The following is a 61,021-nucleotide window of genomic DNA, read 5'->3' as shown; positions in this document are numbered from 1 at the left end:
TTTTTTACCTAATGATAGTCTAATTAAAAAAAATTAACACACTCACAAATTAAATATGTAAGGACACGATTAGTAACGACCCAACACGAGACTGGGTTCGCACGTAAATAGGCCCAAACAATATGATTTGTAGAGCGTGGGTGTAAAGAATTAGGTTAACTTTTGTACAATAAAAAGATTCACCCTCACGTATATTGAAAGTCTAGAGTTGGCACAACGATCGTTTTCTTTGGTAATCAATACAGTTCTTTTTTTCTCTTTTTTCTCTTCTTCTTTTGTCTGTGTTTTTCTTTCTTTTTCTTTTCTATTCCGATCTCCCCTTCTGCATGTTCTTCTTTCAGTTTATATACCACTCTTTGTGTTCCATCCTCACCGCACACGTGTAGGTTGGGTTTGAAGGATTTCTTTCTGTCCCATCTAGCACCTCCTGGAACTTCCTATGAGCAGCTGTAAGGCTGCTTCCTTACTGTTTAGGTATTACCTCCACATTAATGCGGCCAAAGAGTTGGTTGAAAGGTCATTAATGCGGAGGCAACTGTAGCTATAGATATTTGTTTGCCTTATCTCTTTCACCCTTGGTCGGTTATTCTATCTTTAGTGGTGACCTAGTTCTGAGGTCTGGTTGCAGCAAGATCGCGTCCTGATCGTCCTCGGACGCGTACTGCCGAGGAGTATGGCGTTCTTGGACGGATACAGAACTCTACCCTCGTGATATTGATTACCACCCCCCTTCGGCAATTGTCTTGTGACCTGATAGAGCCTCTTCGGACGGATATGCATCCTCGGATAGGCCACAGGCCCAACGATCCTGACCTTAATGGGTCTGTTGATTGACAGGCCCCCACAAAATATAATAACCAAAACCCAAAATCAAAACATAAAAATTGAGAATTTAAAAAAAAAAATTAAAAACTTACATAAGAGAATCAAGAACTTAAATGGGTGTCCATTGTTTTGCTTTTTTTTTTTTTTTTTTTCTTTTTTTCTTTAATTTATTTATAGTAAACTTCCTTTGGCATAATATCCTACATGCAAATTTGGAAGTGAAGAAGAATAAATAAGATGAATTTATTAGATTAGAACATAAGCATAAGTTGCACCTTGGGGGAAAAAAGAGTAAAAAATATATATAACAATGTGGAGTGTTTTAATTTGCGTGAGATTTAATTATAGAGGTGACTTTATTGGTTAAGAGAGATTATATCGAAAATACATGGCTTAATATATATTTATATATGGTAAAATTTAAATTTCCAAAACTTAGATGATAAAATTTTATCTAAATTAAATCATTGTTAATTCTTATCCCTTAGTCAAGAGTCCTGTAGCTTAATATCCTAATAAAATATTAATTTAATAAGATGCAACTTGAGGTAAAAAAAAAAAAAAAACAAACAAACAAAAACAAAAACATGAGTTGTGTGGGATTTAAGCTTAGAAAATTTTGATGATAGACTTTTAATTTTATTTAAATTAAACAGTTGTTAAATGTTATCCCTTAATTTGAGAAAATACATCATAACAAATAATATATAATTAATTTGATAATTATTTTTCTTAAAATGTTTTTTTTTGAGAAAGATTTTTCTTAAAATGTTGATAATAGACTTTTAGTTAGAGTAGAAGTCAAAAGGTTTTTTTATTTTTGAGAAAACATATGTGGGTTGTTGTTTGGGATTTAAATTTAGAATTTTTTATAATAGACTTTTTGTTTGAATTAATTCAAATTTGTTGAAATATTTAAGTTTAGGAAATTTTTTATGATAGAATTTTACTTTGAATAGAATTTAAATTTGTTGAAGTTTAAATGTATAAAATTAATTTACTAATTAGTTGTTCTTAAAATATTGATAACAAACTTTTAGTTGGAGTAGAAATCAAAACTTGAGTGTATTTTTTTTTTTTTTTTTTTTTTTTGAGAAATAAAATGTGGGGTTTTGTTTGGGATTTAAGTTTAGAATGTTTATAATAACTTTTATTTTGAATAAATTTAAATTTGTTGAAATTTAAATGGTAAAGTTTTACCTAAATTAGACAGTTGTTAAATATTATACCTTAATTTGAGGAAATATATCCTAACGAATAATATAAAATTAATTTACTAATTAGTAGGAGTAAAAAAAATTAAAAACTTACATGAGAGAACCAAGATAACAACTTTGGGTGTATTGTGTGAGATTTAATTATAGGGATTACTTTATCAATTAATAAAGATTATGTCGAAAAGTCAGAACTTAATATATATATATATATATATATATAGGGTTGGGTTCAAGTTACGCTTAATGTAACTCTAAGCAATGTTACACCTTCTAATCCAAAAAAAAAAAAAAACGTTTAAATTAAGTTTATCCCAAAAAAAAAACCATTACCGTTTAAATTAGGCTAAAAGTAAAATTATTACTATATAATAAAAAATTGATGCAATAATTATTGTTACTTTATCCAAATAAGTCATAAGAAAAAACAATTATTGTTTTTATTCCTATAAAAAAATTTATTGTTTTTATTTAAACAATAGAATTAGAGTCTCACTTAAACTTGTTTGTTAATAAGTACAAATAAATTATTGTTTTTACTTAAAAATTATTGCAATTTTGTGAAGTAACTTAGCACAACCGCGACTTCTACACTTAACTTTACGCTTATTGTTTTTATCTAAACAATAGAATTAGAGTCCCACTAAAACTTAAACTTGTTTGTTGACAAGAACAAATAAACTATTGTTTTTATCTACAAATTACCACAATTTAGTGAATAAATAAACTTACGAATAAACTTATATATATATATATATATTCGTGGGTGTCCAGTACTTTTAAAGAACTTGACTAATAATGTTGAATAGATCAAGTACTTTTTTTTTTTCTTTTTTTTGAGAAGGGACAAGAGTACTTGATATGTTGTCTGGCTAATAATTCTCAAAATATAATACAATGTACGTTTGAGATATTAAGGGGTGCACGAGTTTCATTGACGACCGTAAGGATGGATGAGAAAATAATTCAGTTTATAGTCAAACTTTGTAATTGTGAGGGGTAGTAAAACGATTATAAAAAGTAAAAACTATAATGTTATTTATTTATTTTTTAAATTTTAAATAAAAGATTTTGGACCTAAAAATGAAGATGAACTTCTTTTGTGGTCACTGCAAGAATAATGAACTGAGTGCCAAATTTATGGGCCCAATTAAGCCCATTATTAGTTGACCCAAACTTTGAACTAAACAGCCAAGATTGGGCTTTTCTAGCCCGTTTCAACAATGAAAGGGACACATTCAAATCCTCCACAAAGAGTTGGGATAAATGTTTGAAGGGATCTAAAAACAAACATACATTAATCCTCAACTAATGTTTTTACATATACTATTAACAAGAGGATTCTTCTGTTTTGTTTTCAATTTTTAGCGTACCAAAATATTTTTATACAATATTGTTCTATGTTACCTTACATTCTTCTTAAAATATATATATATATATATATATATAAATACACACGGTTATTTATATATCATTTTTAAGCATTATAATACTAAACAAAAATAAATAAATAAATAAATAAGAGCATTATTGCACGCGCATATCGTGTGTGATGAGCCTAGTACTTAACTATAATGAGCTTCAAGCTTTTATAATTTATCACCAGAAAGAGGATTAGAACTATAGTAACTTGGAAAAAAAATAAATAAATAAGAAGAAGAAGAAGAAGAAAAGAAGGAGGAGGGATGCCCGATATGTTGAGGTAATTGGATTTGGACCAACAATGCCCTGCCTAATTTCTGCCATTGCTTGTATTGGGTCCATTCCAAAACTAATAAGCTATGCTGCTAGCCTGCCAGCCAAAACTCAGCCCAGCCCAGCCCAGCCGAGCCGAAGCCCATAGACACACATATCTCTAGTTGAAACCATTACTTCACTTGCAAACTTAAAAACTTAAATGAGACAAAAAAACGTTTTTAATCTCTGAATTATGTATCAATTTTCAATTTGGTTAATAAAAAAAAAAAAAAAAAAATCCTTGCCTTGCTTGCTGTTTGGTAGCAATGTTTAAAAAAGGTATTCTACAAAATATTGAAAATTATTCTCTAGTATTTTCCCCTCTAAAAACTTGTTTGGTAATGTTATTTTATAATTTTTTATTCTTGAGTTTATTTATTTATTACAAGTTCGCCACTATTTCAACAAACTCAGCCAAATAAGTTTTTTTCAATGGGTGATAATTTAATAATTACGAGAATAGGAGATAGATGATTTGAACCATAGTCATCTCATTTAAAAATACCAAAATTTTAGCGAATAAATTGACATATTAGATATATTAGTGAAAGTTTTAACACAAAAGAGAAACGATAAGGACCAAAATAGTAATTAAACTTAAAAACAACTACTAGGTGCCAAGTTGAGATTCCAGATAGGCTCACTAGACATTAAGAATAACTTGTAGAAGAAATTAAACCTACGCCCAAGCCCAAGTACAACAAAATTTATCTCATATGACTCTTAGTTTTTCTAGGTCTCGAAGAGATGGTATTACATGTTTCGGTTACATGTATTCACTCCCTCACGATCTATCCCAATATGAGAGAATGAATACATATAACGAAAACATGATATGTTTTTCCATGCCCTACCCAACCTAGCTAGGTTAGTCAAAAATGGTATAATTGCAATCAAAATATGAAACCAAAATAATAAACAAATTTAGTCCAAGTATAATACAACTCATGCAATGAAACCAAAATACTAATATACAGTTTATCATATATATATATATATATATATATATATATATATCAAAACAAGTATATCAAAAAAAAAAAAAAAAACTAATAAACAACCCTAGACCAAGCATATATAAATGATAAATCCGTCTTCTCCGTTTTGTTTTCTGTTTGTCTGGTGCCGCGATTCTCACAAGCATAAACACATTAGCACTGCCATCTCTCTCACACTCAGCTCTCTCTCTCTCTCTCTCTCTTCAATTCTTTACACAGTCGCCGTCGCTCCGATTCTCTCTCTTCTCGTTGCCTCGCAAGTAATCTCTCTCTCTCTCTCTCTCTCTCTCTCTCTCTCGCTCTGTGTTGCGATTTTCTTTAATTAACGTAATTTTTGATATTGATTAGATTGAATTTTTCTTTATCAGAGTGATGAATTTCGCAGCTTACGATAACGAATTCTGAAATTTTGGGCGATTCTTGAAGCTTCTGATCTCTGATTGTTGATTTTTTTTTTTTTTCGCGGTTGTTAGGTTTAGGGTTTTGAGAGATAATAGTTTGTTTGATTTTATTTTTTTCAACAAATTCGTTGAAAAAAGTGAATAAAATAGTGCTGAATCTGAATCTGAGATGGGGAGAAAGAAGCCTACAGCGCGCGGGGACGACGATAGCGTCCCTGCCGTTACGGCTGCCGCCACGGTGTCGAAATCGAGGAAGAAGGCGGTTATGATTGACGATGATGAGTATTCTATAGGGACCGAGCTCTCCGAGGAGCCTCAGGTTGTGGAGGAGAAGGTTGTGATTACTGGGAAGAAGAAGGGTAAGAAGGGAAGCGCAAAAGCGCGGAAACATGATGATGATGAGGATGAGGAGGATAGTAAGATTGATAAGGAGGAGGATGAATTAGTGAAGTCGAAAAAGGGCGGGTTTGGAATGTCCAGTTTTGGGTTGTTGGGAGATGAGGATGATGATAATGACGAGGATGAGGAAGAGGATTTAGGGAAGAATAAGAATAAGAAGGGTTCGAAGAAGAGTGGTGGTAGTTTGTTTAGTGCGTCGGCGTTTGATGCTATTGATGACGATAATGAAAGTGAGGTGGTTGATGGTTCTATTGAGGATGATGAGGAGGAGGAGCAGGTAATTGCGTTTACGGGGAAGAAGAAGAAGAAGCCAAAGTCATCATCGAAAAGTGGCGGTGGGAGTGTGTTTGCGGCAGTGTCTAGTTTTGATGGGCTTGATGATGAGGATGGGGATGAGAAGAAAGACGAGGATGAAGATGTTAGTGCAATTACTTTTTCGGGTAAGAAAAAGAAGTCGAAGAAGACTAGTGGTAATTCGTTTAGTGCTGTGTTGGCTAATGATGAGGAGAATGATGAGGATGCTTCTGTGTCTGAACCTCCTGAAATTGCATTTTCTGGTAAAAAGAAGTCTTCTAAGAAAAAGGGTAATAGTGTTTTTACAGCTGCACCTGTACTAGAAGATGAAGATGAACCTGAACAACCGAGTGTGGCAGGAACTAGTAGTAATGTTGAAGCTGATAATTCTAAAGTTAATAAGAGTGAAGAGGTGAAGGAAACTTCGAAAAATAAGAAGAAGAAAAAGAAGAGTGGAAGGACAGCTGAAGAGGAGGATGATTTGGATAAGATTCTTGCAGAGCTAGGTGGGGGGACTTCTACATCAAAAACAGCTGCTCCTCCTCCTTTAGAGGACAAACCTGAGGTTCAGCCTGAATCAGTTGCTATTGCTGATGAGAAGGAAGGGGAAGAAGAGAATGTGGAGTCTGCTGCGGCGAAGAAGAAGAAGAAAAAGAAGGAGAAGGAAAAGGAGAAGAAGGCAGCTGCAGCAGCTGCTGCAGGGGCAAAGGATGAAAAACAGGAGGAAATAAAAGTTGAAACGATAGAGCCAAAAAAGAATGATGCAAAGAGTAAAGCAGCAGACAAGAAGGTGCCAAAACATGTTAGGGAGATGCAAGAAGCAATTGCTAGGCGAAAAGAAGCTGAGGAGAGGAAGAAAAAGGAAGAAGAGGAGAAGTTGAGGAAGGAAGAAGAGGAGCGGCGTAGGCTGGAAGAACTTGAGAGGCAAGCAGAAGAAGCTAAGCGTAGAAAGAAGGAAAAGGAAAAAGAGAAAATTCAAAGGAAGAAAGCAGAAGGAAAGTTTTTGACTACAAAGCAGAAGGAAGAGGCCCGTCGGTTGGAAGCAATTAGGAACCAGATACTTGCTGGTGCAGGGATGCCTGTCCCTTCTGCAGACACTGGTGCACAAACTAAACGACCAAAGTATCAGAATAAGAAGCAAAAACCAACTCACCATCAAGCAAATGGTACTGCCCCTGATAAGGTGGTGGAAAACTTAGAAGCCAAGGAAGAACCTCAAGATGTTCTGGCCAAGATGGACACTGTAGATTCAGAGAGAGTTGATGAGGAGTCAATTGATGTGGAGGAGAAATCTGAAATTTCTGAGGCTGTTGAAGAGAATGGAATGGAAGACGATGAGGATGAGGATGAGTGGGATGCAAAGAGCTGGGATGATGTTGCTGTTAATCTTTCTGTTAAAAGTGCATTTGCTGAAGAAGAGGCTGAGGCTGAACCTGTAAAGAAAAAAGATACAAAGGGTGCAGCACCAACTTCTCGCGATGGGGGTAAGTTATATATATTTTAACACAGCCTTTCTTAGGCCTTTTATTTTATTATTTTTTTTTTCCTAATGTTCATATTGTGAACTTCTCTATTTGGTTGGAATCCTCTATCATTTCCTGCAAGGGTATGTCTACAGAGTCTTTCTTTCTAATATCTTGATTCATGCAATATGGTCATTAATGTTTCTCTTTTTCAAGCCTTGCTGAACTTTTTAGTTATAATGGTTGTGAGCACACACATCAAAATATGTTCTGCACGGAATAATGGCTGTATATATAAGTAAAATGACATCTTGAAAAAATGGAATCAAGAAATAAACATAGAAATGAGTCAAGCAGCAATATATGTTTTAAACACTTAAGGATCCTATTAAAGTTTTCAATTCAAAAGCACCAATTGGTACTTCCTCCTCCCATAATAAGGATGGAGGGTGAGGTCCTTTGTAACTTACCAACAAAAAAATAGTTTTCAACTCAAAATCCTAGAAGTTATCGTTATGCAATGCGAATGAGTTGTGGGTTATTAAATTTTTTGTCTTTGAATAAGAGTTATCTTACTCCAAAAACCAAGTAGTGCCTTGGTTAGATGATAAAGAGAAATCATCATGGAGGCTGGAGCATAGATTGAAATTCTTTTGTATTTATAAAAAAAAGAAAAAGAAATGCAATGAGGTGCATGTCACTAGTTTGAATCTCTCTAATGTAGGATCTTTAGGAGTTCGCTACTAAATTAGATTTCTTGATGAGATCTTGAAGGGTTCTTGAATAGGTTTTGAATGTTTTAGGAAATTAACATTAAATCCTTTCCTAGAAGGACTAGGACTGCTAAATAACCTATTCCTTATAAAGACCAGTACCACTAATAACAAAAAAAGTACTTAGAATTTCTAAACCAAATTGGAAAAGGACTCAACACAAAATCAGACTTATGAGACTTTGGTATAGCCAAGGAAAGCCCATTCCACAAAATCTAGAATTTACCAAATCACCCCTATTTTAGCAAATCTTTATTAAAACTGAACCAGCAACTTTCTAACCTAAATAAACTTAATACTAAGACTCAATAATAATTAAAATAGACTCATTAATACTAAACTTAATAATCACTCCTCCCATTGTAACTATTGAATTATTTAAATAAAAAATAAAAAACTTGTGTGCCAAGAAGCTTTAGCTTAAAGAGCATGCCCTTCCCTTCTAAGAGCAGGATGGAGAAAGGGATTCTCTCCATTTGCTATGAAATGGAGATGATCCATTTTATGGTAAAGATTTAGTAGTTCAATCTAAAAATGAATATAAAGACACGTCAAATATTATCATTTCTTGTTTGGATTTATCAACCAAAAAAAAAAAAAAAATCAATTATTGTTTCTTGTTTGGTGGAATCAGATTTTGATGACGTGGTAATGTGCACAACTTTAGATGTATGGGAATTAGATCTCGACCATAAGCTGTTTGTTTTCTAATCAAGTGGGAGATTTATTTTTAAGGAGTATAAAGGAGTTGAATTGCCTTGCATATCTGGACTGAGCAAATGTCTGTGTAGAATTATTTCGTGGGATAACTATTGTGAGCTAGGAATTTTCTTGCTAAAGTCTGTTGTCTTTGGGATAACTATATTGTCGTTTTCTTTGGTTTTTCCAATATACAGCATCTTCTGGAACTGGCAAGCCAGCTGTTGATGCTAAGAAAACCATTCCTTCCCAGGCAGTCACGTCTCAGATTCAAAAGAGTAAACCAGAGGTTGAAGTTGCAGAAAAAAATAAGAGAAAAGATGCTGCCATGAAAAAAGAACCATCAAGTTCAGATGCTACCTCCAAAGAGAGTGAAGATAACCTTCGTTCCCCAATTTGCTGCATCATGGGCCATGTTGATACTGGTAAAACCAAGCTGCTGGATTGTATCAGAGGTACTAATGTTCAGGAGGGTGAAGCTGGAGGTATCACTCAACAGATTGGTGCAACATATTTTCCTGCTGAGAACATACGTGACAGAACCAAGGAACTGAAAGCTGATGCTAAATTGAAGGTCCCAGGTTTATTGGTTATTGATACCCCTGGACACGAATCATTTACTAATTTAAGGACTCGGGGTTCGGGTTTATGTGATATTGCAATTTTGGTTGTGGACATTATGCATGGCTTGGAGCCACAAACAATAGAATCACTTAATCTCTTAAAAATGAGGAACACAGAATTCATTGTGGCATTGAATAAGGTGAGGTTCATTATCTAATTTGTCTTTGGTGAAGCCCCCCCCCCCCCCCTCCCACCTCCTCTTTCCCCTTATTATTTGTTTTCTTGTTTTGAAATTCTGCAGGTGGACAGACTCTATGGGTGGAAAACATGTCGCAATGCACCAATTGTGAAGGCCATGAAGGAACAATCTAAGGATGTACAAAATGAATTCAATATGAGGCTCACTCAGGTTTTATAAACCCCTCCTTTTCTTCATTCTTGTCTATTTCACTCCTAGTTATTTCTCATTCATTTTTTTTTTTTGTTGGTTGTCAGATTGTCACTCAGTTCAAGGAGCAGGGGTTAAATACTGAATTGTACTATAAAAATAAGGAAATGGGTGAAACTTTTAGCATTGTACCTACAAGTGCTATCAGGTACAACTTTTGGACTTTAATATTTTATTTATAGAACTTGATTAGGCTCTTCAGCTGCAAACATGTAATGCTACAATTTTGATATTTCTTGGTTTGTGGATAATACAGTGGTGAAGGCATTCCGGATTTGTTGTTATTATTGGTTCAATGGACTCAAAAAACTATGGTTGAGAAACTTACTTACAGCAATGACATACAGGTGTGCAATCTTTCACATTATTTTCATTTGGTTGAGTGCTTCAGGATAGTAGAATGGAAACCTAATTGTGGGTAAATTGTGCTCCAGTGTACTGTGTTGGAGGTCAAGGTTATTGAAGGCCATGGGACAACAATTGACGTTGTACTAGTCAATGGTGTTCTTCATGAAGGAGATCAAATAGTTGTTTGTGGCATGCAGGTCAGCATCTAAAACATGTTTTCACTTGATGTCATGCTTGCATTAAAATTCTGACAAATGATTTTCACATTGTAGGGACCTATTGTTACTTCAATTCGAGCATTATTGACACCCCATCCAATGAAGGAACTCCGAGTTAAGGTATGGTTTTCTCTTTTAATAATTTCCTTTATTTGGTTGTTCTTGGGTAGGAAAACTAGAACTTGGTATACTGCTGGTGAAATAATTGGTGAAGAAGTGGTAGTTGAGCTCTACATACAGAAGAGGCATTATATTGTATCTTTCTTTAATTAAAGCTTCATATTGTGTAAGGAGATTTGTTGATCTCTCTTAAATTAAACAACTTGAAGTTAAGAAATAGCAACTGGAGTTCACACTAATATCATTGAAGGCCGAGGTCTTGAAGGTAGTGGGCAATAGTAGTGCATCAAATAGTTGGAATCTCGAAAGGAGTTGCTACTTACCTCCTATTGATGAATGTGGGAATTATTTGGTACTTGTAAACTTCTGAGGTACATTGGAGGACATTAGTTCATAGCAAAGAAGGGGTTAAAGAAAACGTGGACATAAGTTAATTTGCAAAGTTCTGGTTTGTCCTGCATCAAGGAGAGTTTGGGGAGGCAATGGTGTTAGGTAGTCAGTCTCTGGCCACGTCTACTAGTGGCTTGGATGATCATAGTGTCTTGGAGAATTATTGGTCATAGTGAGAGGCTTGCTGAGTATCAGTTAAGTGGTGGTCTAAGGCAGCATGGGAGGTTTTCAAGTTAGCTGGGATTTGGTTGTGTTCAGTGGTGCCTGCATTGTTGTGACAGGTGGATCTTCGGTGCCAATGAGGATAGGATTATTTTTTATTTTTTGTTGTGTGTGCGGGTGTCATGGTTTGGGATTGTTGAAGGTGACGGGTTTGTCCAAGGCATTTTTGGCTCTGTCATTGACTGTGGACAACATATATTTTGGTTGTTATTGATGATGATGTTCACAATTCTTGCTTGAGACTGTCAATTTGGGCTAGTTGTGATCTGGATGATGGTGACATGGTGTTCTTGATATAGTTTAAGCGGTGGTGAGGGGCTGGTGCTGGCTGACTGCTATCAGTTTTGCTGGGAAATTAGGAATAGTAGATGTTTTGAAGATTCTGAGAGATCTATTCCAGACCTCAAGCTTCTCTTTTTTAGAACTTTAAGGGATTGGTTGTTTGCTTTGCAAAATAAATCTTTCCCTTTTTTTTTATTGTTTTCCTAGACTCTTGCAATTTTTGTATTTGATTTCCTTTCCCTTGTTCACTTCCGGTGCACTTGGGTGTTCCTTTTTTATCAATATATCTTATTACTTATCAAAAAAGAAAGTTTTGCTGGGAAATTGGATTAAGTCAAATGCTCTGATACCAAGTTGATGCAGGACAAATATTCAATGGAAAAATTGGATAAAACAATTGAACAGTAAAGAAAGAGTAGACCATATGAATCAACACCAAGCAAGAAGATCTAGAAATCATTATTCATTGCCAAACTGTTGGAAAACTTCGATATGAAATTTTATTCATCAAATCATGTCACTTATCAAAAAAGAAAAAAGTTCATTCATCAAATCACGTCCCTTACATTTCAGCAGAGCTGTTTTTAAGTAGGTTTCCACAAAAATTAAATAGGGAAAATAATGCAACCCCTAATCATTATAAAATTACATTATTAGATATTCAAATTCAAATTTGTTCTAAATATGGAAATTGAAATTCCAGTTAGCAGTAATTATGGTATCCACATCAGAATGCATGTACCAGGGATTAAAGTTGATATGCCATGTACATGTCTATTTTTGAAGTTCATATAAAGTTGTAAACAATCTTAGATGGTACACCTAGCAAAATCTGGGGGTTAAGTCACCTCCCTTCTTGCATAAAGTTTATGCTATTGACTGAAATAGGTTCAAAAAGGTTCTTTCTTGTTCAGATAATTTGTATGAATAATTTAAGTTTAAGTTATGACCTATATGTATCAAAAAAAATTGAAGTTATGACCTATGTTTTTTTAGCAAGAGGTCTGTTATGTAATGCTTTAGATGATGATTTGGTGGTGGTCCACTTTCAGGGGACTTACATACACCATAAGGAAATCAAGGCTGCAATGGGTATCAAGATCACAGCACAGGTATTTTTTTGCCCATACTGAAGTCACGATTAATTCATTCTAATTTTTAACTTTATCTACAGTTTAAATAATGCACTTACACAGTTAAAGTGAGATTTGTTGGTTTTTTTGAAAGAAGTTCCTGAATTCTTGTGTTATTTTTTATTGCAGGGCCTTGAGCATGCTATTGCTGGAACTGGTCTTTATGTTGTTGGGCCTGACGATGATTTAGATGATGTTAAGGAAGAAGCTATGGAAGATATGAATTCAGTCATGAACAGGATTGATAAGAGTGGCGAGGGAGTTTATGTACAGGCATCTACCTTAGGCTCTTTGGAAGCATTGCTGGAGTTTTTGAAGTCCCCAGCAGTAAAAATACCTGTTAGTGGTATAGGCATAGGCCCTGTACATAAAAAGGATGTCATGAAGGCCAGTGTAATGCTTGAAAAGAGAAAGGAATATGCTGTCATCTTGGCATTTGATGTCAAAGTTACACCAGAGGCTCGGGAACTTTCAAATGAGTTGGGTGTGAAGATTTATGATGCTGATATCATTTATCACTTATTTGATCAATTTACAGCCCATATTAACGCTTTCAAAGAGGAAAAGAAGAAGGAAGCTGCTGATGATGCAGTCTTTCCATGTGTTCTGAAAATTTTACCAAATTGCATTTTCAACAAGAAGGATCCAATAGTATTGGGAGTAGATGTCCTTGAGGGCATTTTGAAGGTAATTATTTTCCAGGTTATTTGGCTTATTTTCTCTTGATTAAGGAACACTAATGTTTGTAGAGTATCATTTTTTGTCGGCACATGATATCTTCATAGGTTCTGGATAAGTCCAACATTTTAGCATAAGACTTGTTCTCAGCCTACGTTGGTGAGAAATAAGTATATTTAATCTGTATGAGCTCCTTTTGAATCTTGTTAAAGCTGAGAAAAAGTGAAGGGAAATTGCAAGTGGATTTTTTTTTTTGAATACATGAAGCTAACATCTTAAGTAATTTAATGATATGCCTTTTATTTAACTCAAGTCTCCTGAGATCAAAACTGATTATAGAGTTTCCTTGGAGTATCCACTCAATTTGTTACTTGATTTGCTCAGGCCTCCCTGGAAATAAATGGAAATATGGACATGTGCATGATTTAGCCCTGTCACTGTTCAATTAACTGTGGGCCATATGGTGACCCCTAGAATGAATTACACCAATAAAGTTTCTAAGCTGATTGCTATGTCTCTGTTAGTTATGTGCCCCAATTTGGCTGACTTTTGTCCTTTCAAGCGGAATGAGCCAGGAGAGCCATCAACTACTACTGTGAAATTTTTTGTGACTACACTGGCACTGATTTGCATGGTTCCCCTCTGGGGACACTTACAACACCATGCTTGATAGTAGGGAGAGGAGGAGAGGGAAGTGAGGAGTTTATCTCCCCTTATGTTGTTTGGTAGGAAGGAAGGAAAAGGATGGAGATGGTAAAGTTTAAATTTGATAGTTACACCTTATCTAATTTGTTTAGAACTAGGATAAAAATGTAATTTCAAAAAAATTGTTAACAAAACTCTCTCCATCTCCAATTTTGTCCACAATGTTTCTTTGTTTTTTAATTTGCTCAGATAGAAGGGTTGACTTTAGGCCATTACAAATAGATGGCCTTACTATTATAATATGCTTTTGCAAGGCGTAGGTTATAGATTTTGTGGTTCAAGTAGCATAATTTTCAAGAAGTCTTCTACATTTTATGCATTGCCATTTATGTTGATATTGTGGGATAAAGTGTTTGAAACTCATAAGGTTCAAGTTATACGTGGTTTAGCCCACGTAAGTTATACATGAGGTTCAAGTGTTGAGCCCACGCAAGTCTTTAGGCCCATTGTTCTCTCAAAAGCTAAACAGCTTGACCCAACTCTTTTCAATATCTCTAAGCCCAAACCCACTTTGGTCTGGCGGCCCAAAATAAAAGAGCTTAACTCCCTGTTTTCCTCGATTTGTGAGTCCAAACCTCCAGGGAAGTCTTCATCGCTTCCATTGGTCTTAACGTCCCCAAGCAGTTGATGTTCTGAGTTCCGATGGGGTGGGGGATGTGCCGATAATGCTGTTGATGTCGTCGATGGTTGCTGCTGCTCAGTTTCACGACTTCGATAAGGTTGATGACGCTAGGTATGAGTTATCGGCGCTGTATGACTTGAATCATGCCTCCGATGTAGTCGAGGCTAAGCTTCTCGATTCCGATGTGGCCGATGAGGCCAAGAATGAGTTGGCATGCACCACAGACACGGATAGTGAAGAGGGCTTAGAGTGAGACCTCTGACTGATTCTTTAGGAGCATTCTGGCAATATAGTCAAGAAATAGGGGAATTCGGAGCAGTGGGTACTTGAACTACGTGACGGAATGAGGGTTGCGGTTCCGATTTAGATATCTCTACCACGGTGTGAAGCTATCGAGGTATTGGAGGAGCAAAAACAACTGGCCTTAGTTCCATGGGAGTCTACTGAAGCTATCAATGTGTCAACAGCTCTTATCGAAGAGGATGAAGTGCTGGTGGAGGACTGGGTTTCAAATACCTACTCGGAGGATGCTAATCAGCCTCTAACTGTTGAACCACTTGCTTCTTCTCTCCCTTTGGCTATGGCAAAACAGTCTGTTGTGGATGAGGAGAGGTTTGTGGGTGTGGATAATTCAAAGAGGCAAGTACCTTACTTAGAGTGGTTTCAAAGGAGATTCAATAATTTCGATAGTTTCCTTGGCACGTCCCTAGAGGGTTTGGAAGATCAAGCAATAGAATTTTTATTGGCTGTTGAAGTTGAATTAAAGCGGAGGGTTTAGGTGAATAAGATAACACGTGGCTTTAAAAGCTCGTGGGTGAAAGGTTTAAGAAAGCTGAAGGGGTTGTTTAGTTCTATTAATTATGGCTCTACCTCTGCTAGGCGAAGTGGTACGAATAGGGTTCGGGTTCTCTTTGTGGCTCAATGAATTCGAAGTTTCTTTCTTGGAATGTCAAAGGGCTGAATGAAGTAGAAAAGAGGCTTCAGGTTCGTAATTTGTTGTGTTCCTGGAAGGCTGATATTGTGTGTTTGCAGGAGACCAAACTAGAATGGATTACTAGAGGTATTGTCCAAAGTATATGGAGTTGTCCATACGTAGATTGGCTGTACCTGGGTTCTGATGGTGCTTCTAGAGGTATTTTATTGATGTGGGACAGACGGGTTGTGGAAAAGGTGGAGGAAGCGGTGGGGCATTTTTCAGTTTCATGCAAGTTTAAAAATGTTGGTGACCATTTTGAGTGGGCTTTTACTAGTGTACATGGACCAAATTTAAACAAAAGGTGTAGGTTGATGTGGGAGGAACTAATCGGGCTGATTAGTTGGTGGGATTTGCCATGGTGCTTAGGAGGTGACTTTAATATCATCCGTTTCCCTTCTGAGCGACTGGGGGCTGCTTGCTTTTCCCTTGCTTGATGGATATTCCCATGGCAGGGGGCCTTTACACCTAGTCCAATTCTTCATCAGCTTCTCGTCTAGATTAGTTTCTTTTCTCCCCGCTATAGGCAGATCACTTCACTCAGTTTACACAAAAAAGGATGTCTAGAGTACTTTTAGATCATTTTCCTATTTTGTTGGAGGGTGAAAGTCAGCGAAGAGGTAGAATTCCTTTCCGTTTTGAAAATATGTGGTTGAGGTTGGAGAATTTTGTTGATAAAGTGAAGACATGGTGGGCTTCCTATTTGTTCCAAGGAACCCCAAGTTTTATACTAGCTAAGAAGTTGGCTGCCTTGAAGTTGGATTTAAAAAAATGGAACGAGACGGAGTTTGGCAATGTAACGTTTAAGAAGCAGGACCTTTGGAGCAAGTCGAATGTTTTAGATGCTAAAGAGGAGACCCATAGATTAACAGCTGAGGAGAAGTTAGTACAAGTTAATCTTCATACAGATATTGAAAAGTTGACTCTTTCAGAAGAGATTAGTTGGAGACAAAAGTCTAGGGTGTTGCATTTGAAGGAAGGGGACACCAATACCAAATTCTTTCATAGAATGACTAATTCTAATAGAAAAAATAATGGTATTGAAAGCCTAATGGTTAATGGTACCTTGTCTTCTAACCAGGGTATGATTGCAGACTACATTACTCATTTCTTCATGAATTTGTATTTTGAGCACCAAGTTGTTCGGCCTTTTCTAGATGTGTTAGTTTTTCCAATGATATCCGGTGATAATGCAGACTGGTGAGAGAGACCTTTTGAAGATGCAGAAATCTTTGATGTTGTTCAGAGTTTTCATGGTGATAAATCTCCTAGTCCAAATGGCTTCTCTATGGCATTTTTCCAAACTTGCTGGGGGATTGTCAAGCCTAATCTTATGGCTGTATTTCACCACTAGGTCAGTTTGAGAAAAGCTTAAACGCTACTTTTACTACTCTCATCCCTAAAAAACATGCAGCAAGTGAGATTAGGGATTTCCGGCCCATTAGTCTTGGTTTTGGGGGGGTTTATAAAATTATTGCTAAAGTCTTGGCTAACTGACTTCACATGGTTATGGGGGATATAATCCCAGCATCTCAGAATGCTTTTGTGAGGGATAGACAAATCCTTGACTCTGTTCTTATTGCTAATGAATGTCTTGACAGTAGATTGAAGTCTGGGATGTCGGGGCTGATTTGTAAACTGGATGTTGAGAAGGCTTTTGACCATGTAAATTGGAGTTTTCTATTCCAAATGTTAGAAAGAAGTGGGTTCTCAGCCAAGTGGAGACAATGGATTTTCTTTTGCCTATCTATTGTCCGCTTCTCTATCTTGATTAATGGTTCTCCTTGTGGGTTTTTTGGTAGCTCTAGAGGTTTGAGACAAGGTGACCCATTGTGTCCTTTGTTGTTTGTGTTGGTGATGGAAGCTCTGAGAAGAATGTTGTATAAAGCAATTCATAAAGGCTGCTTGTCAGGATTTAGTGTGGGTAACTCGGAGGGAAGATCCTTGGCAGTGTCTCATCTCCTTTTCGCGAATGACACTTATTTTTTGTGATGCTGATCTAGATCAGATTTTGATTCTCCGTATGATTCTTATTTGGTTTGAGGCGGTGTTGGGGCTAAAGATTAATCTGGGCAAGTTTGAATTGGTTCCGGTTGGAGTAGTGTGTAATATTGATTTATTGCTAAATGTCCTTGGCTGCAAGCAGGGCTCTCTGCCAATGAAATATCTGGGTCTTCCTTTGGGTGCTAATTTCAAGGATAAGACTATATGGAATCCGATTCTAGAGAAAATGGAAAGGAAATTGGCATGTTGGAAACGTTTGTATTTATCAAAGGGAGGTAGAGTCACTCTAATCAAAAGCACCCTTTCTAATTTACCCACTTACTTCTATCTCTATTTCCTATACTTGCTAGTGTGGCTAACCGAATTGAGAAGCTTCAGTGGATTTTCTTATGGGGCGGTTTTGGTGATGAACCTAAAATTCATTTGGTTAAATGGGCTACTGTATGCACTCCTATTTCTTTGGGTGGATTAGGGATAAGGAAGATAAGACTTTTCAATATAGCTCTACTTGGGAAGTGGTTATGGAGATTTGGGATTGAGAGGGATGCCCTTTGGAGACAAGTGATAGAGTTGAAATATGGATGTCTGTGGGGGGATGGTGTACCAGATCTGTTAATGGTCCTTACGGTGTTGGTTTATGGAAGAGTATCAGTCAGGGATGGCCTTCTTTCTCACGCCATATTCTGAATGATATTGGTGATGGGTCCAGGGTGAAGTTTTGGCAAGACTATAGGTGTGGAGAGACACCTCTTGTAGTTAGCTACCTTGACCTGTTCAGATTTTGCAGGAATAAGGAGGCTAGTGTGGCTGAGCTTATGAAATCCCCCAATGGAATCCTTTTTTGGGATGTGAGCTTCTTTAGGGGTTTGTATGTTCGGGAATTAGAGGCTTTGTCAAGCTTCATGGAAACCATATACGGTTCTTTAATAAGGGGGTTTGGTGAGGATAAGATGTGTTGGATTCTTAGCAAAGATAAGGGGTTCTTGGTGAAAGATTATTATAGAATTTTAGCTGGCCCTACTATCTTCGGTTTTCCTTGGAGAAGTATTTGGAAGCAGAAGATTCCCTCTAGAGTAGCTTTCTTTGTATGGTCTACGGCCTTAGGGAAATGCTTCACGATTGATAATTTGCAAAAAAGGAAGGTGTGGATTTTGGATTGGTGCTACATGTGCAAGAGTAATGGTGAATCGGTTGACCATCTCTTCCTTCACTGTCCCGTTGCTATGGATCTATGGTCTATGGTTTTGGGTTTATTTAGAGTGTCTTGGGTTATGCCACATACTGTTTTGGGGCTGTTAGGGTGTTGGCAAGGCTGCTTTGGTCGTCAACGAAATGGTTGTATATGGTCCATCGTTCCTTATGGCTTACTATGGTGTCTTTGGAGGGAGAGAAATAGTCGTTGTTTTGAAGATATTGAGAGATCTATTCCGGACCTCAAGCTATTCTTTTTTAGAACTTTGTTGGATTGATTGTTTGCTTTGCAAAACCAATCATTCCCTTCTTTTATTGATTTCCTAGATTCTTGCAATTATTGTTTTTGATTTGTTGTCCCCTTGTTCACTCCCTGTGTACTAGGGTGTTTCCTTTTTGACATCAATATATCTTATTACTTATCAAAAAAAGAAGAAGTTATGCATGGTGTAGTACTTGTCAATGTTGCACCACTTAAATAGCTTTCTATTGGATGTGATGTTTGAAAAAACTACCGTTTGATTACATTATCTCTTCATACCATCATACCTTTCATGAGGTTCAAGTTTTTTGTATTTCAGAATTTTATGCAAAACATGAGTTAATGGATCAAATAGTAAATAACATTTGATTGTTACAATATTTAGCGTGCGTATTATAGAACGAAGAGAACATGTAATTCTATGGTGGAATTTCAAAATATGAATCTAATAAAAAGTTATTAAAGTGATGTAACATTAATAAAGAGTTATACCAGGAGTTTCTTGCTCCTTATATATAGATACAAAATAATACTTCTTTTTGGAGACTGGGCTATTTGGTGGGATTGGATAATGCTTATTTTGAAATGGTACTAGAGAGATTGTATCCTACATAAAGTACTTGTTTATATATTTGTACACATCTAACGCAATCTGCTTTCTCCACAGATTGGGACTCCACTCTGTATTCCTCAGAGGGATTTTATTGATATTGGGCGAGTTGCGTCTATTGAAAATAACCATAAAGCTGTTGATCTTGCAAAGAGAGGGCTGAAAGTTGCAATTAAGGTATGTGTTAGAAACTCTGATGCTGTACTAAAATGGCATTAGTGATAATGTATTATTAGTGTCATTAAAATGATACATGAAAAAAGTGCTGTTTATTAGTATTATTAAACGAAAGCTCATTGGCCAAAATTATCCAAATATAGGCAGACATAAAATGGTATAATTGATAATTTTTGTACTCGATAGTCACTCCTTTGCTTGGTATTTTTGTCATTTTTCCTTACTGAGATTACTCAATATTCATAATCCCTCCCCCCCGCGGGCGGAATACGCCTCCACGTGCTTGATGTAATGATGAGTTTGGAGTTTTTCTTTTTAGATTTTAAAAGGTTTTTGCTGTCAACTCCTTGAGCACCTGTTTAGGTGCTGATATATGGGTGACTCTATTGATTGGTTATGGGTGACATTTAATAAATGGATTAGGAACAATTATACACATTTATGAAGAAATGAATTATTACCAGGAATATGCTATCAATTATCAAAGAATGAAATGGGTAAAATGATTAGCATATCCTTTATGTTGCATTTGGAGTTTGGCTATCTGGATTTAAAATCAAGGGATTTCAATAATAATTATTAGTATAAATTGCTTGATATTAATTTAACACATGATGATGCTTATTTGAATAAAATTTACATTACTACACATGATGAAATGGCTTTGGTGATCTTTCTCAAACAAAATGTTTGTGACATTATGGGATTGAAATGGCATTTTACACCTAGTTACTTCAAATCCACGTATTAATAAAAATAAAATCCATCCATAAATTTCATCCAAAAAAAATTGTCATTTCATACATTTTTATTGGGTAGAATTAAGGCATTTAAACTTAAAAATTAAGATCCATATTGTTGTAAATATGTCTATCCAAATGGACCATTTGGTTATTTTGCATTTAACACTACTGTCTTAAGGTTTGGACAATATATGTTGTCTTTAAAAATTGCTTGAGTCATGACTTATGTAGATAATCCTCTACAGATTACTTGAATGGTACAATTCATGAATTTTCACTTTCAGTAACGTTATTGCTATATTTTTTCAAAACAACTTTTTGTTTTTCACTCTTCTTAGATCCCCTTCTCTTTTTTCTGCGGGTGCTATTGCGGATTGCAGCCAAATTTAGCTGTCTTTATGTATCTTATGGATAATATTATATATTTGTAAATCCCTGTGATTCTGCCTGTTGTAATATGTCAAATAACAACTTTGTTTTTGACAAATTTCCAAGACATTTCCTTTATCTCAATATAATGAAAATATTAAGGTTGGACCTAGTTGGTACTACAATGTATAGGTTAATTTTTGGAGATAGATGATAAGATTTTGAAGGAAATGGCATTGGCAATGATCCTTCTCAACTGAAAAATTGAATTTAACTTTGTTCTGGTTTTCTAATCATTGCTTCCAATCTAATTTGATGCTTATTGTTTTGGCTGTGCATTTTCCTTAACACATTTAAGTGTTGCAATTTTTTTGTTATTGTTTATATTCTCACCAAGCACATGCTGTTTGTCATGCCATTTAACACATTAACTAGCATGTAACATGAGCAATGCTTGGATTCTATTTTGTTAGACATATATAAATTTTGAAAGTTTTATTTATTTATTTTTTATTTTATTTTATTTTTTTTATGCCAATAGCTAAGAAAAATTTATTTTCCATTGCTTTCATCAAAATAAGATAATGTGAAGTATTTAAACAATTCTTGAGCGATATTACTATATATTATCAGATAATTCTCATGTCTGTGTATCTTTAACATCTTTCATATATAATATTACCACTCTTAACCTAACCAACTGAAATTAACAACAGTAACCATAGTAGTTCGTTTCAAATGTCAACTAACCCCATCATTACAGGCTCAGTACCACTAAGCATGGTCATCTCTCATGTTTTTACAGCAACATGGCAATACCACCAATATTAAAAACAACCTATCACCAAATAACACCTATCAATTTTGAGCTATAATAAGCTTGACCTTTTACTTCAATACTTCACTGTACTCAATATTATCAAATGGTTCTGTGTTTGGCTGCTATGAGAGTTTGAATCCTAATTACAGCTAACTTGAACACCAAATTTAGAAAGATAACAGATTGATTATTTGGTAAAAGAAACGTATCCGACATGTGGCGGAACCTCGTACCTTTCTAGCCTAAGGTTTCCATTTTTATTATTTATAATAATAATAATGATGAAAATAATATAGTTTAGATACCATGGTATCTTCCATCTTTAGGACTCGAAGAACATCCTGCCTGACCCCTATTCAACATATTTGTCTGTGCTGCTGTTTCTCCCTATAGGGGAGGGATATTTTCAGTCTTCAAACTATAGTTGGCAAATTAGCCCTCAAGGAAATTTGTCATTCAATTTTACCTCATTGGATACTGGCTTATTGTTTCCTATTGTTTGTGCTTGTACAGATAGTTGGCACCAATTCTGAGGAGCAGCAAAAAATGTTTGGTAGGCATTTTGAGATTGAAGATGAGCTTGTCAGCCACATCTCTAGGAGGTCAATTGATGTACTTAAAGCTAATTACAGGGTGAGTAATTGAATCCCTCACAATTTCCTGTTCTTAATGGATCACATTGCAATGTGTTCCGTATTGTAACTTTTAATATGCAGGAAGAACTGAACATTGAAGAATGGAAGCTGGTTGTGAAATTGAAGAATCTTTTCAAGATACAATGAGGATGCATCAGTTAGGGCAGAAATGCTAGGTGGAATCTTCGGCAGTTCTTGTATTGGATGAATTCTGAAACGAATGGTCTATGGTCAATGGCCGATACAGGTTGGAACACTCAGGAATTTTAACTGGTATGTTTCAAGGGTTTTATGCATACTGGTTCGGTGACTGGTACAAAATTTTCGACAATACTGGCCAATACAGAACGATTTTGATGACTTCAGAGGAAAGGCCATGGAGAGGGTTGTGCTTCCCGTGGTATGGTTGTAGTTTTTAAGCAAGTGAGATATACTTAAGAGGGATTTTAATGGAAGTTGGGGTATTTTAATAATAAAAATATGATGTTAAATTTTATTCATTAATTGAAAAGTGAAAATTGACACCGATATCTTCTCATCCTCCTACTCAATATAGTCATCACGAAAAGAGGTAATTGAGTTTATAAGCTTGAGTTATAAAGATTGGTGTTTTTTTTTTTTTTTTTTTTTTTTTGGGTATAAGTTGCAAAATAAATTTGAAGTCCAGGACTTTGAGATCACAAAAGAAGTCTTTTAATTGGTTTCAAGTCTTTATATAACTTGGAGTAGAGGTGGTGTTTTCCTCTTTGAGGATGCAGTGACGCAAAATTTTTTATGTAGATTTTTAGGGAACTGGTAATAAGGTATTTATGTAAGATTCTAAATTCTTTTCTAAACAATTCAAGGGTCACGATATGGAAATTCAAAAAATATGGAGATAGAGACATATATATGAAAATAAAAAGTTTCAGGTATTTTGGCTGAAATGAATGTAAACACATTTTGGGAATAGAGATAGATATAGAAATTCAAAAAATAAGGGATAATAAATGATATGATAATTGACATTAATGGGTTCATATTTTTATCGTTAGATCTACTTAAATTGATGTAGAAAGAGTGTAACTTTAAAGAGTTATATCATGTATAACTTGAACATATATATATATATATATATATAATTTATTTACTTTCTTGTATAGTCAAACATCTTAACTCAAGTCACATTTGTATTTTCTTTACTAGTAGAACTAAGATTTGAATATCTCTTCTCCATAATTGTAATTATCAATTCCCCCCACCCCCTCCCCCCAAAAAAAATCAATGAACTTATAATTACTCTTTCTTTCATCTCCAATATATATATATATATATATATATAATGATTTTCCTCTTTCAACTGGACTTTTATGTAGTTCAAAAATACCCTCATTAATTAAGGGTAATTTTATTTAAAAATAAAGTCATAAATATCAAATAACAAATTTCATTTTTAATTCAAAAAGAGAATTCCTAAAATTTAAGACTTTTTCTCTTACCTCACCCACCACCTCTGGTGATCTTTGGCACCTTGCTTCTTGTAGTCGGCCATTCTCACATATCAAATCAATCAAATAGCCATTGGCTACATTTCTTCCATTTTGGTTTTTTCCCGACTTTGTGTTGGATTGTTGAAAGACATTGTTAGTAATGCTTCCAAGCACCTAATATCCTTTATAAATATAAAGAACAAATATGAAAGATAATAGTTTTAAGATGACATAGGGGGGTTATGAATGCTGAAATGCCCTCAGAAGTTGAAAGTACTCTTAGGATGTAGTACATTTATTTTCTTCAATGAAATTTAAAAGATATTCTTAAATAGTAAGGGGACATTTAGAGAAATTTTTTTAACAATATTAGTTTTGGAGAAGGCCCATGAGTCATGAGGAAAAAAAAGAAATTTCTAGATTGATTTGAAGTTAATTAGAAGATACCCAAATTAGAAAATCTAAATATTTGGTAAGAAGTATAACCAAGTTAAACGCAATGGTTAACCATTGATTCATTTTCTGATCCTTGTAATGTTATATGCTTCCCCAACCACCCCCCCTCCCCCTTGTTGCGTAACTTATGTTTATTTCATATTTCCTGATTTCATAAATCTAGATTGGTAAGGCTTTTCATTTTCAAAGGAAAAAATAATAATAATTGTATTTCTTCCATAGTTTTGAGATTAGCTGAATAGGGACTAAGGAAACCGCAATTAAAAAAAGAAAAAAAGAAAAAAAAAAAAAAGAAACGGGAAGCTTTGAAAAGAGGAGAGATAAAAGGCTAAACTTTAGGATTTAAAAAATAAGTAGTTTTATTACTTGATTGTTATCAAGTTTTGTCTTTGATGCTTTTTTGTTGGATATAAATATTTGATGCTTAAATAAGTTTTTTTTTTTTTTTTTTAAAGAGTTTCAACCTATGACGTTTTTTTTCTAATGAAAACTTTTTATCATCAAACTAAGACACCAATCAGTTTTTGGTGTAGGCGGAGATTAAACCCTAAATCTCTTATACAACTATAAAAACTTTATCAGTTGAGTTAACTGAAACCTACAGTTAGCATCAAATAGAGGATGTAGAGGGCGTAGATATATTTTTGAACCACAAAAATGAAGATTCTAAACAGGAGAAACCTCTTAAATAGTAATATAGACACGTAACTTTAAGACTTCAAAACAAATAGATTTAAGACTTCTTTATTGGCCAACAACTTCAACTCTTGAACTAGAAAACAAACAGATCCCCACAATTTTTCAAATTCAGCGAATACGGGTCTGTTTGGATACAACTTATTTTGCTGAAAACTGAAAACACTGTAACAAAATGATTTTTAAATGTGTAAATAGTACCGTGAGATCCATTTTTAATATTTTTTTAATAAAGTGGTTGTAGGTCCCATGAAGAATGCGTAAACCGTATATGAACAGTGATAAATAGTACTATTTGTCTCCAAAAAGTAAAAACGCGTGAAAAAAAAAAAAGAGAGAAAAACGCAAAACACCGGATCCAAACACTCACTACATGTGCTATATTGCCTCAATGCCTCTTCAATCCTTTCCTTCTCCTCTACCTTCGCTGATTCGAAATCTCCATAATTTGCAACACTGTTTGCCTCCTTAGCTCAAAAGCATCGGTCTTGGGTTGATTCAGGTTTGGGTCGTAGAGTGTGGACTCGATTGCGATGTGGGTTAAAGTGACGGAGATTTGGGTTGATAATTCACGGTAGCACAAGCGGTAAGTCACTGGTGTGAGGAAAGCTCGAGGTTTACGATTTAGGCCACTGGTGGTCATAATCTATGCTATCTAGTGGTGGTGACAAGTGGTTTGGGGTTTCAGTTTATGCTGTGAAATATTTCTAGTTTGGTTCAAGAGATGGTGGTGATGTTGCAGAGTGAAAAGAGAGGCAGAGAGATGAGAAAATTAGAAAAAATGTTGGTTTTTTTTATTTTTTATTTAATTTAAATTTTTGTTTTTTCTAACAGTTGGATCATTTTTTTTTTTCCACTTCTCACTCATCAACTTAAAAATGAGAGATAATAGGTAGGGATGGCAATAGGGCAAGGCTGAGGCCGAAGGATGGGGTATTCGTTCCCATCCTACATGGTTTTGCCTTGCCTCATCCCACCCCATTTCGTAAAATTCTACTCCTTTTTTATTTGCCCCACAACTATTACAATTTTTTTAAAATATAAAACATGTTTCATTAATAAAAATATACTTGAAATTAAAACTAAATTTATCCCATAAAATCAAACAAATTTTTAGCAAAAATTGAATAGTATTATCTAATTGTTTAACAAGATAATATCACAATAAAAACAAAAATCTCATAATATAACATAAAACAAATTAAAGACAGAGAGCTATGTTCAGTAGAATAAAATAAGCTAATATTGATATATTTGTTTAAATAGTAGGGCTTTAGGATATGAAAAATTTACAATTATAACCTTTATTAATGCAGGACGAGACAGGGTGGATTTAAAAAGTCTAAATCCATTCTCGTTCCACCTTGTAGTGCGGGGCTAAAATCTTATCCTATTTCCGCCACCCACCACTTTTGCAAGGTTGGAAAAATCCGCATAAAATAAAAAGGTAAAAGAGTGGCCAAGCAAGACAGGATAAAATTGCTGCTAGGGTCGGCGTAGAAACTTTGTATCATGCACAAGTAGAGCCTTATTTTATCCATAAAATTTAGAAAAGATAGAATTATATCACACTATTTCACAGTCACACAACACCCAAGAAGGGTCAGTGATGAAATTGATTGATTAGAAATTTTTCGGATCAAAGGATGAACTCCAAAAAATCTTCATTCTCTACTGCCAACAGGCCCAACACAATTCCGGAATAACAAAAATAGTGGTTTCCACTTTTTTAATATTTTGCCTGTTTCAACAACTGATTGAATTAAAATATATGCCAATCCATCACCAACACTGTTTGGGAATAACAACAATAATGGGTCCCAATTATTTTTATAATTTTTGTTTGTTCGAATAATAGCCAATTAAAAAAAAAATTTAAGGAACCATTTGAGTAGTTTGCAGATATTCTGCCAAAATCTAGGAAAGATTTAAAATATTTCACCCAAAATGCATAAGATCATTCACATCTAGTATGTAAAAAATATCTCATTTTATCATTTTAAAAGTTACTTTATTAATTATACCATATTATTTTACAATACACTCAACATCCCATATTTTATTTTTATATAAAACACATTAAAATAATGTAAATTATACAATAAAAAAATATAAAAAATCTCTCTCTCTTCTCTCTTCATCTTTGTTCTCCATCTCTCCGTTTTTCTCTCTTTCTCATCCACCCACCACCAATCCAAACCCAGAACAACCACCCACCAATATATGCCTTGCTGCAACTTGAAAAAAGCCTTGATTTTTTTTTTTCTCTCCAATGCCAATTCAGCCACCATCCATATCAAACCTGTACCCAATTCAGCCATGCCCACCTCTTCCTTTAGGCACCAGTCACAACAAGAAAAAAAAAAAACCACAGAACCCAGAACTCCAAACCCACCATCAAATAAGCAAGAGAAACCCACCAATCTCCACACTACAACCCACTTGACCCACAACTCCAAACCCACCACCTGACCCATGACCCACACAACTGATCCACTGATCCAAACCCATCACCTGACCCACTAGATTCGACTCACAGCCCAGGCTACAATCGCCACTAGATTCGACTCACGGCCCGAATCGTAACCTACGGCCTCTACTTCTTACCGGCATGGAGGCCCAACCACTAGCACAAAGAGAGAGAGTGAGAGACAAGAGTAAGTCACAAAGAGAGAGGGAATATTGAGATGACGAAAGAGAGAGTTGAGAAAGAAAATGAGTCTGACATAGAGGAGAGAGAAAGAATAAAAGGGATTAAAAAACAAATACAATAGTCTACAGTAACTTCTAAATGTAAGAGAGCATTGTAGCGAACTTGTAAAAAATTTTAGGTTTACAAGTCCGGGTAATGCATCATTTTAATGGTTAGATGCTAAATATTAGCAACATATGCCATTTATAAGACCTAATGTGAATGCTCTAAGCAGCTAGGTTTAATAAGAATTTTTTTCTTAAAAAAAAAAAAAATTTAATTCTTCTACCATTGCTAATCTCTACTCTCCATTACCAAACAACCATGATACTACGATTGTAAGCTCCACCCATTTTAATACAGTTTTAGTACAATTATATAACACAGTAAGAAATAATACACAATCACTCTTTCCCCTAAAAAATCCTAATCTACATACACAAAATTACAGTTTTCTTTACCACTTATTGAAATGGATGTTTATTAACACAATCTTCTTGCCAATAGTATTGTAATTCAACTGGTACCTTTTAGTGTTTCTAGCTGAGAGGTCCAAGGTGTAAAAATATAATATCATCTTCTTATCTCTTGATCACTAAGATTTTTTTTTTTTTTTTTTTAAATAGTCACTGAGAAACTTAAATTATACAAAATCTAATAATGAGATAATTTGAATATATCAATGTTACCAAAAAAAAAAAAAAAACACGCAAATACACAAAGTATTACAATTTTTTTTTTTTTACTAACAAAGAGAAAAGGAAAGGAAAAAAAAAAGACTGACAGGAGATAAAATGATAATTAAAAATGCTAAGATGCGAGTAATAAAATGAGAGAGAGTTGAAATGTTAATAGAGAGAGAGAGAGAGAGTATTGTGATTGCAAAGCCAAAGGGAGCCAATATTTCTCTTAATACATTTTTTAAAGAAAAATGAAATTATAGATTATTTTTATGTAATGGGTTAAACGAGTTACAAATTTGAATTATTAGATATTTTTATTTTTGTTTTTTGTTTTTGAATAGGCTTTTTGTTGAATAACTTGTTCACTTGTTGTTTGGTCTAATCTTGTTTTTGTTTGTGTTATTTTTGTTGTTATTTAGGCTAATTTTTATTATTGTTATTTATGGTCTTCTAAAATTTTATTTATTTATTTATGTTTAGGGAGTTAAGAATTTTTTTTTGACGGTTTTTGGAGTAATACTATGTCTACAATATTTTCACAACAAAATTTATGTGACAATCTATTATTGGTGGGTTAAAAAGTGATGTCAATATTTAGCCCAAATTAAAATTAGTAACAGCTTATCACAAAGTATTTGTTGTGCAATTATTGTGAAAAAGTTATGAATGTAGCATTTCTCTTATTTTTGTTGAACCTAAATTCTTGTGATTCTCAAGTAAAGGTATTTAACATTTTTATTAGGGTAGTCAAAATAGGTATATATACAAAATTTTCATATGAACTTGAGACCTCCCTAAATTGTCAAAAATGTTATGAATTTGTATGTATTTACAAATTTATTGTAAAAATATATTTTATATTAAATGATATTTATTTACCTCTATAATTAATATTTATTAAAAGATTTAATTTTTTTAATAATCTGCAAAAAATAAAAACATTTATTGAGAGTAAACACATGATTACAAAGGAGGGCTCAGGACATGAGCTTTAGTGTGCGTTTGGAAAGTGCGTTTGCGTTTCCCAAATGCATGTTTTGCGTTTTCTATTCTTTTTTTTTTTTTTTTGCATGCGTTTGAGAGACCAACATAGCTACTGTTCATGCATTGTTCATGAACAGTAGCCGCAAAGTTTGACTTTTTTCACTTTTTAGCACAAATTTTACTGTTTATAGACCCACAAATTTCACTTTTCAACAACTTTTTTATTAAAAATAGGCCCCATGGTACTATTCACACATTTAAAAATTATTTTGCTACAATGTTTTTTAGTTTTCAGTTTCAGTTTTCAGCTGTATCCAAACAGACCCTTAATTACATTTGAAACTACTTTTGGGGAAGAGCCCAACACAAAACAATTAACTATAGAGCGACCAAGAGATGCTAAAACATGGCCTGCTCTGTTAGCTTCTCTTGGAACCTATTTTAAATTGGATTGATTGCACTTTAGAAGATTGGAGAGAAGCTTGGCATCGCTTTCAACTATAGCCTAGTGAACAGGGCATAGTCAAAAATTTTTGTTTGGGGGCCAACTTATGATATCAATTTATTAGATTATACAAACTTTCATAAACATGCACAAACATATACATCTATACACATATAACTTAGTATCTTTCATAGTGAATCCTTTAAAGTTTTCATTTTTAATATAAATTACCAAATTGTCTATCAAAGTGAGTAAGAAAATTTCAATTGAATTAATAAAGTATTCAAAGACATGAATAATCCAAAACTTTAACAGACACAAGAACACATTTTACAATAAAAAATGAATGTGAGAAAAAATAAAAAAATAAAAACATTTTCTATAACTACTAGATCAATTGGAAAATTTTTTAAGAGCATCATTGGACTAGCTCAAATATTTAGGGGGGGCGAATCCCATTTTTGTAGGATAATATAAAATGTTAAATATTTATATATTTATACATGCAGCTCCGCCACTGCGAGTGAATGTTGTGACTCATCGCTTGGTGGACAACAGGGACGTAGCTAGCTTTGGACTAGGGGGGGGGGGGGCAATGACCCCCCCCCCCCCTAAATTTGTTTTAAAAAGTATTATTATATATGTGGGGGTTTTTTCCCCGCACACTCGGCTCATTGTCCTCTTTGGGGAGCCAAACCCGCAAGGATTTGTCCTCATTCCCGAGTGTAGGAACCTTGGGTGGACGGATCTTCGGGCCAAGGGCATGCCTTGTAGCCTTTTACACCGCACCCTTGGAGTCCCACATCGGTTAGAGAAGCGCCCCACGCAGATGATGTTATAAGGCATGCGTGGAAAAAACCCCCACATATATAATAATACTTTTAGACTTGACACTTTGTAGGGAAAAAACCCCGTCGATACTTTGTTTGTAGGGTAACAAAGATCCCGTTGGACAAGCGGAAGTGTCGGGATCTTATTAGACTTGACACTTTGCATGCCTACTGCGGGGGACTCGAGCCAACACAAGAAGCCCGTCGACTTAACGCTTACTCTCGTCGACGTAAGTCACCAACTTTAACACTCTCTTTCTTTCCGTCGGCTTGTCTAAGGTTGTCACTTGTCTTAATAATCCTTTTTTTGCCTTTTCATAGAAATGGAGGCAGCTAGACTGAGAGCACAAGTAAGAGCTACTGCTGCGCGCAAGAAAGAAGAGGGGAAAAGCAAGGAAAAGGAGGGGACGTCCTCGTCAGCTCCCAAGGCCGTCACTAAGGGAGCGGCTAAGAGGAAAGGTGTCTGTTGCTCCTGGGGAGAAGCTTCCCACGAAGCCGTCGCCTCCCTAGCCTAAGCACGAGGCAGGCAAAGGGCTAATGACGACGTCAGGCCCCGTCGTTCAGGATCCTAACCGTCGTCTTCTCACTCACAAGGATTATGCCTTGGAGATGGTGGAGTCCATCATCAGGGACAAGGATGTTGACCTTTGTGTTGAGTAAGGGACGGATGAGCTAGGGGCATCAGGTCTTTTTGACCTTGCTTAGGTATGCTTCTTCCTGTGTTTCTTTGTTTATTTCTTTCTTATGCTTAAAAGTTGACAGAAGTCCTGTTTTTTAGGCGCTGGTTCGAATGAAGGCATTGCGAGATAGGGGCGTCGCTAAAGAAAGGGTGATCACCCGTCTGCACAAGCGCATCAAGAATATGACCGACGGGCAAAAACAGTATAAGAAGGCCCTCTGAACCCTTAACTAGGAGGTGAAAGAGTTGAGGGAGAAGCTGGAGGAGAAGGGTCGCCAGAAGAAGAATGAGCAGGAGGCTAAGGAGACGGCAGAGAAAGAGTTGGTGGCCCTTTTAAGCTAGGTGGAGACGGCTAAGGCTGACGCCGTGAAGGAATTAGGGCGTCGCAAACATTCGTTGATTCCTGTGCCGAATACTATGGTGACGGGTTGGAGGATTGCCTTAAACAGGTCAAATCTGTCTACCCTCACTTGGATTTGTCTAAGGTTTCAATAGATGACCCTTTGCCGTCGACACCTATAGGCGACGCTACTCTTGAAGAGAACGACGACTTCACTGAGTCTAAGGCGAATCTAGAGGATGATGGCGTTGTTCTTGCTCAGCCTGCTGTTGTGGATAAACCCGTCGTTCTTCTGACCTCGTCGGCAAATACTCCAACTCAAGAAGCCCAAGACCTTCCTTCCAAGGGCGACGACGTCACAAGACCCCCCGGCCTCTTGAACCTTGTTTTTTGTTTCCTTGTTGTAAATTCAATCTAATTTTCGAACAATGTTTCAATCCCTTTTGTTTTTTGGGCTCTGTTTGTAAAACACTATTTTATTTATGGCATGTTATATTCGTTGCTTTCAATATGTGTGTATGTTCCTCTCTTGCCCTTGTGAATCCATCTGTTTTTTTTTACTTGAGAATTTTGTTTCGTTTGCTCCAAACTCGCCCATTTATGGGCCAATAAATTTCACAATAGACTCGTCTACTTTGTGGGCTAAGAAACTTGTTCCTTTGTGGATTTCAATTTCTTCATGTGATGTATCTTGTCCATTTGTGGACTTTGTAGTATTTAACTTATCCTTAGGAGATGAACCCGTCATCTTTATTGACTAAGTTATGAACCCGTCTACTTGTGGATTCGTCCACCTTAATTATGGGTCATATTAAGTCATGTTAAGTCATTCTTGTAGATATTAAGTAATCCTTGCATAATGAAGCCGTCCACTTTGGCGATGAACTCATCCTCTTTTTGGATTTTATGAACTTGTCTATTTATGGACTTCACAACATTTAACTCATTCCTGCAGGATGAACTCGTTCGTTCTATGGACCTTAATCATAAACCCGTCCACTTGTAAACTCGTCCACTTTTATGGACAATTATTAATTCATCCTTTTGGAATGAACTCGTTTATTTTATGAGCTTACTAATAAACTCATCCACTTTATGGACTAATAAACTCGTCCACTTTATGGACTTAGTAATAAATTCGTCCACTTTATGGACTAATGAACTCGTCCACTTTATGGACAGTAATAAATTTGTCCAATTTATGGACTAATGAACTCGTCCACTTCATGGACTTAGTAATAAATTTGTCCACTTTATGGACTAATGAGCTCGTCCACTCTATGGACTTAGTATAAACTCGTCCACTTTTATGGACTGACGAACTCGTCCACTTTATGGACTTAGTAATAAGTTTGTCCACTTTATGGATCTAGTAATAAACTCATCCACTTTATGGACTAATGAACTCGTCCACTTTATGGACTGATGAACTCGTCCACTTTATGGACTGATGAACTCATCCACTTTATGGACTTAGTAATAAGCTCATCCACTTTATGGATAGTAATAAATTTGTCCAATTTATGGACTGATGAGCTCGTCCACTCTATGGACTTTATAATATTTTGTAGAAAAACACATTAGTCATATCTAAATAAAACTCCTCTTACCATGCATTCGTAGAAAAGTAGTTCTCTAAAAAAAAAAGCCCGCCCTTTGGACTTAAAAAGTATTTGTTGCAAAAATTAATTAAGGTAAACTGGAAAACTGAGGAGTGTAGCTAAAATTAACTAAAGTAAACTAAAAACGAAAGGTGTTGCTTTCCCTACTGTTAACTCTACTGATAGTACTTCCGTAGGTGCTTGGTGTTCCACAGATGGTTCAACTTTCGTTCGTCCAGCGCCACCAGGTGGTAGGTGCCTTTCCTTTACCATGATGTGATTTGGTAGGGTTCTTCCCAATTGGGGCCGATATTCCCATGGGTAGGGCCTCTAGCAACACCCATGACCTTCTTTAGAACAAGATCTCCAACTTGAAAGTCTCTGTGTTGGACCCGGGAATTATTGTGTTTGGCCATGCAGTCCTAGTACTGTGCAAGTCTTTGTTCGGCTGTCGCCCTAACTTTGTCAACTAGATCGAGCTGTAGACGCATAGCCTCATCGTTCTTGCCTTCATCATGATTGTCTACCCTGTAGCTTGCAAGTCCGACCTCGGCTGAAATGACTGCTTCGCTCCTATATGTTAGCCGAAATGGTGTCTCTCCTGTAGGTGTCCTTTTTGTTGTCTTGTATGCCCATATTATGCTTGGCAGCTTTTTGAGCCATATACCCATTGCCCCCTCGAGCCGAGTCTTGATAATTTTAAGTAAGGATCGGTTCGTGACCTCGACTTGTCCGTTAGCTTGAGGGTGGGCGGGGGAGGAGTAGTGATTTTTGATCCCTAATTGCGAGCAAAAATCCCGGAAGGAGTCGTTGTTAAATTGTTTCTCGTTGTCTGAGACTAAGACTTTAGGGATCCCAAATCTGCATACAATGTATCTCCAGACGAAACTTCACACGTTCTTCTCCGTAATGGTGGCCAAGGCTTCAGCTTCCACCCATTTTGTGAAGTAGTCTATGCCCACTATGAGGAACTTCAGCTACCGTACTGTTATTGGGAATGGCCTTATGATGTCTAATCCCCACTAAGCGAACGGCCATGGGGCTGTCATTGGGGTTAACTCTTCGGACGGCTATCTGATGATTTTGCTGAACCTTTGACACTTGTCGCAAGCTTTGACATAAGTTTAAGCATCCTTTTGCATGGTGGGCTAGTAGTACCTCGCTTGAATTAGTTTGTGTACCAACGACCGTGACCCTGAGTGGTTTCCACAAATCCCTTCGTGGACTTTTTTCATAACATAGTTCGCTTCTCTAGAACCCAAACACCTTAGGTATGGGTGGGAGAAACCTCTCTTGTACAAGACGACCTTTATTAAAACGAATCGCGTTGTATGGACCTTCAGCTTTCTTGCAGCTTCCTTCCTGTCTGGTAAAACGCCATTTTTTAAATAGAAGACTAATGGTGTGGTCCAGTCGTTTTCAGAACCTATCTCTTGCACATCGATGGAATTTATTAGTGGAACGAGCTGAACAAAAGAGAGTACATTATTAAGGGTGATCATGTGTTCTGCTGAGGTGGCTTTGGCAAGGCGATCGACTTACTCATTCTCTCCTCTGAGGATTTGGATGATCTTGGCCTGTAGGTCGTCCACCCTTCTCCTTACTTGCTCCAAGTACTTCTTCATCCTTTCACCCTTGTATTTGTAGTCCCCATTCACTTGGTTGGTGACGACCTAAGAGTCGTAATAAAGAACCACGCTTGTGGCCCCTGCCGTTTTGGCAAGATTGAGTCCTGCCACTAGAGCTTCATACTCTACTTCATTGTTGATGGTAGGGAAGTCGAGGCGGACCATGCATTCAATCTTGTCTCCTTCGGGAGAAAGAAGCACGATACCTGCTTCGTCGGCCTACCTGTTGGACGACCCGTCTGTATGTATGCTCCATTGAAGGCATTCATCTGCCCCTTGTCTTCCCCGTTAGTGAACTCTGCTATGAAGTTGGTGACGACTTGTCCCTTGATTGCGGTGCGCAGGCAATACTGAATGTCAAACTTGCTCAACTCTATCGCTCATAGTGCCAATCGACCAACAGCTTCCAGGTTGCTCATTGCCCGTCGTAAGGGCTTGTCGGTTAGGAAGATCACTGTGTGGGTTGGAAAGTATGGTTTGAGTTTTTGAGCCACCGTAACTAAAGCGAAGGCGAGCTTTTCCATGGGTGGATACCTTTCCTCTGCACCACAAAGTGCTCGGCTGGCGTAGTACACAGGCTTTTGGACCTTGTCTTCTTCCCTGACCAAGGTCGTACTGATGGCTGTTGGGGAGATGGCCAGATAGAGGAAGAGCTCTTCTCTAGGTCGCGAAGGACTTAGCAACGGTGGGGAAGAAAGGTAAGCCTTTAGATCTTGGAACGCTTGCTGATACTTGGCAGTCCACTTAAAAGACTTCTTTAGCATGCGAAAGAAGGGTAAATATTTATCCGTCGCCTTTGACACGAACTTGTTCAGGGCGGCTACTTTTCCGTTTAAACTTTGTACTTCTTTCACGTTCTTTGGGGGGCCATTTCTACTATGGCTCTGATCTTGTCTGGGTTGGCCTCGATACCTCTTTGAGACACCATAAACCCTAAGAATTTTCCTGTTGTCACTCCAAATGCGCACTTACTCGGATTGAGCTTCATGTTGTAGGAGTGAAGGGTGCCGAATGTTTCCTTAAGATCCTGCAAATGGTCATCTTCCCTTCGGCTTTTTACTAACATGTCAACGATGTAGACCTGAACATTCCTGCCGATTTGGTTCACAAACATCTTGTTCATGAGCCTTTGATACGTCGCACCCGTATTCTTGAGGTCAAATGGCATTACTTGATAATAGAAGAGGCCTTGACTGGTAACAAATGAAGTCTTCTCCTGGTCTTCCTCGTCCATCCGTATCTGATTATTACCTGAAAAGGCGTCCATGAAGCTCAGTAGTTGGTGCTGAGCTGTAAAGTCTACTAGTACGTTGACTCGAGGGAGAGGGTAGCTATCCTTGGGGCATGCTTTGTTCAGGTCCATGAAATCTATGTACATTCTCCATTTCCCGTTGGCTTTCTTGACCATCACCATATTCGCAAGCCAATCGGGATAGTATACTTCCCTGATGAAGCCTACCTCCTGTAGCTTGCCAACTTCTTTTGCTATTGCTCGTTCTCGGGCGAACACTCGCTTCTTCTGACGTAAGGGCGGACAAGAAGGCGACACATTTAGCCTATGCACCATGACTGAAGGGTCGATTCCTGGCATGTCTTCGTGACTCCAGGCAAACACGTCTTGGTTCTCCTTAAGGAAAGCTATGAGTGCATGGCGAATCGTTGGGCTGGCGAGGGTGCTAATCCTTGTGGTTTTGTCAAGTTTAGAGCTGTCGAGGGGTATCTCCTCAAGCCTTTCTATGGGTTCCACCCCCATTCGCTGTTCTTATATGCTCATGGTCTGTAGATGGTCGTCCATCACCAACATCGCAATATAGCATTCGCGTGCAACTAGCTGATCTCCTCGCAATTCCCCTATTCCATACTCAGTGAGAAATTTGATCATTAGGTGGTAAGTTGAAGTTATAGCCTTCCACGAGTTAATGGTAGATCGTCCTATAATAGCGTTATAGGCGGAGGAGCAATCGACAACGAGGAATGTCACATCTTTAATGATTTACTGAGGATAATCTCCAACTGTTACAAGCAATATGACTGTGCTGAGGGGGTATACTTTTGTTTCTCCAAATCCAACTAGTGGAGTGTTGATTGGGACTAGATGTTCTCTATTAATCCGCATTTGTTGGAACCCCAGGTAGTAGAGAATGTCCTCGGAGCTTCCGTTGTCGACCAAGACCCGATGTGTGTTATAGTTCCCTATCTGGATGCTAACGACGAGTGCATCATCATACGGATGGTGAAGATGTCGAGCATCCTCTTCTGAGAAGCTAATAACGGGGTTGTCGATCTGCGTCATCTTCGGGACGACGCCCGTCAGCTGGACGTTCTGAACCATTCTGAGATAAGTATTTCGAGCCTTTTTGGACGAACCGGTAGTCGCCGTGCCTCCCACAATCATCCTTATGTCACCTAAGGGTGGCCTTGGGCACTCGTTGTCCCGTGGGGGACCCTGCTCTTAGGGTGGATCCATTCTCTCTCTACTGACAAACTTCTGCAATTTTCCTTGCTTGACGAAGGTTTCGATCTGCTGTTTCAAGTCGTAGCAATCGGCTGTGTCATGACCGTGGTCACGGTGGAAATAGCAGTATTTGTCTTTAGACTGCTTATTGGGATCTCCTTTCAGCTGGCCGGGGAAAGTTAGGGCTCCTTCGTCCTTGATTTACATCAGGACTTGGTCGATCGGGGCAGTCAGTGGGGTGAAGCTCATGAACCTCCCCACAGGAGACTTGGAGCGCCTGTCATCCCTTCGTTCTCACGTTCTTGCCATCTTCCGCCCTTTGTCTTGCCGTGTGTCCTCCTGTCTTTCTTTCTTCTTGGGCCTTTCCTTTCGGGCCAGAAGTGCGTCTTCAGCATTCATGTATTTGGTCACCCTGTAAAGTACATCTGACATAGTCATTAGGTCGTTCTTATATAATGAAAATAGAAACTTACCCTTCTGTAACCCATTGGTGAATGCGGATACAAGTGTCTTATCATCGGCCTCATCGATTGAAAGTGCTTCTTTGTCAAAGCGAGCTATGTAAGACCTCAACGTCTCATCCTCTCGTTGCTTGATACTCATCAAATACGCAGTGGATTTCTTATACCTATGCCCTCCAATAAAGTGTGAGGCAAACTGGGCGCTTAGCTCTTTGAAAGTGTTGATGGAGTCAGTCTGCTGAACCATATTCTTGCCGGCCCCTTCAGCGTAGTAGGGAAGACCATACACATGATTTCGTCCGCGATCCCTTGAAGGTGCATCAGGGTATTGAAGGATTCTAAGTGATCTAGAGGGTCTTTAGCTCCGTCGTAGCTTTTTACCTACGGCATACGAAACTTCAGTAGAAGGGGGTATGAATTGACAAACGTAGTGAATGGCGAATCAGTTCGGTGGACCAAGTCGTTGAGGTCACTGGATACTCGTCCTCTAAAGGCGTTCATCATAAAGTCCATTCGTTCCTTCATCATCTGCATCTCTGCAACCATGTGAGGTGGAGCTGTATCTGTGACGGATGGTTGGCTCATATCCTGCCGTTTTGGTCTACTTGGGGCATTGCTACCTTTCGGCCCCTCTTGGTCCCTTCTCTCAGTGTTGGTACCTTCTTGGTCTTCCTCTTGGGTACCCATCACTGCGTTCTTCTGCCGTAGTTGTTCCTCTAGGTCTTGATTCTGTTTGGTGAGACGTTCCACTGCGGCTGTGAGGGTTTGGACTTGCCTCTCCAGGGTAGTGGGTCGCGGCTCGTCTCCCTAAACGTTGTTGGTGGTCGCCATCGAGCGAGTAAGTACGATGCAACTCTTTGTCCAGAAAGTGATAGTATGGCTTAAAAGTCGCTAAAGTTTCCCACAGATGGCGCCAATTGATGATGCCGAAAAATCAATAGTAAGTCATATGGTCCTCAAGTGCTCGAAACAATACCTGCACAACACAAAAAGAGAAGACCTCACGAAAAGCATCGGTGTGGTGTCGGCCAAATACCCTCCGAAGGTCAAGTTAGAACTTTTCACTACTCTAGAGTGCCGAGCTGGGGGAAATATGCGTACCTTGGTTAGTGAGGGTATTGGGGTTTTTATAGTAGTAAAGGGTTGACATATTTTTCTTGGTTTAGAAGTCTTTTCCTTATACGAGTCCTTATAAGCGTATTTTGTTGAACCCTTTTCTTGTAGGAGTCTTTCTAAGCGTGGGGCACAAGATATTTCCTTGTATACGCATGTGTGGAGGCCAAGTAAGGTTATGTTAGAACTGCCAGTCTCGTGCATACCCTTCAGCTTAGTGTCGTTAGCTTTCCATCTCCTCCTAAGTTGACCTCGTCAGCTTTGAGCTGTAGACTCCCTACTGTCGTCACTTGTCAATGGCCATAAGTAAGACCGACGGGTTTGTTTGGTACGTCGCTTTATGCCTTTTTCGTCAGTGAGTATTCATATTTGTAATATTATCCGTATCAAATAGGATGTTTGGTGGAAGTGAGGTTCAGTTCGTATGGTCTAAATCCCCAATCACTGCTATACCACAGGGCTTTAGTTGCCTAACAATACAAAAGAAATGTGAATTGCAAATTCAAAGGATTGTTAGGTAGCTAAAGCCCTGTGGTATTGTTAGGCAACAAAAGCCTTGTGATGTTGCCTATGTGGCTTTCCCTATTAATTAGCCTTGCCCAGATTTTATTTTCCAAAATGAGCAAAACTTAGGTACAGTACTTAAGTGCTGTTTCTTAGGTTTCCATTTTAAGATTCTACCATGTGGATTTTTTCTCATGGGAAGGAAATGTATTTTTTAGTTAAGTAGCTATATAGTTAAATCTTAAGAGGGGAACCTAATTCTTCAAAAAAGAAAAAAAGAAAAAAAAAAAAAAAAAAAAGGAACCTAAGAAACAACATCTAAGATACTGTACTTAAGTTTTGTCCACCAAAATAAATAGATAGGGAGATAGAGGATTTTCCTATCTCAATCCTTTGGCTAGAATCCAATTTTAAGCCTACATATAGCCTCTTTTTATCTTAGAGTTTTCAAATGTGTGCACCACTACCTCTTTAGCCAAAAGAACATTTTAGTGATGTTTTCTATTTGGAATGAATGCAAGTTAGGATGGACAAGATATATCTAATTCTTACAACTAGAATTCTTGAAATCACCTTGTAATAGAAGTTGCATTGATAGGCCTAAATTGATGATTGGGCTTTTTTTTTTTTTTTTTTTTTTTTTATAAATTTTTTTATAATAATTATAAAGGGATTGCATGTGTGATTAAATTGCATTATAACATGGAACATTCTAAGCATTAATGAGTCTTGCCATTTTTCGAATTCATGACTCCTAGACTAACATGCGTAACAAGTCACGGTAACTTTTCTATCATTAGGCCACCTCCCCAGTTGTTATTATGATCTTGTGTAATTCCTTATTTTAATAAAATATATAATAGGTTAAAAAAAAAGGTAGTTAAAAATTAGAATGTATTAAATAATAAAATTAATATATATTTGCCTATAATAAATAGAAAAAGGTCAAGGAAATCTATTAAAATTAAAATTAAAATTAAAATGTATTCTCTCTTATGTTATTATTATTATTTTTTGTTCATAAAAAAGAAAAAGAAAAAGAAAAAGAAAAAGAGAGCTACTAGTACTACGCCGCCCATCATTCATCAGAGCATCTCTCACTCACGCACACAGTCTGTAGATATTATTAATTTATTATTATATACTCTCTTTCTCTATATATAAACAAACAAACTCACGCTTCTCTAAGCAAAAACCCAAACCCGGTTCTCTCTCTCGCTCTGCTTGAGAATCAAAGAAAGAGAGAGAGACACTAAGAAGAAGAAGAACATGCAGATCTTTGTGAAGACTCTCACTGGGAAAACCATCACTCTCGAGGTCGAGAGCAGTGACACCATCGACAATGTCAAAGCCAAGATCCAGGTCCCTCCTTTTTTTTTTCTTAAATATCTTTATTCAAATTCGCTTTAGGGTTTGCGATTCTAAAATTGGAGCTTTTTTTTTTTTTAGGGTTTCTGGTTCTTGATTTGATTCTTTACCTGTGGTTCTTTTGTGTGATCGTCTTGCTTATAGCTTCAAGCTAGGGTTTTTTAATTTTATTTTATTTTTTATTTGCGAATATTATTGTGCTTTTGGGTTTTTCTTTTTTGATAATAATAATATTGTTGTTTTATGGATGCTTTTGGTTGCTGAGGCAACAAGAGGGAAAAGTTGCGAATTTTGATTCTGAATAGTGAATATTTTGGGTTATTATCTTTCTGGGCATGGATTGCTTTTATTAGATTATTCATCCCAGGAAAAAAAAAAGGGGATTTCTTTTAGATTGAAATTAGTCTTGTGTGTGTGTGTGTGTGTGTGTTTTGCTAATTTTCTAATCCAAGAATTAGGAGAGCTATTGGTGAAAAGAGCAAATTGTTAAAGCCAATATTGAATTTAGTGTCTGCTTTGTAAGCATGGCATCTTGTAATGAATTTTTGAACATGGGGAAAGTTTAAATTTTCCTGCCCAGTAATTAAATTGAAAATTTAGTCAAATTTATGATATTAATGATTTTATTTTTTATTTTTTATATCGGTTATTTAGTTTGTGTCTTTTTATTATAGAAAGAGAATTTTAAGAAAAATAAGACTGTATAGTGTATTTGGTAGCTAATTGGGCAATTGATGACCCTGCCTCTTTACAATAGTCCATAGCCTGGGTTTTTAATTTTTATTACTATTATTTTTTTAAAGCATGTGATTTATGGTTTTCTAATAAGAAAGGATGCTTATGCGGTTAGTGTTGTTAAAAGCGCAACTAGGTCATTGAAGCATGAAGCGTGTTTACTGCTGGGCTTGAGGTGCACCTTTTGGATGAAAGTGCTATAAATAATGCCCTTTTTAATATTTCAGGGAAATTATCTTAAAATAGGTTTTTTAATAATTAATAATTTTTTTTTGAAATAATTAGAAAGCTCTACTCTACTACTTGAACCCCTCCCCTTCCCCTCAACTCCTACCTAGGGAGGTGCCATCAGACCAATTGGGTCATTGGCAGATTTTTAATAATGAATAAAAAACTTGGGAAAATTCCTTCTCTCTCTCTTTCTCTCTCAAAATAAAACTAGCAATATCTTGTTTAATTGGCTTCATCTCTTTGTGTGTGTGCACGCATGTGCATATGCGTGCTTTGAGTCCTCTTGTTTGTGTCTCCCCTTAACCCAAAATCATAGAATTGGATTTGTTCTGGTTCACCCAAAAGCATAGCCTAGTTTAGGGGTTTTCCTCCCTTTTTTCTAAAATCATAACAGATGAGTAGCTTTAGTTATACTGAATATTGTAATTATTTAAGAGTATGTAAATGACATCTAATTATTTCATACTTGCACAGCGCTCTTAACCATTTGAGAATTTTGATTTTTTAATTTTGTTTTTGTTTTTTTGAAAAAGGGGGGGGGGGGGGGGGATTATATGTTATGACTTAGGAGTCTTTTTCTTAGAAGCTACATATAATACTTAGAAATTATGTTCTTTACTTCAATCATGCCCATGTTTGTGCTTTGCACTTGTAGGCTTTAAGGAGACCTTTGTGTTTAAGTGTATTTGGCGCATTTAACAATATTTATTCAGCTTTTGTGGGTAGACATGAATTTTATTTTGGTGTTATTATGTTGCTTTATAATTTTGTTTGATGTGATACTCACTGTTTTTTTTGTTTATAATATTATAATTTTTTTACAAGTTATGGAGAGTATTAATTATGTGGTGGTGTCTAGAGTCTATTATCAATTACATACTAGTACAGAATATGTTTGATTTCTGCTTTTGAACACTTATTAATATATTTACCCACTTCATCACATATTGTGAACTCTAGGTTTTGTTTAATTATGCCATCAGGCTCCTTATAGGCAGCCTAGATATTGACATGTTTTTGATTTATCAAGTCTATGATGCTGGAAAAATCTCAGAACCACAGAATTGATTGAGAAAGTGTAATGGGAATTAAACTGGAATTGAGAAAGATATCTTAGCTTAATGATTGTGTGTTCTCTGGTTTTTGCAAAAAATTAAAGATGGTTCAGTTAAAAATGCAACTTAGATATAAACACCAGAAACAGAACCTTAGCAATTTTGTAGTGACCTGCTTTTCTTCCGTACAACATTCTTCCCTTTTGCAATTATTTTAGCATGCTGTAGCGGGTGGAAATGATGGGATATATAAAAAAAAAACAATGTATCTTGATTTTCTCCTGTAAGTTGCGGCATTTATGTTTAACTAAAGTTGGAATGTATGATTTTCAGGACAAGGAAGGTATCCCCCCAGACCAACAGAGGCTGATTTTTGCTGGTAAGCAATTGGAAGATGGTCGAACTCTTGCTGATTACAACATCCAAAAGGAGTCGACACTTCACCTGGTTTTGAGACTTCGGGGAGGAACTATGATTAAGGTGAAGACTTTGACAGGAAAAGAAATTGAGATTGATATCGAACCAACTGATACCATTGATCGGATCAAGGAACGGGTTGAGGAAAAAGAAGGAATTCCTCCTGTTCAGCAAAGGTTTTATTTTCTTTATCTTCAAATATTATTCTACTTGAGTGGACTATAATTATACATTTATTTATTGCAAGTTCTTCTGTAGTGACCTCCATGGTGTGGATGGGTTGGCCAAGGATCAAAGCTTCCTATTACAACCACCCTGTGAGTAAACAGATATAGGCTATGGGTGGACCTTCGGTGTACAGGTTTTACCCATTCACCCAAAAGTGGGCATGGTTCCTCTTCATTTTAAAAGAAATATGCTTTATTTAGTAACTAATCATAGCTGTAAGGTTCAAAAAGGATGTAAATACTTGGCATTCACTCCATCCAACTTTATAGTTTTGGTTTGAAATGACACATATCAGTCGGGTGGTAAAAATATGGTGCTTTGAAAATGTCCTTCACTTTATATTACAGGTAGCATGACTTTGTATTAGAATATTGTTGCTTTTTCAAAAAAGTAATGGTAGCATGGGAAATTGACAAAGAACTCCAAGCATGTATCTTGGGGTTGTCCGAAATTGACAAAGAACTCCAAGAATTTACAATAGGACAGACGGAGTATATTTATTCTTTTGATACATGTTTCTTTTTCACATAAATTTAAAATATATACTTTTTGTTTTTTTGTTTTTTTTTTTTCTATAATCAGAATTTCATTTGAGACAATGAAAATTTGGGGGTGTATTTTTTCAAATTATTACTTGTTTTCTTTTTGATTGGATGGCATCATTTCTGTTCTTTTGGGGAATTGCTCTCTTGATAGGATTTGAATCTTGCTTTTGTAGCATTCATGGGTCTTTATCTCACCTAAGTTCCAGACTGTATATGAGATTGGAAATTACATTATTTGCATGCTTTTGAATTGCTATTAGTCATAAATTTTTTTCATTTGTTGTTAACTGTTGCTTGATTTTCTGCAAAGAAAAATTTTCATCTTTAACAGTCGCTTCCAAATTTGTTTTCAGTCAATGTCTAATTTAACCTGTTGCTGCTCATATAAATCAATTTCATTCAATTGGTTCTTAGTGAAAATAATGTGAATTCTGAATATGGTCTGTGTCTGTGCCTTTGTTTGAGTGCTAGCCAATGCCAAAAATGGTCAGTGCCTGTGTCTTGTATGATTTGAAACTATTATCTCATTAGAACTATTACTGATTGCAGGCTTATCTACGCTGGTAAGCAGCTTGGAGATGACAAAACAGCTAAAGACTACAATATTGAGGGTGGTTCTGTCCTTCATCTGGTGCTTGCACTGAGAGGTGGCAGTTGTTAAGTGGTACTATCATAGGAAACCAGTTGAGGTACTATGTGTACTGATACTTTTATGAACGTGTAAGTTGCATGCGTGTGGATAAAACCAAAATGTGGCAGTAAACTTGTTCTAAGGAACTATTCTGGTACCAAATGCTGTTAATTCGCCTTATTTTCTACATCTACTGTTAACTTTTTGTGCATGTACAATATTTTGAATTTTGATATGCATTTCTAATTTTAGATGGCCTTAGGCCATCAATTTTATGGAATTGAGATTTCTCTTATGAATTCATGTTGGAGCTCATTGTTATGGATGGCATGTAATGTGAGTCCAAAATAAACGTGTACCAGGCAAAGCCAAGGTGACTTTGGTTATTGGAATAAACTTTCCCAAATTTATTCGTTGGTATCTGGTGATGGAGATTATTGATTGAAACAGTGGCTTGTCAATAGAGAAGGTGGATAAGAAGGAATGTTTATGGGTTCACTCGCTAAAAGGAGATTGTAAGGATAAAAAAAGTATATGCATGTAGGGACGCCATGGCTTCTTTGGAGTTCCACTAAGAACTAGGTCAATGATCATCAAGAGGAGATTCTTATGCCCAACATCTGCTTCAAATGTATGCCAGGCTGCTAGCTGTGCAAAAGGACTAAGTGCTCGGAAAAGAGATTGTTATATGCTCTATTGTTGATAAAAATGCGACTTTTCTAGGTTTTGGGTTTTTTACTGCGGGTGATATACAACCAAATCCTTAAACTAATGAGCTTGTTCGCGCGCGCACGCACACGCACACATTTATTGATTTAAAGAAAACTTGACATCTCAACCAACCAGTTGAACTTTGGTCAATTGGCATGGAAATCAATATCATATCTGTGAGAGTCGGTGTAGGGTGGAGTGGGTCATACTGTTTGGGAAAATTAGGCGGATTGATGCATAAGCTTGGCTCTTTTGTTAAATAAAGGAGTGACTCTAGCAAAATTTGCTGATAGATGCCTCTCAAGTCTCTCTGACACAATCCTTTTCCCACCACTTGGTTGAACAGGTGAATATGCTGCCGTGAAAAATAAATCAACTCCATCCCCAACATTCATGAAATCCTAGAGAACATTGAAGCAGGCACCTACCCCTGCTTATTTCTAATAACTACTAAAATCGCAAGGCAAATCTAACTGAATGTGGAGGAGCATGAACATTCAGTAATTATCCAATATTCTAGGAATAATATAGTGATGTGTTACTCCATTTTTTTCCACATAAAAATAGGTTTTATTAATTAATTTCATAGTATGTTGTGCCGTACTTTGAAAATACCTGATAATTTTTATATAAACATCTTGATAGTCTTTATGATGTTAAAAATTATAACACAAATCATGTGTTGTTATTATGATACGCTACTTGTAAATCAATGCTACTTTGCCACATCAAGCACATACCACACTCAAAGCCCTTACCTATAGCCTCAATACAAAAACTCCTTATCAAAATTCAACATTCTTCTTACCTTTTCCATTTGGGGGTTCCTTTTTTGGAAAGTACCCAAGTTCATTGATGATAAGGGATCTTGGGCCTCCAAGGATTCGTTGGACTGGATCCAGTTCTTTGCGACCTATTGGGGTTGTTATATGAACTGATTTGTGTGCAAGTCACATAAAGCTCCTCAAGGCAAAAATGCAATTCCTCCTAAGCAATAAAATACTATTATAAGTGTGTGTTTGCGTACTGCGGTTTTAGTGTTTGCGTTTGTGTTTGGCTGGTCCCATGGCATTGTTCATAGACCAACCAATTTGTACAAAACACATGAACAGTGTTTTGGCATTTTAAAAAATATTTTGCTACAATGTTTTTAGTAATAAGTTTTCAGTTTTCAGCAAATAAGCGGTATCCAAACAGACCCTTAGTGTTTTAGTGTCATAAAATGACCTTTTACTCTTATGAAATAAGTAAAATAATTATTCATAATATTTATAATGAGAAGGAGATTGAAATAGAATATTTAAGGCTTATATTTTATTGTGTGAACATTTAAAAGAGTTCCTTCACTTGGTTTCCTGAGCGTGATGTCATGGTACCTCGAACGTGATGTCATGGTTCCCAGGAGTACTAAGCTTGTAATCCATGGAACCTAAGATGTTGATTCCTTGAACTATAAGATCTTTCTCCATGCTTATTATGCAATGGAGTTTTGCCCTTTCTCTTTACCTCTATAGGTCCTACATAAGAACACACTATACAATACATATATCTTTAAATAATTGTTAGTTTTTTAGATTGTGATATACATTTTAATATATATACATATATGTAAATGAATTTCATGAGAATGAGTCAGCTACGAGGATCCTGGCCCCTAATTCTCACAGATTTAGTGTTTTTGCACAAGACTTGTGGGATTTGGAACTCAAGTCCAAGTAGCTTTGCTTGGGCATTGCCTTCCAAGATAGTTAGGTGAGGAGGATTTTGTGGGAGAGAGTAATATATGATGTGTGCATGTTTTGACATATGTTTCTTTGGAGGTTAAGTGATATTTTGAATGATCTCAAGGATATGGGACGAATTCCTCCATCTTGACTCTCTTATTTTGTTCCTTTTCTCTCCCCTCTCCCTTGCTAGGCTCTTAAAACTCTAATAATTATCTTTATGAACCTCTGAACTCTCCCATTTTTCCTCCATTGGAATCCCCTCTCCCCTCCCCCCCCCCCCTTTCTTTTGCTATGTCTTAGTGTTTCTTTTATAGTGGACATGGTCTGGTACCCCAGGCGAGGACGTCCCTAGTCTATTGGATAAAACCATGTCCTCTGGACCTAAAAAAGTACATTGGGCAGAGGTTTAGCTTAATTAGGCAATTATAACTCAAAAGGGGTGTTTGTCCTTAGTTACAAATGGAAGATTCCTTCTTGGAAAGTCAAAAGAGTGGGCGGGCTGCTCAATGCAGTGGACGATAGCTTTGATTGAAAACGACAACTGAGAGAAAATTGTGGGGAGATGTCATGCACATGGAGGAATTGAGTTTTCCATTGGTTCATGCATTTCAAGCAAATATATGAAACCAAGGAAAATCGTCAGGATCCTCCTTTCACCAGAAATCACTCCCCTATCGGCCAAACCACTTCTCCCTTACTATTAATTCGAGATCCCATGGGCTTGGACCATGGGTTACAAGGATAATATCTGGTTTTGCTAGATTTTTTAATGGTTTTTGGTAGAAATCTAAACATACACTTTGGCTTTCCCATACGTCAACCAAGTTCCTTTTCTTAAGGCTTCAAAAGGATACATCAAAGTCCTAGGGCCTTGATGTTGATTCTTCTTGCTGCATATCCTCTGGCCTGATCAAGATCCTTCTTCTTGCTGCATGTCCTCTGGCCTGACCAAGACTGGGTCCTCTTTTTTTTTTTTTTTTTTTTTTTTTTTTTTTTTTTTTTTTTTTTTTTTTTTTTTTTCCTTCTTTTTGGGACTTTGGGCCTTCATGGTCTTTCTTAACTTCATAAATTGGGCTTTCTTTTGTTAAGGTCCATGGTCTTTCTTTAATTTTCATGGAACGGGTTTTCTTGTCAAATTTTGGTCCTCTACACCATTCTACTAGAACCAGTATTTGTTACACCAATTAAGAGAATTAAAGAACAGAAGAAAGGGAAGATCTCATAGAGCTATAGCTATAGACTCATATAAAGAGATGGCCATGGATTGAGTTTGGGTCGAGTATGCCTGAATCTGACCCCAACCTTTTATCCATGTATACCCAGATTTCGATATCAGTTAAGCACTTGTACCTAATTTTTATGTGGATTTTTACCCATTGATACCTAGCCTTGACCCTTATTTATTTATTTATTTAAATTTATAAAATTCAAATGAAAAACTCGATTAAACTATTTGTTTCAATGACTCACTCTTATTACTGGAAAGTTTTTAAAATCCTAGGTAAGTGTTTGTAAATGTTGGTAACTATAATTGCATGGACATGTTAAAGTCATCAACAAAAGATTTACATCTCAGAAAACCATAAATGATTTGATTTGTGTCACACAAATTAATTTGTGACTGTAACTATTATATGCTTACATAATAAGAATCTATATCAGATTTTAGTACCTTGAATTATTGTTTCTCCTTGCAGCTCAATGCCGTATTCATCTGTTTCAGCTTTTATTTGACATCTTGGTGAACAAAAATTTTCTTCAGCTCTACATGACATTGTTTTTCAGTTTCTGATACCGGTTGGTGTTCATAGGATTGGATGATCTAAAGTTAAAAATGTGATTTTGCATCCAAACCTTCAAACTAAAAGCCAATTTCTCTCTCTCTTATTTTTTTTTTTTAAATTTTTTTCAACAAAATAGGATTTCAACGTATATATAAGTTCATAATCCATTTCAGGTTCAGAGGTTTATGACTCTTCCAAAGCTACTTAACCAAATAGGATACTTAGACCTAACCCAAAACCCCCTTTTTTGTGCTTTTTTATATCTTATTTTTTATAATAAATAAACAGAAATAGACCGATTTTATATCATATTTCAATTCAAATTAGCAAAAGTAATGTCTCCTTGAAAAGATTTATCCACAGATATCCAAACCATTGGTGATTCTTTTGGACTATTATGCCAAATTTGTAAAGAAAAATTACAGTATGTGTGCGATTATTGCTCAATATGTTCTAATTACAGAACCTTCAATAATTGCAACTCGCCACCAGATTCGGGCATGTGACAAAACCTGCCCCAATACCCGAATTCCCTATGGGGTTGGGTAAAATCCACACTAATCGGGTTGGGCTGGGATGGGTACCCATTGCCCAATGGATTTTGGCCATTTTTATATAAAGCATTGTTCTTAAAGGCTAATTTTCTGCCACCTATAATGATTAATTTGGCGAAACTGGATTTCGGCACATATATGATATATTCTTAAGGTTAGGTTATGGCATTAAGGATGCACGACCAAGGTGAAGATTCAAACAACCCTTATCTTGAATGTTTTCTTCCCATCGAGAGAGTGAAAGAGCTTAGGAAATTGGAGGGGTCAAGATTCAAGAGAGAAGTGTAGATGGGCCAAAGGTATTGAGATAGACTAATGGAGAGAGTTTCCTTCGATTTGGTCAATTTTTTTTTAAAACAAAATAGTTAGTCATGTATCAGCCCAATGACAAATATAATTCAGACCACAACAACTTCCAAAAAGGGGGAAAAAAGAAGAAGAATGGTTGGAGACTTGGAGTAAAAAGTGGTTCGATTGGGTTTCAAGTGATAATACAATGGTTAAAACATTTTTTATGGTGTCTCAAGTTTGTTGTTTGAATCCCACCTCCTACTTCAACTCACAGCAACTTCTAAGGAAAAAGAAAAATAAAAGAATGGTTTGAGTAAAATGTGGTTCAGGGTTCAAGTGATAGTCTAGTAGTAATGATATCTTTATTGATATCTCAAGTTCATGGTTCAAACCTACTTCCATCCCCATTATCAACCTTTTTACTTATCTCAAAAAGATGGTACGATTCATTTTGAGAATATTGGAGTGTTAACGTGTAATTTAAACAATAATTATGTTATATATATATATATATATATATATAGAGAGATAGAGAGAGAGAGAGAGAGAGAGAGAGAGAGAGAGAGAGAGAGATGGGTTCAAGTGTAACTCTTTATTTTTTAAACCATTGGATTTAAGTAGATTTAACGGTAAAAAAAAAACTTTCATTAATGCTAATATTCTGATTAATATCTCATTAATTATCCCTTATTTATTGTATTCCACACCTATCTTTAAACCCAAAAAAACACAAAAAAAGTATACGTATCTCTCTAATTTTTTTTTCCCCACTGTTTCTAAAAAAAATCCTCACGCCTCTCTGTCTCTCTGTCTCTTTGAGTTGGTTTTTGAGTTTATTGGGTTCTAGTTTTGCTTTAAGTGTTGTTACTTGAACTTTGTACTCTATTCATTTGATGCAATGCAATCTTCTCGTTCATCAAAAAAGAATAAAGTCATGCAAGTATCTTTCAAGACCACACCCCCCCCCCCCCCCCACCCCCAAAAAAAAAGAAAAAGAAAAAGAAAAACGGTCACAGGCCTTGTGGAGGCCAGGGCCGGCTCAACAGCAGATGCAAGAGATGCAATCGCCTAAGGCCCCCAAATAAAAGAAGGCCCCACTTGTAAAATTTTTTTTTATATATAATATATTTATTTATATATTTTAGTTAAAAAAAATTTTAAGTATTTTTATTGGTCAATAAAATGCATTAAAAAGACCCCATTATATCCTAAAATGCAAAAGATTAAAAAGGAAAAAAGAAAAAAAGTCAAAATTCAGCTAACACAATTAAATTTTAGGAGACAAATGTATTAACTCATTCTTGAAATATGCTAAAATTAAAATTAATAGCAGACAAATTCATTAATAATATAACGTAATTGTCTTGAAATATGCTAAAATAGAGATTATAAATGTCAAAAACAAAAGAAAAACCTCTCAACTCTCTGCCTCTTCACCTATATTCTTACGGTTTTACCTTTCTTTTCTTCATCTTCATCTTGATTTTTGATCTTTTTTCATCAACTCAGTCAGCCCCTCTAGCTTAAAATTTTTCTTTGTTGATTCCTGCATACCACTCTATCAGGCACCAGCCGGCAGTCACAGAAGGTATTTTTCTGCTTCAGTTTTTTCTTCCCCTCTTTCTCTTTGTCTTTCCGAAAATAAAGACTCAAGAGCCATCTATTTCTTTAACTTATATTATATATATTTTTAGTTTGTTTCACCCATTCACTGCACTGCACAACTGTTTGATGGGATGGGACACGTTTTTTGTTCTGCCCGTCTGCGGACTTTTATCTACTTTAACACTTAGCCATAGAAATTGGAGAAAAAAGCTGATCCGGCTGGATGGTTCTCAAATTTTTTTTAATAGGAGTACTGTGGTCAGTGGTCTGTCACGTCACGTGACAAACCACTAACCACAGCACAGTTTTTTTTTTTGGTTAAAGACCACAGTTATTCACTTTGGTCCGACGGTTTCTTAAACTTTTTTTTTTTTATTATTATTTATAATCTGACACTTTATTTATTATTATAAATTATTATGTCAATTAATAATTGGATGTATATCATATTAACTCATTTGTATTATAGTGACACTAATTTATTAAATCATGTATTAAATTAATTTTTATTTGTGCAGGTTTAAACTTTCAAGTGGTCACGGCTCTAGAAAAATTACAATAACCAGGTTCTATTGTTTTGTACTTTAAATTTTATTTTTAGTTAAATTATCATTTTTAATTATAAATTGTGTTTTATTTATCTATAAATATTTTCTCATTATAAATGTCAACTAGAAAATATTTATCTGGATATGAAAAACTTCTTAAAAAGAGAAAAATTGAAAAACAAATTGAATCTCAAAAAGGATCCATGGATAAATTTGTTACTAGTATTAAAAAAAACACAATAGAAAGTTTGGGTGAAAATATTACAAAAAAGATTAAGTGGATTAGCTATATTATCAATTGAAAAAGAAATGTTAGAGGAACTTAAATACAAAAAACTTAATTAGTAATTTTGCATCTCAAAAAGCAAGAAAAATAGATTTTAAATAAAAAAATTCAATATATAAATATATTTTATTTTATTAATATTTAATTATAAAAAGGCCCCATTTAAAATTTTCGCCTAAGGCCCCAAAACTTGTTGAGCCGGCCCTGGTGGAGGCTCCACTCCGGTTTATCTAGAATCTAAGTTAATTTTTTTTTTTTCTCACTTGCTATAATAAAAAAAAAAAATTTTGATTACAATTTCTTGTCACGACCATGGAATTAAATGATATAGTCTGCGAGATTTGCCTTTCATCGGAATAAGAATCTACTTAAGCTGATTCCTAAACATAAATTTGTCCAGAGTTTGCAACATACATATGAAACTAAAGACGGTTTGATACTTTGCCATTGATGATGGTTGTTTTTGGGTTTACCATCAAGCAGTAAGAAAATAAAACTTAGTCTATGATTTTTTATTATTTATCTATACTATTATTTAAGGGCCTTTTTCTATTTGGATTCCTCAATTTTGATGCTCAAAATACCCTCAAATTTACCAGTTTGTAAAGCTTAAATAGTAGGGTTAGACGTGGGTTCCAGTTAACTTAATTGGTAAAGTCTCTGATAGTTGAGTAAGAGATCTGGAGTTCAATCCCCGCCTACACCAAAAACCGATTGATGTCTTGGTCTGATGATAAAGAGCATCCATTATCAAAAGTGGACACCATAGGTTGAAACAAATAGGGTTAGACACGTAAAATTACCAATTTAAAAAACCATAAATTTTAGATAAATTTGAAAAAACATTGCCTGTAAAATAGGAACACTCCCACTAACCCACTAATTCTAACACAAGTTTTTAATATTTTAGGGTCCGTTTGGATAAGCGGTTTACGTTTTCAAAAATAGCGTTTTTAAAATAAGTGTTTTGAAAACACAATTTTCAAAATCACAATAAAACGTTTGGCAAACTTTGTGAACAGTATTAGTCTAAAATTGTTGTTTCGGTCCAAATTACCAAAAAGGGCTTAGCGTTTGGTTTGTCTCCTATTTAGTTTGTCTACTAAATCATTATCCAAATTTCAATATATAAAAAATATAATTAAATACAACCAATTACATGATGTATCATGTATTGTTGTATATTTTTATTAGGTACAATAATAGTTTGTTAGGTTCATTTAACAAATAAAGATGAAAAAGAAAAGTCATAAAAGAGTTTATAACCCATGCCTTTACCTGACCACCTAGGGACTCTAAATTTTGAGGCTTCTAGTTTCAACCATACACGTGGTGGAGGTAGAATGGGTAATTGAAAAATGTTGCTTGGTAAAATCAAAAAGTCACTCTCTGTGCTTCATTAAAATGACGGAAGAACCGAAGAAATAAAGAAAGAAGAACTGGAAGAAAAAAGGTAGAAGAGTTAGGATGCTGGAGATTTAAAGGAGATGAGCTAAGAAAAGTGTGAAGACTGCTTATTTAGCAAGTGCCTACCCAGATGCATCTGCCAGCGAAAGCTAGTGCTGTCTGCAACTATATGGTGGTGCAAATTAAGTAAGTTGCTAAAATTACATTAAGCTTGAAGTTTTTTTTTGGGGGGGGGGGGGGTGTCATGGCCCCCTCAGCCTCAACGTGGCTCCGTCACTGGACAGAGAGCAAGCTTGAGGGTGACCAGTGAGGTTATTTGCCAGTTGGTGTTTTTGTCATTTAGCAAAAACTTGAGGGTGTTTTAGGTATTCAAACTTTAAAATGTATAGAGTGATTTGCGTTTTCAATGAAGTTTTTCAAAAAGCTATCTCCAACCTCAGTTTCAAAACGTAATATTTGACGTTTTAAATAACGCAATTTCTAGTAAAATCGTTATACCAAACACACGCGTATTGACGATTTTAAGAAAAACGCGCGTTTAGGATTTCATAACAGCCCATCCAAACGGGCTCTTATTCTAAATAAAAAAACTCCCGTTTAGTTAAAAAAAAAAAAACTAATGAAATACCCTTAATTTAATATAAACTTATCTTTATTTCTAAATCATAAGAAATGGTTTAAAATCTTAAATTGATAAAAATTAAAAACAAAAAAACTAATGAAAAAAGCCACGTTGTATCAAAAAAAAAAATTATCTAACACCTTCCTATTTTGGAAAAAAAAAAAACTATCCTACGTTTTATAGAAAAAAAACTACCCCAGCCACATTTTTTTTTTTTTTTTTTTCGAATTCAAAGTTTAAAAATAGTACAAGTTTTAGATAACTTCACGTTTAAAAACTCAAGTAAAATATGCTAAAATTTTGGATAAAACTACCACTCTTCCACAATCACAAGTTAACAAAAAAATTTAATTGTATTATAGATTAAATGAAAATTTAATTGTTCAAAATTCTTTCTTATTCCATAATTAACCACCAATATTGCCAGCACCCAAAAAAAAAAAAAAAAGTTAACAATTGGATAAGATAAATTATGATGAACTATCGCTTTAAAAAAAATCCACCTACAAATTCTCACAAACACAACTTCAAACTTCAACCCATTATTATTAAGCAATTATAATGTTCTCCCTCCATCCCTATCCTCCATAGCAACAACTATTTTTGTATGTAGCCTCTGTAATGAACATTGTTTTACGTTTTCAGGATAAAAGTTTGCAATCAATGGGCAGGGGACATGAAGTCTATGCTACAAATGATATGCCACCATTTTGAAGTCCCTTCATGTTGACAACCTGGCTGCTAAAGTTCATTATGGAGTCTACATTCCTAACAAAGCAACAACATTTCTAGAGGTAATTATTTCATATTGTTTGGATCTAAATATATGTTAGAATGTATTGTGGGAGTTGGATTTGGGAAGTGCCTTCCTAAGTTTAGTAAGCCCAAAGTCACATGTTTAATTTTTTAGTGCATTATGTCTAAGAGATCAAAAAATTATTAAAATTTATCCAAAAAATAGAAGAGTTTCTGAGCATGCGTGTGCTCAAAGACTAGTTTTAAATTTAATAGGATATGAATCTATAGCATCCGTTTAATGATAACTATTCTTTATCATTAGTTTAAGAAACCAATTACTTTTATTTTTAATTAATTTATTTTTTTTATGTAAACGCAATTTGAAGTCAAATTCTTCATTGGAATATGTTGAGCTAACAGCTAACTGAAAACCTATATAAACATCTTTAACTTAATTCTTGATACTTCTTTAGATTATGGATTTGTTGTATTTTCGGAAAAATCCAATAATGATTGTTGAAAAACAGTGTTGCTTTGTAATAAATATTTAAATACAACACGTGTCAAGAGTTCATAAAATATGCACATGCAAAGACAAATGAACTTGTTCTTCTCAATTGATCAAATAAAAAATGAACTACTATTTCCAATTAAGCACTTAGCTGAAGTTACTTGACCATTCTATTTCTCACTTATTATCTATCTCAGATATTTTTCTTGTATATTTTATTTTTTTTCAAGTATAGAAATTAAAGTTGTTAAAATGGTAGTGTGCCCTTTAATCAAGCAAAAAAACAATAAACAAGGAGAGAGAGAAAATACTACTATTAATTATGAATGAGATGGAAAGTAATAGCATTTAATGATATTTTTTTAACCATTAGATCATTTACAAATCTACGGTGTAAAAAATGTGTAATTTTACAAGAGTTATATCAGGTGTAACTTGAACCTATCTCATACATATTGTTAGGGTACTCTTTTATTACACCTAATTTTATTTAAGTAACACCTATTTACTTTCAAATACACACACCTTATTCTATTTAAAGCCCAAGAATACATATGCTTGGCAATATTTGAAAAGCCCATGATTCAAGTCCATGGCAAAACAATTTTATCAATGGAATTCAAATCCATAATCAAAGTCTATGGTTTAAACCCATGAAAATTTATTTATCCAAAACCCAATTCTCATTAGCAACTTCAAAGCTCAATTCTCATTGGTAATACCAAGGCCCAATTCTCATTGGTAATACCAAAGTCTAATTCTCATTGGCAATATCAAAGTCCAATTTTCATTGGCAATATTAAAGCCCAATTCTTATTGACAACATCAAAACCCAATTCTCATTGGCACTACTTTATCAAAAAGAAAAAGAGCCCAAAATTATCAACGCTTGGCAATGAAAAAACTATCATGGTAAAATGTTACCATGGCAAAAAGGACCATGACAATCATCTTATATAAAAAAAAAAAAACTCATTGAGAGCTATCTTGAGGATTATGTTCTCGTATTATAAACCGATGAAATACATGGATATCATTTGCATCACGATATCCATAATATATACCTTCAACACTCGTGGTCAAACATTTAAACCCACAAGCTCATCATTTAAATTATTAGAAACCATGAACATTATTTGCAATATGGAATTCATCATAGTAAGCGATATTTACAAAAGTATTTGAAACTTGTCCTATTATTTCAAACAATACAATTAATTGCCCAAAGGCCCATTGCAAGTATTTATGAAAAAACCCAAACTATTCACTAACAAAAGTCCATGAGGGATAAAAACCCATGGCAAACATGCGTTATGACTATTTTGTAGAATGCATGCAACCTAGCCTGAAAGAACCAGTCTAGTCCAAAAAACATCAGTAGAGGGCAAAGGATTGGGAGTGGACAACCAGCCCTTGTTCATCACTAACCAAAAAGAGCAACTAGAGACTCATACAAGGGAACCAAGCCCTTGAGAATGGACTAAAGGCTGTCACATCAGTTTTCTGCCACCCTCTACCTGACGTGAACAGTGCCCGAGGGTTGTCATGTTAGCTAAAGTCTGAAGAATGATGGAACTCCATCATTTTTCTCAAGATTGCACCTCCAGCGGAATGGGAGCTGAAAACCAAATTACCTAAACTTTAACAAATTGATGCTATAAAAGTTGAAAACGTTCAAGATGTGATTCATGTGCCAAGCCCATGAATCCTAAAGGGGAAAAATTGGGAACATGTGGTTTGGAGGGCATAAATGGATCTCCAGTGGAACCCCCTGAAGTAGACTAAAGCTTGACACCTGGCTTGGGGGTGTTAAATTTTACTTCTTAGGGGTCCAAATCTCAGTTGCAACATTAGGATTCATTCTTGATATGCACCTCAATCACAATAATTAAGATCAGTCCCAAATCCTAACATTTAATACAAAATACTCTAAAATCTCATCATTACCCAAAGAAGCAAGGCAGCCCCTAAAATGGATTTTCCTACTCCTGATAAAAAATCCCAAGAAAGCCTAACCTTGATTCAGCACCTCTGAGTAGTCATACGTTTTTGGATTCTTGTCAATTAATGCTTCCCTAAAACTCCATTATAAAAACACAAGCAACTAACCAAAAAGATAACCTAGCTACCCCTCTGAGATTTTGAGATTCGTTGGCCATTTTTACTGGTAGTTCAGCTCTCTTTAGCTCACCACCCATCACCTTTAACCTACACTCATCTAATCCCAAATATTCTTCTCCCCCTTTACACTATCACAACTCATAAACATCTTCTAACTAGTCACAGACAACCCACTACTCATAAAAAGCTTCAATCTCAGCATCAACCCTATCTCACTCACTCAAAAATAGTCCATATTTGGCTCTTCCATGCCTTGTAAACACATATTCACTGAAGTCTTAGTTTAAATACTCGCTGCATTGGGCTGGGATCTTTTCTCTCCCTTCACACCATGGCAATTAATCCTCCCTTTTTTCTTGCTAGGGAACCTTTAACTTTAACTTTTTACTTTATTGTTGAAGGATATGATGTATTTATAACAATCGAACTCTTCCCTCACATTGATGTAATGATGGCTGAAAGCACAATAAATTCCTCTTGAATGAGACACATAAGGACCTAAAATTTGTTTAAATTTGTCTAATCGTTGATTGCTGGGCCGTGTAATTCCATCCCTACCATTGGACAATTTATCTTTTGGACTTAAATGTAACTTCACCCTTACCGTTGGAGAATTTATTTCTCTTGAACTATCAGAACAGGACCACTAACGTACTAACTAAGTATTGTAAAATATTTTTCATTGGGCTTTTGTTGTTGTTTTGTTAAGTACAGCCTTTGTTTTTCTTGCTTGGATAGGCTTGTCATCACACCGAAAGCCTTTGGGTGTCATCTCAAGAGCCCAAAGTCGAGTTTCGACTTGGTTTCCTGACATTTCATTCAGAGGCATCAATTTCCCTCTCAATATATATATATATATATATATATATAACTTTTTTCACTATTACTGAAGTGATCGAATATAAGTTGTGAGAATTAAAAGTGATGGATTAATGTAAAAAATTGTCCACTACTCATAATTGACAACTTCAACAATTGGAAAAGATATTGTGTAAAATTTGCATATGTACCATTACAATTTAAACAAAACCAATATGGAAAGTAGCAATTTTTCTTTTTATGTCATGGTGACGAATCTCTCTCATATGAGGAAGTGAAAGAAATTTGATATATCAATGTGATACTAAATACCTTCTCCTAAAGTAAGCTTCAAAGGAAAGAGTCTTTGGCTAGCTAACAAGAATATATGTAAGGCTAAATAAATTCATTTTCACCAATGTGAGACTCAAAGAAAGGTCGGAACACACACCAATAAGTCCTACACAATAAGTTAATAACTGGACTGGCTCTCTCTCACATCAAGGTCAGTGTGTGAACTCTGTTCTATTATTCATGACCCATGTATTTTCACCATCCAAAATTCAACTTTTGATGTTGAGGGCACCTAACGTTTTCCTTGGGAATTGTCACAACAGTTTTAGGTAAAGCAATGACCCATCAGGAGATCTTAATTTAAAGGAAAAGAACATAAAAATTAGATTTATGGTAAGCAGTATCTATAGATTGCATTTATTGCTTTGCTTATTTACAAAATCAGCCAGGAAATAAATTTATCATTTATTTTTTTTCTATTTTATTTTGCTAATCAGAATCAAAGTGGCCCATGTTTTTTCTTACTAATGGCCCAAACCACAAAGTGGTCAAAATTAGGGAAATTGAAATCTGAGCGATTTTACATTCCTGTTTGAAGATTTCATCTTGGACCAGCTCCTCAAGTATCACTCATATCTTTAATCTGTTTCACTTTCTTTGAGTAAACAGGCAATTTAATGAGTCAAACTCTATGCTTTAATTAGTAACTGCTTTACAATCTAACCAAAAAGTAGATGAGGATTCCCTCAAAAAAAGAAAAAAAAAAAAAAGAAGAGAGATGAGGAGACATGATTGAATGAGAAATTAAGACTAAAAAAAAAAAAAAAAAAAAAAAAAAGGCAAAGCACCTAAAGAAGTTCAATAGGAATTTGATACTAATAAGAGGAAGAAAATAAGGAGCTTTGCTGTTTAGCTAACTACCAAATTGGGTCAATGTTGATTAAAAAAGTAGGCTATAAATTAATTCATTTTGGAAAAATTTTGTAACGTGTTGAAGTGGTTCTTTATATTTTATTTCTATATCTTGAAATAGTATAAAATGTTCCTATAAAAAAAAAACTAAACATGATTACCGTGCAGATTAAACAACCCGACTATAATTTAAAATTTGTTACCTTTTAAATTTTAATTTAAGGGACACATTTGGTCCCTAAAATTTGGTACAAGTTCAATTTTAATCCCACAAATTTGGAAAGTTCAATTTTAGTCCATTAAATGTTTTAAATCGAACAATTTGGACTTTTCCATAATTTTTCACCCATTTCGTTTGCTTAACAACATGTTGGATAAATTGATGATGCAACAATTTTAATTGGAAAAATATAGAGACACAATTTTTATGCCACAACTTTGAAGTGATTGACTATGAATAACGGAAAAAAAAAGTTGTGAATTCATATGAAAATGATTGTATACCATTGTAATCCACCACATTATTAAGTTGTGGCGAATTGTGTGGTGACATGTTTTTCTTTAGTGAAGATGCATGTATTAAATACATTTCTTTTTCCAATGAGAGGACCTATTAGAGATAAAAGGAGTGGGTTTAGTTAGCTCAACTGACTGGTAATGTTTTTTGTTATTGAATAAGAAATATGGACTTTAACCCTGCCTACACAAAAGCAATTTAATATCTTAGCAAAATGATAAAGAGTATAAATTGAAATACTATCATATATATATATATATATATATATATAATTGATGGAAAATTAAAGGCTAATCATTGTTTTTTAAACATTTGAGGGACTAAAATTGAAATTTTCAAATTTGAGAAACTAAAATTAAACTTGCACCAAATTTTTAGTACCGATGTGCAATTCATCCTTAATTTATTATGGTATTAGTAAAGAACCAAAGTGAACCAAATATGTGGTTTAAGCAATGACTACTTCATGCAAGTGCAAAAGGGCTAATGGGGTTCCTTATGGCAGGTTCAGTCAATTCTAGTAGAAAGTTCTCCAACCTGGGTTTTGTCTATTTATTAATGAAATTGTTGTTAAAGTTGACTTGATGTTTTCCGAATTAAAAGAATCTTTGCCAAAGTTGCTTTGAAGTACAAGTTTGCATGACCAGGTTTAGTTAATCTATATCTACCAAGTTGTATTGGGTTGCTGTCACTACCATCTTTGGCTCCACCGTTTGACAACAGCAGGTCGAGTATTGAATTTGATAATGTATGCTTACTTGACGGATTTTGCTACCAGACCAAATACATCGGACCATTCAAATTTGAGTCAGATTTTTATTATAGAAAAGCAATGTGGAATTTTTTTTATACAATAAAATTCAACACATATATGACGTTAGCTTCATGATGATTGCTCTTATCATCTAAATAAGACACCAATCAGTTTTTGATGTAGACTAAAATAGAATACAAGATCTCTTATTTGACAAAAAAATGACTTTACTAGTTGAACTAGTTAGACTCCAACCCCATAAATGCATGTGGAATTAG

General features: G+C 35.5%; 2 protein-coding genes across 4 annotated transcripts; both read left to right on the top strand.

Annotated features, from left to right (window-relative positions):
* The first annotated feature begins 4,868 nt into the window (after nt 1-4,868).
* Nucleotides 4,869-22,843, top strand: LOC126720643 (eukaryotic translation initiation factor 5B). The gene is made up of 13 exons (XM_050423372.1): nt 4,869-5,034; nt 5,143-7,352; nt 9,001-9,566; nt 9,669-9,776; nt 9,863-9,963; nt 10,072-10,162; nt 10,250-10,360; nt 10,436-10,501; nt 12,448-12,507; nt 12,658-13,215; nt 19,631-19,750; nt 22,196-22,315; nt 22,399-22,843. The coding sequence occupies exons 2-13, from the start codon at nt 5,345-5,347 to the stop codon at nt 22,462-22,464; spliced, it is 3,975 nt and encodes a 1,324-aa protein (XP_050279329.1). The 5' UTR covers nt 4,869-5,034; nt 5,143-5,344; the 3' UTR covers nt 22,465-22,843.
* Nucleotides 22,844-40,414: 17,571 nt separating this feature from the next.
* Nucleotides 40,415-44,858, top strand: LOC126720642 (ubiquitin-NEDD8-like protein RUB2). 3 transcript variants are annotated; one of them, XM_050423369.1, is made up of 4 exons: nt 40,509-40,715; nt 43,076-43,335; nt 43,418-43,476; nt 44,482-44,858. In XM_050423369.1, the coding sequence occupies exons 1-4, from the start codon at nt 40,623-40,625 to the stop codon at nt 44,574-44,576; spliced, it is 507 nt and encodes a 168-aa protein (XP_050279326.1). In that variant the 5' UTR covers nt 40,509-40,622; the 3' UTR covers nt 44,577-44,858. The 3 variants fall into 3 exon arrangements, with proteins under 3 accessions (XP_050279327.1, XP_050279326.1, XP_050279328.1); XM_050423371.1 differs by having other exon boundaries at nt 40,510-40,715; nt 43,418-43,520; XM_050423370.1 differs by lacking the exon at nt 43,418-43,476 and having other exon boundaries at nt 40,415-40,715.
* The last annotated feature ends 16,163 nt before the right edge of the window (nt 44,859-61,021 follow it).

The sequence above is a fragment of the Quercus robur genome, chromosome 4 (assembly GCF_932294415.1).
Source record: "Quercus robur chromosome 4, dhQueRobu3.1, whole genome shotgun sequence".
Lineage (NCBI taxonomy): Eukaryota > Viridiplantae > Streptophyta > Magnoliopsida > Fagales > Fagaceae > Quercus > Quercus robur.
This window is presented reverse-complemented; position numbering and strand designations above follow the sequence as displayed.

What these genes read in the sequence shown, in the direction of transcription:
- LOC126720643 (XM_050423372.1), top strand. Translation starts at nt 5,345, where the DNA reads ATGGGGAGAAAGAAGCCTACAGCGCGCGGGGACGACGATAGCGTCCCT. An exon ending in CTTACAGCAATGACATACAG is followed by an intron (nt 10,163 to 10,249) that starts GTGTGCAATCTT and finishes ATTGTGCTCCAG; the next exon opens with TGTACTGTGTTGGAGGTCAA. An exon ending in TAGTTGTTTGTGGCATGCAG is followed by an intron (nt 10,361 to 10,435) that starts GTCAGCATCTAA and finishes TTCACATTGTAG; the next exon opens with GGACCTATTGTTACTTCAAT.
- LOC126720642 (XM_050423369.1), top strand. Translation starts at nt 40,623, where the DNA reads ATGCAGATCTTTGTGAAGACTCTCACTGGGAAAACCATCACTCTCGAG. An exon ending in ATGTCAAAGCCAAGATCCAG is followed by an intron (nt 40,716 to 43,075) that starts GTCCCTCCTTTT and finishes TATGATTTTCAG; the next exon opens with GACAAGGAAGGTATCCCCCC. An exon ending in CTTCCTATTACAACCACCCT is followed by an intron (nt 43,477 to 44,481) that starts GTGAGTAAACAG and finishes TACTGATTGCAG; the next exon opens with GCTTATCTACGCTGGTAAGC.